The sequence below is a fragment of the Macrosteles quadrilineatus genome, unplaced genomic scaffold (assembly GCF_028750875.1).
Source record: "Macrosteles quadrilineatus isolate MER2022 unplaced genomic scaffold, UCM_ALF_1.0 Scaffold_6__1_contigs__length_79288215, whole genome shotgun sequence".
In the NCBI taxonomy this organism is placed as follows: domain Eukaryota; kingdom Metazoa; phylum Arthropoda; class Insecta; order Hemiptera; family Cicadellidae; genus Macrosteles; species Macrosteles quadrilineatus.
The window spans coordinates 15,380,284-15,452,372 of NW_026542599.1; the positions used below are offsets into that span (position 1 = coordinate 15,380,284).

The 72,089-nt window shown below is 33.3% G+C and overlaps 4 protein-coding genes and 1 long non-coding RNA gene across 5 annotated transcripts; all 5 read right to left on the reverse strand.

Moving 5' to 3' along the window:
* Positions 1–431: 431 nt before the first annotated feature.
* LOC128996640 (uncharacterized) lies at positions 432–25,156 on the reverse strand. The gene is made up of 2 exons (XM_054422058.1): positions 23,563–25,156; positions 432–610 (listed from the first exon to the last, which is right to left on the reverse strand). The coding sequence occupies exons 1-2, from the start codon at positions 25,154–25,156 to the stop codon at positions 432–434; spliced, it is 1,773 nt and encodes a 590-aa protein (XP_054278033.1).
* Positions 25,157–28,644: 3,488 nt separating this feature from the next.
* LOC128996644 (uncharacterized) lies at positions 28,645–30,516 on the reverse strand. Its single transcript, XM_054422064.1, has one exon. The coding sequence runs from the start codon at positions 30,514–30,516 to the stop codon at positions 28,645–28,647; it is 1,872 nt and encodes a 623-aa protein (XP_054278039.1).
* A 5,540-nt stretch (positions 30,517–36,056) lies between these two features.
* On the reverse strand, positions 36,057–38,999 carry LOC128997016 (peroxisomal N(1)-acetyl-spermine/spermidine oxidase-like). Its single transcript, XM_054422593.1, has 4 exons — positions 38,892–38,999; positions 38,204–38,400; positions 37,323–37,443; positions 36,057–37,007 (listed from the first exon to the last, which is right to left on the reverse strand). The coding sequence occupies exons 1-4, from the start codon at positions 38,937–38,939 to the stop codon at positions 36,891–36,893; spliced, it is 483 nt and encodes a 160-aa protein (XP_054278568.1). The 5' UTR covers positions 38,940–38,999; the 3' UTR covers positions 36,057–36,890.
* A 1,337-nt stretch (positions 39,000–40,336) lies between these two features.
* On the reverse strand, positions 40,337–45,422 carry LOC128996164 (spermine oxidase-like). Its single transcript, XM_054421301.1, has 5 exons — positions 45,343–45,422; positions 44,469–44,611; positions 42,806–43,063; positions 41,547–41,757; positions 40,337–40,408 (listed from the first exon to the last, which is right to left on the reverse strand). Exons 1-3 carry the CDS (start codon positions 45,411–45,413, stop codon positions 42,825–42,827), a joined length of 453 nt encoding a protein of 150 aa, XP_054277276.1. The 5' UTR covers positions 45,414–45,422; the 3' UTR covers positions 40,337–40,408; positions 41,547–41,757; positions 42,806–42,824.
* Positions 45,423–55,769: 10,347 nt separating this feature from the next.
* LOC128997057 (uncharacterized) lies at positions 55,770–60,778 on the reverse strand. Its single transcript, XR_008491085.1, has 3 exons — positions 60,595–60,778; positions 57,291–57,453; positions 55,770–56,119 (listed from the first exon to the last, which is right to left on the reverse strand). It is a non-coding gene; the product is annotated as an uncharacterized LOC128997057 (long non-coding RNA).
* Positions 60,779–72,089: the final 11,311 nt, after the last annotated feature.

Sequence of the window (72,089 nt, forward strand, 5' to 3'; positions counted from 1 at the left end):
ATATTTCTACAATAGGTTGAAACATAATATATGTATGATCTTTTAGGTAGAAGTTCTAATTTAAAGTAATAAATCACCATGCCTTTGTTTAGCTAATAAAGGGCTTAACATCACTTTTTGTATGTATGTAAATAAATAGTATAAGACATTTAAGGTGCTAATTTATTCTGCTGTATTAATTCTTAAGTAGACTATAATATGTTTGACAAATGTAATCAAATATTTTAATAAATCAACTTTTGCAATCAAGTTATTAAAAGCTTAGTAACATATCCCAGATATATGGATTTGAATTCATTCATCTAGGATGAACATAAGTTGCTAACAATTCTAATTAAAGAGGATTTTTTCAGGAATCACCCATTCTTGGCAACATGTATGGTGTTTTACAGTCTCTGTGCAAATTTTGCAATCCATTATGGTCAATCTGATCAGTCCAGCAATGAAGACACAGAAAGTCTTAGAAGCAGTTGTTCACCGAGTTCAATTTCTGAATATTCTGAATCTGAATCCAACACCAACGCTGAGTGTTCATCTGTTGGGAGTGTTGATTCTAATGCAACCATTTCTAGTGGAGAGTTTCCTGAAGATTGGTCCAGTGACTGAATTCCTACAAAATCATTGTTTATATTCTATATCCAATAAAAACCGAACCATGTAAAACCATAAAAATTGACAATAAAGAATAAACAATACAAAATCCAAATTGAATGTATATTCTTGGTGACCAATAACAAATTTACTACGTTTAAGGTTCTGTTCTAGCCAAAAACGTTATACTCCATACAAGCTAAATACACCCAAGTTGTGATGTGTTGTGTGAAATGATATATTGCTTCAAATATTGTGGCGTTCCACATCATGCAGTACATTACTCTTGTGCTAGTCGCTGTTTTACGTTTGTACCTTATTTATTGGGTTATTTGGACCGTAAACCATATAAAATCCGGGTGTATCTTTTTGTTTAAAAATATCAAATTCGATCACCCTCTCTCTACAAATGCCTTAGTCGAATTGGTGGGAAATAAGGGGCAGGATTCAGATTTATTACTTGTTTTTGTATTTTTTAAATCAATAAGTATGAGCAGCTGGGCATATGTCCAACAAAAAATTAAAGAATGATTTATGTATAATGAAAGGAGATGTTTTCGTTGTATGGTGCATATACTACGTTCATCTACTTCTTAACTCATAATTGATCGAAGCCCCAATTTAAGGACAGCTAGGTCCAGTTTTAAACCAAAGACTGGGATCGAACCGGTGACCATGTGATGGATATTTCTACGTTTAACGATTGGGAAGACTCCAAAATCCCACATTGATTGTGAGTTTGGTCAGCTATAGGAGGAAGATTGCAGATATGTGAAAGCGTAATAATCTATAGGGGATGAAACGTTAGAAAGAAAATCCTTGTAACAAATAAGTTCGCATTTCCGAAAACCGAGTCATAAATCAACGGACCAGTGAACATTGCAGAAAGGCGGGAATGAAAGATAAATGTGCTGAATATAAAGGGTTCGCCAGCACAACTGTGCTTAGCGCTGATTTAGCAGTTTGAAAACAGTTTAGCTTGATGCTATCGTCTTTTCAGTTATTTAAAGTATTTTAGTTAACCCTTTCGTAAACCTACTTGTTGAAACATAGCATTCGTGGAACACCTTTTGAGTTAACAAGAGATATTAAATATTATTGAGCGGGTTTTTTTGTTATGTTGAAAGTTTATTATTAAGTATAAGTAATTTTTTTCCAAAGTACTACAAAGTTTAGTCTCCTGAGCAACACAGCAGTTTTCAAGAATTAATGATTCATCCCGCATGAAACCTCTTAAACAACAGTTGTTTAAAAAAGACCGAGATGCAATACAAATAACATAAACAATAGAAAAAATTGACTAAATCATTCTGATTTTTCTACTGAGGAGCAAAATTCAAGGAAACATCGAACATTTTGCATTACCCCCTTTTGACATAAATACGAGAGTACAAAATACTGTATATTTTCCAATATAAAATCTTACCCACACTCAATTAAACTTCAATTTGTTTGTAGTATTTCATTTACAAAATAATACGTAGTAATGCTTTGTTCACGTACAATTAAAGTAAGCTTCCTTTGTTACCACAAAGGTCTTAAAGAATATTTTATTTTCAAATACATTAAGATCCAATTAACAAAGTCCACTTAAGTGTACGTAATTAAGAGTACGTAGTTAGTTTCAAAAGAAAAAAGACACTTTGACAACGCAGTTAAGAAAGCGTTGCATCAAATACATTATTACTAATTGTGAGCCTGTCCTATGCACGGACTTTTTTTATCTTTCAAGATGAATCTGTTGGGAAATTGTAATATTTCAATAAGGCTTGGACAGTTACAGCTAGACAAAACTTTGTTGTCGTAACAATGTCCTAATAAATTAGTTTTCAAGGCTAATGAGTTAAAGTGTTTTGAATCACGTTATGTCTCTAGCATCAAAAATACTCATGGTTTAGAAAGTCAAAAGCGTAAAATTACAGAGAGAAGAGTGTAAAAAGTAGACAAGGACGAACCCATTGCCAGTCTCAAATCCTTTGACCTGACCAGACTTATCTCCTTTGATTTAACATTACTTTGAAAGGAAAGTTAAATCTGTAAACCAACGTTAAGTGTGATTTGCAAATACAAAACTCAATACAGTAAAAAGGGAGGAAATAGCCACTGGAATATTATTTATATTTAAAATTTATATCTGAAACAAAAAGTTGTAACTGAAAATATTGTATTTCCTCTTAGATGGAACGCTACACTTAATATTTTAATACTTTTCAGGAAAAGGGACGCAAAGTTGTAATTAAAAATTGTTAGTCCTGTGAAAGTATTTTCCAACTATTGTACCTCTTAGAGGTATAAGAGAAATGATATAGCACAAAATGAGTTGTTGTTTGAAAAATGATTGTTTGCAATTTTTTTTAGTAATTCCAAACAAAAATATGCAGTAGTCTAGCAACTAAATTACTAAATTAAAGCAAGGAAGAAACCCAATCACAAAGGGTTAATCTTGTAAAAATATAATTCAATTCTTAAATTACTCAATAGGAAATGTTACTAACTAACTAAATCGACGATGGAGTTGTTCATGCCAACTGATTGTGCAGTTTTGAATTCTTGCAAAATGAAAAAAAAGACTTTAAAGTTATTGGACCATTAGTCTTTTTATTTAAGATAAGTAAAGAACGTGTTTTATTTAGCAAAAAAATGCAAAAGCTCTTACAAAGGAAAAGGCAGGTAATAATAACGCAACGTCTTTAATATCCATGGATTTGTAAAGACAGTGTGAAAACAGTTTTTTGTGTGTATGTATAAATGCCAAAGCCACTAGATCAATGTTTCTCCTAAGGTTCAGTTTAATAACCAAGGAACATAGAAACTCTCTGATGGGTGTGAGAGTGGTTTTAAGGAATTTAATTTGTACTTGGATCTCAGAAGGAGTCTTACTGTGTCAGTTAGGTTTCTGGAGTTCCAATCTTTGAACAGGAAAGTAATTCGCAGAACTGAGGAATCGATTTATCGTCGTGCATTCACGTGGAGGTTCATAAAATCTCCAACTAGGCAATAGCCATAAATCATAACATTAAATAATTATTATCCCTCAAATTATGTTTGAATTATGTATGTTGAAAAATGTATTTCCATACCATAGTTAATTAGAAATTAACTAATAATTAACCATATTGAAATTATTATTCAAACTACTTAGATTAGATATAGAATAAGAGAAAATCATGCTACGTTTGCATTTTATACAGGGTGAGTTTTAATTGTCCCCCCCCCCAACTTTTTTCTACATTTTTTCAAATATCAATCCCAGACCACTTCCAAACATTGTTGGGTAGTAAGTACTTCATTTTGACAAGGTGGCCGTTTCCGGCCGCCATCTTGGATCCGCCATATTGGATGCAAAATTTTTTTTCAAATGTAAAGGTGGGGTTGTGACCCATTATTTTGAATTAAATTTTTACCCTGATTACAATGCCGCAAACCGTTTAAAAAAATCTTGATTCATTCTAAAGTTATGAGGGCTTTTTAAAACTTTATTTTTAGCCCATTTTAACATTGTGCATTTACAAACTAAGACCATAATCTCAAAATAGTGCTAGATAAAGATAAGTATACACTACCAGTAATTGTCGACCTATTTTCACTTGGTTATGACTGATGTATTTTTTTCGGCCGCCATCTTGGATCCGCCATTTTGAAATGTGATAAATTATTTTAAATATGAAGGGGGTATTGTGACCCATCATTTCGAACTACTTTTTTAAGCTGAAGACAATGCCGCAATCCATTTTTTGTTATCAAGTTTTATTTATGAAATATTGAAATTTTTTTGTTAAAAATGTCAATATTTCAAAATCAAAAAATGAAAATGAAAAACGGATCATGGAATTAAGTTCAGCTTAAAAAATTAGTTCGAAATGATGGGTCACAACACCCCCTTCATATTTAAAATAATTTATCACATTTCAAAATGGCGGATCCAAGATGGCGGCCGAAAAAAATACATCAGTCATAACCAAGTGAAAATAGGTCGACAATTACTGGTAGTGTATACTTATCTTTATCTAGCACTATTTTGAGATTATGGTCTTAGTTTGTAAATGCACAATGTTAAAATGGGCTAAAAATAAAGTTTAAAAAAACCCTCATAACTTTAGAATGAATCAAGATTTTTTTAAACGGTTTGCGGCATTGTAATCAAGGTAAAAATTTAGTTCGAAATAATGGGTCACAACCCCACCTTTACATTTGAAAAAAAAATTTTGCATCCAATTTGGCGGATCCAAGATGGCGGCCGGAAATGGCCACCTTGTCAAAATGAAGTACTTACTACCCAACAATGTTTGGAAGTGGTTTGGGATTGATATTTGAAAAAATGTAGAAAAAAGTTGGGGGGGGGGACAATTAAAACTCACCCTGTATAGTTTACTTTTTGTGTAGCATTGCGTGAAAATACGAGAAAAGAAATTCAGTCGTGCGAGATATTTTACTAAATCATTAGAGATAAACAAATACTTTGCTTTGCTCGATATGCAATGACTTACATTTCAAGATTAAAAGAGTGTTATACATTATTTTTCCTACAGTTACCTAACAATGTACATGTTCTCTCACTGATTTGAGAAAGCAAAGTGGCCAATTCGCTCATCAGTGAGACAATGTTAACATTGTCTCAATCTAATTAATTTGTCTCACTCCAGATTTACAACGTGAAGGCACGAAATAGTGAGCGCGTAACATGCAGACAAGGTCGTATGCGCGCGAAATACGTTGGCAGCACTGGCTGTAAATCAGCTGGTCAGCTGTTGTACTGTTGTATCATTAAATGTCATATTAAAATTTCACTTCTGTGTAAAAATATGTTACGTTTCTTAACAAATTTATTTGTTTTATGGTAACTGTAGGAAAAATATAATGTGCAACTCGAGTGCAAAGTGCAATTGCCTCACTCGCCTCCGGCTCGTGAGAAAGTATTTCTCTCGTGTGAGTTATTTGCTCACTTTGCTCACTAGTTGCACAAATAACTATTTCCTACAGTCACCTGACAAAGTTGCCTTCTTTGCACTGATTATAGCACAGTAAGTTGACAATTGCTGCATATACTTACTTTTGTCGTACACGTTTTTACCTTTTCCACACACCAATATTCCAACCAAACAACACAAAACAGAGTGCTTTTATTAGGCGCGTAATACGTGTGCGCTTGAAAATAAGTTGGCAACACTTAAATATATTACGACTACGATCAATTGGTGGAGCGTTTCCCATTTCGTTCAATGTTTGGATTAACCTAACTTAAAAACATGTTGTACAGTGTTTGAAAGATTAATTTTGTATATGCTTTATAGAAACTGTAACCATTAATACGTTCCTAACCAATAAATACAAACAAAAACGTACATAAAGTATACACAAAACCTTTTTTTACTCCAGAACTTTTTTTGCAATCAGAACTAAAGTTACTTACGAAGTTTAATAAGTACAAAAGTGAGATTCCTTAACTACCTCACAATGTAGAAGAACATTCCTTTGAATATAGAAAACAGCATTGAACTTATTAAGGAAGTTTGAGGCACTAAAATGTACAGCATGATGTACAGCTTACCGTTAAAAAACACTTGTCGAATTGCTGTTTTTCGAAAACCTAACGAAAAACAAGGTAATCTAGTCAGAGATGGCGCAAATGACGACAATCATAGATTACGCAAATGCCATATGTTACGCCACAACCTCATTTATCTCAGGCAGACATGTGTATGGGTGTATGTGTGGGTGTGTGTGTGTGTGTGTGTGTAGGCATGATGGTGTAATAAGTATTGAAGTTACTCTTCTAACATCACAGTCTCTCTATTGATTTTTGCTAAAACGGTTTGAACGCGGTAACAGTAAGTTCACAGAATAAAGTTGATCATCCGTACGATCGTTGCCAGTGTTTCAGTTACAAACTGTTGGTGGCTGCAAGTGTTCGGTTGTTTTTTGATGAGTTTTTAATTCATTACGAAATCAAGTAACTTCGCCATGCTGGGTGTCTTCTTGTTGGCGTTTGTGGTTCCGACGGTTACGGCCGTATTGAATAAGGAGGTGCAACAATTTCAAAAGTTCCTGGACGTGAAATACTACGTTGAAGACCCGAAGGAAATGAGTGTGTACGAAACAGTCATGAGCTCCAATTTTTTGTATACAAAAGGGAAGTTGCAGAAATATATAACGAAGACTATCGTATTATGGCTGACCAATGAAAATGGAAAACTTGGTATTAACATTGACTACCGTACTGCAAAAGTAATTGGCAAATATTTTAAGACATCAACTGACAAATTCATTCTGGGTAAAGATGTGGGTATGGATGTAAAAGAACAAATGCTCATCAAACGTTATGATCCATCAATATTAAGTGAACAACCTGATGGCTCATGGGTTTATTTGATTTATGAGACAAAATTCGATTTTCAAGAGGAAGCGTTAACTCTTACTTTGATTGGTCCCCATAGACAACTAGTAGTTTATCCCTTTAAGAAGGTAACCACAGAAGGATACTGAGGTTAGTGTTGTGCTCAGGTTTGCTTTCATGGATAAATAAATTGTTAATAAAGAAAAATCTGCAGTAGTAATTTTTACGATATATCCAATTCGACTTACTTTTGCATTTTAAATATGATTAATAGCTCCAGAAGCCCCAGCTTTAAGAACAACAAGTTTTTCCAATTCCTGTGGGTTGATTTGAATTTATTACCTATGATTGCGTAAACAGCATGAACACAGTCCGTTGAATTAACTATTTACTGACTTTGTGTGTATAAGGCTTTTCAATCAAGGTTTTTACTAGGGCTTAGTTTAATTATAATCAAGGAACACAGAAATTCTCTGATGAGTTTGAGAGTGGTTTTAATGAATTTAATTACATCATTAGCTTTTCACCTCCTCCTTTTCATGACACCAGCATAAGTTGGATAGGCTGCGTCACGAATATTTACAATAAAAATAAAAATAATATTTACAATATATAGACTTCCGTTTACTTTCGGATTTTTATATGGTCTTTAGAATTAAAAAAACTTAGAAAAACTGAAATGGTGGTGGACTTTAAAGGTCTGTGAGGTCGTCCTCAAAAAAACTCCTTGAGTTTGTATTGGCCTTACTTTCAACCAACACTTCAACCTGGCTTGAAACTGTTTGTGGTTCAAATCCTTAACTGGAACCGGCAACTTATTGAACAATTTGAGGGCAATGACTGGAAAAGCGTCTTTTGTCTTGCTGAGCCTACAATAAGGTACGTCAAATGTGATTTTTTGCAATGTGAATTTGTACTTGGATCTCAGAAGGAGTAATAAGTTGATTGAGATTCTGAAGTTCAAATCCTCGAATAGAAAAGTAATTCGCAGAACTGAGGAATCGATTTATCGTCGAGCATTCATGCGGAGGTTCATAAAATCCCCAACTAGGGAATAGCCATAATAATCAGCAAAAAATAATTCTCCTCTAAATTATGTAAAACTTATTTCCATACCATAGTTAATTAGAAAGAGAATTAACTATATGGAAGTTATTATTCAAACAACATAGATTAGATATAAAATAAGATAAAATAATGTTACGTTTGCATTCAATATAATTTATTTTATTTGTAGCATTGCGTGAAAAAACTATAAAAGGAGAAATTCAGCCGTGCAAGTGTTTAATGATTTAATGAGAAACTAATATTATTTTCCTGTCTCGATGTGCAATGAATTACATTTCAACATAAAAAAATCTTTGTTTACTATTTTTACTATTCCGATGGATTATTTATAATAAAACTGAATACATGCTCAATTTTGTAATTTGTAAAGACGATACAGAATCGGGAATATCAATTTTTAATGGTGGAAGGGAGAATGTTGACTTGATCTCGTCAATTAATAATTGTGGTCACAATTTTTTATTGATCAGCATCGTACGTGTTATCAGATTACCCGAAAATACACAAATACGTTAAATAACACTTGTAATAATATATTTAATCTGACAATGTTTACTGACAAGACGGTAAATACATATAAAAGATGGCAAGTATGGTGATTGATTTCGATTGGACACTCCAATCATCAGACCCAATGGGAGAATGACAAGAATCTCAATGGTGTCCCTTTATATACTATTGGCTACCAGAACATAACGCTTAATAAAGACATTTTTATTTATTTATTTAATATTACCATAGTTGAATGGTATTACTATTCCGGGATTATTACTATTCCAGTAGCCAATAGTATACAAGGGACGCCATTAAGATTCTTGCCATTCACCTATATGATTGCAGTGTCCAATCGAAATAGACTAAATCACCACTTACCATCTTTTATATGAATTTACCGTCTTGTGAGTAAACAGTATAAGTGTAAATATATAATTACATGTGTTATTAAATTTGACGTATTTTTCTACTTTCAGATAGTAATTTACGTATGATGCTAATCAAGAAGTTATTTATTTTAAAGTAAAAATCCATTTTTGAATAGTGCTTCAAAAGGCTATCGGTTCATATAGGACTATTAATTTTTTAAGCTGTTAACCACTAATTATTGTAAAACCACTTTATTTTTATTCCATAAAAAACATTTAACTTATGAGTTTACATCGCCTCAAAAGGTCAAATTATGTTGAAATCTATTTATGGAATATATCAGATTAATAATGTTTGAAATATATCGTTTCTAGAGTTATTTTGTTTATGTAGTTTGATATTCCCAAATTTAAATTCAGAAAACATGTTCTAAAGTTGTTTGACGTATTTTGTACTTTCAAGTCACTATTTTGCATAAATTATTATTAAAATTTGTGACGTAACCAAGGAAATTAGAAAAGAAAAAAACATGGAATATGTGCAGTATTGACTTTTTACTAAACGTTTAACAATCCTGAGCTGGAAGAACCTTTGATACGCAACCGAATGGAAACTTAAACACCAGCAAAGCCCTTTGTCTACGATATAGGTCAAAAGGCAGATTCAATGGAGGGAAGTAACTCAATAACTCATTTATTAAACCAAAATAACAAATACAAAATTTGCGTTGGTCATGTCAATTAATATCTCAGAATTATTATATGCTAGAAGTCAAAGTAGTTTATTGATCTGTAGTAAGTTTTTATTTTCTTCTTCTGTGCATACATAGCATATGGAGAAGATATATGTTTCAATATTGTATAACACGACGCATAAAATTAAAAGAGTAATTGAATAATGCAAAATACAAACATTTTCCCAACCATCTGTAGTGTTATTTGCTTGTAGCCAAATTCTCCCACCAGCGCCAAGACTCAAGGCAAGAACAACAAAGTGTAGTTGCTTGTACTTTGTTGCTTGTACCTGTGTTCAAGTTCAACTGCTTCAAGGCATTTCAGAACTGTCTGCTGCAGCTCGGAGTTTACTTGTATCTAATATACATATTTTAAGAATATTATGTTTCACTCATTATGTGTAAATTCAATTTATTGCTTAATTTTATAGTCTATTTGAAGAAGTTATCTTAAATCCTAACTTTAATAGTTACACATGGTGAAAATTTGGTGGTAACATATAAAATGCATTTAATAAAGTTACATTTTATTTCTAGACCATCCATAAAGAGTTTTATAATACATCCTTCAGCCTTTCTATTATTTTATATTTTTTTACGTTATCATTTTTATTTATTATTATTATTTTTACATAATTACGTTTTATTTTACATTATTTTTTTATTTTCTAGATTTTTTTACATTGTCGTGGACAAAGCAGTAGGTGTATTAGTAAAATATGAGTGAAATTACTTCATCTCTCGTTTTACTTACAAATTAAGTTTGTGAAATATTTTTCAATATTTATGATAAGCAAAAATTAGATAACAAGAACGCCAGAAAGTATTCCTATTCTACTAACTCCTTTAAAATTCAAAAAAAGTTTTAAAATCTACTCTAACCCAGGCTTGCCTGTACAAACATGAAGATTACTTTGGTTTAGAGTTTTAGTTATTTTAGTTTTAATGCCAGTGTCATCTTGATTGTTTTGTTTTTCTTTTGACAATTGTCATGAACTTTGTACATAGTTTAAACGATAATAAATCATTCATTTCATTCATAAGTACTGTTCGTTTACTTATTGAGTAGGCGTGCTTTCAAGAAAACAATTAACAATATATATTAATATTTTTTTAGTCCTAGGACGCTAGGCACGAGCCCGGAATTGTTTTTCACATAACTTCAGGCTAGACCTAGGGGTTATGGCAATGTTACTTGGATAAAATCCATTGGTATTTTGGCGGGATTTGAACCCGGGACCCCAGGAACTGGAGTCCCGCGCGCTAACCACTAGACCAGCTCGCTCCCCTATATATTAATAAAAAACGATTTCAGTAGTTAAAATTCACACGGAATTTAGTATCATTTTCAGCCCAAGAGCAGTGAATGTTAGAAGTAAATTAATTATATAAATAAAGCCTTATATCGCAGCCTTATATACAGGGTGTCCCGTAACTCTCTGGACACTTGTATATAGCGTTATTCCTTAGGTCAAGACAAACACATTTCACCATAGGAACATGGGTCTGTGGTGTCTAGTTTACCGACTGTCGGTATTTATGTGTTTTTTACAAAAAAACTAATAACTCCTAAACGGTTTGAGATACAGCTTTGATATTTTGCAAAAATGTTAATCTTATTAAGACCTATTATCGTTAGAAATTATACTAAAAAATCATTAACCGTTTCAAAATGGCGGCCATTTAAAATATTTGATGCCAAATTTCACAAAAACCGTTAACTTTACAAAAAAATTGCAGGTGACAAAAAAGTTTGTAAATTTTATGTAGTTTTCAATGATACCTGATTTGTTAAGATTGGATAAATAATAACAGAGAAATGTCTTCTTTTCTAAACGCATGACCACTTTTCTCCATTTAAACAATGCTAAACAACGTAAAAGGAGTACTAGCATTGTTTAAATGGAGAAAAGTGGTCATACATTTAGAAAACAACACGTTTCTCTGTTATTATTTATCCAATCTTAACAAATCAGGTATTATTGAAAACTACATAAAATTTACAAACCTCTTTGTCTCTTGCAATTTTTTTGTAAAGTTAACGGTTTTCGTGAAATTTGGCATCAAATATTTTAAATGGCCGCCATTTTGAAACGGTTAATGATTTTTTAGTATAATTTCTAACGATAATAGGTCTTAATAAGATTAACATTTTTGCAAAATATCAAAGCTGTATCTCAAACCGTTTAGGAGTTATTAGTTTTTTTGTAAAAAACACATAAATACCGACAGTCGGTAAACTAGACACCACAGACCCATGTTCCTATGGTGAAATGTGTTTGTCTTGACCTAAGGAATAACGCTATATACAAGTGTCCAGAGAGTTACGGGACACCCTGTATATAGGTATATTGCGAGTCCCATGCCTCACTTTAAGTTTAAGTTTCCTAAATGTTACACTCGCTTAGCTTAGTGAAGAGGTGTTAGGTTAATGAGACATAAGACTGCTTAAGGGTGTTACTCAACGTGTAATGAACAAAAATTTAAATTACGAAAACAACAAAAGTTAAAAGTGTTACAACAGCAAAAGAAAACTTAGAAAAGGCAAAAATCAACAATAATAAGATAAATTAATTTGCAACGTTAAATTTACAAGAAAAGAAAATCAATTGAAAATATAAAAGAATTAGTTACTGACAAATTATATGACTTTTATGTTTGACAAAGTGTTAGTTAGATATTTTATTCTTTCTACATACTGTCTATTGTCCCAGAAGCACACACACCGATACACGCACTCCCAAACTCCCGATCTTCTTTCTCCGGTGGCCCGTGGTGATCTCCTCGATGTTTTCCTTCAGATCCTCCAGCTCCAAGAGTCGTCACCCCTCCATCTTCTTCATTAGCCCTTCTCATTGGCTGATTACCGATAGGGTGTGTGGCTAATAGGTTAACGGTGTTTCTTGGAAGTCAGCCCTACCGGTCATCGCCTAGCTCACATCAGCTGGGAAAGGAATTTGTAAATCGATGCTCATGCTACTGTTCAACTCTGTTCACACCAACTGGTCGACTAAGTGTAATGTGAACAGAGTGTCTGCATAGATGAGCACCGTGGGTACGGGGTTAATCCCCTTTCTTACAATATATATACATATATGTCATAAAACGTTTATAAGAGAATTCGAGGAAGACTTTGAGACTGAAGTAGAACTGCAATTTACCCTATAGTGTGACAAAGACACAACCTTCCTTTCTACAATTTAATCTATAGTAAAATATCAAAGTAATGCCTTCACAATTCATTAATTGAATCAACACGGGTGCTTTTTATACATTTGGATGTTAAAATAAGACGTATTTTTGGAATTGGAATTGCAATTTCTACTTCTGAGTTTCTGTACCGAAGTAATTTGGTATTATTTTCAACCAAAGGGCAATTTTGTGCAGTGTATCTTTAGTGATTTTCACTTCATATCCTTCTTAAACGTAAGACTTACCGGTTGTCAAAATGTTAAAGCAGCAGTTTTTAAAAATCTACTTTAGTTAAGTGTAGGAAATGTTGAATAGCGTAGTTGTTGTAATGTTGTATTGGTATATTGTTGTTTAATTAAGTTACTTACTATGTGAATTATTTGAATTGAAAATCGTATTTTTTATAATAGTTAAATGACCTGATATCACATAAAGAGTTACAATAGCAAAAATATCCATGTTTATACAAAAGAGACATTTTATAACACCATCATATTTTACAGCCTCAGGCCAACAATGAGGTCTGTAGAGAGCGGAATAATAAAAGTACATTCTCACAATGTTTCCCAAAATGGTCGTTTTCATTTCAGTATTGTTTTCCGAGCCGCATATTGTTTTAATATATGTTCCGATGAAAACACAAAAGCTCTCTTTGTCAAGTTGAATTCTTTGTTGTAATTTTATTAATACTGGCTGTTCCCACTGCATTTTTGCTACAAGAAATTAGGCAATACTAATATAATCTCTTTTTAAAATGATCCAGGATATTCGTTAGTTACATTACGATTCAAGGTATCTATGTAGTTAATTATGCACTTAGCAAACATGAATTAAGTACCAGCAACATAAAAATTAAACTTATAATCCCACAGATGATAAAATCTAGGTGTTGAAAATGTAGTGCCTATGATTAACCTTCAACTGTAGTATTGTGTTTAATATCCTTTAGGGTTCTTATATTCTCCAACCATAACTCAAAACATAAATAATATTTTGTATGATATAAATTATTGTTATTGTGTTTGTGAAAATATTTTTGTTGTTCTGTATTCGACATATATTTCTTTAGTTACTTCAAATAGAATATGGTAGTATCGCAATAGTTTTTAAGCTTTACATAATGAGTTAAATAAAAACGATCTTGCTAACTGTACAGACTCATACAATCTTATACTAAATAATTTGAATAATAATATGGCTTAAATATTCAAACAGTAAAGACGTAAAACAATCAAAATAACACCTAAAAATAACTTCGCTTTTTGCAAATGCATTTATGTCAGAAAAAGTTAGAAGTTATCCATTACCGCAAAAAAACATTACTAAACAGTGGTATATTTTGCTGGATTGCACACGAGAGAAGCTATTAAAAGCATTAATATTATTCTGTTTGATATTATAAGTTACAAATTTCGTATCAAGTATAAAAAAGCTCTTAATGACTAATCAGCAGTAAATTCAAATCATGTTTACTGCACATTATTGAGAAATTAATTGGAAAGTGACTCAAGTAATGAAACTGCATAAAATATTTAAAGCAAAAAATATTGAAAATGCTTTACCTGTAGAAATTTATGCTATATAACTATATATTGGAATACTATAATATCACTCATATGTATTTTTGTTGGATATCGTTAACCCCAGTTTCGGCCAATGATAAAAAATCATGCTAATTTAAAGGGGCTAAAACAATCATTACATTAATCCTACATGGCAAAAGTCCAAGTAAGATCCAACTAGATAAAAAAGGGGAATATCTCCTCGAAATTGTAGTCTTGTATCACCAAACCGGACACAATAGGACCTTTGATGTGGACAGTCGAAATACGAACTTTCAAACGGTCAAACTGTCAAAGAGAGGTATTGGAATCAGCTGATTTCGTCTTGTGTGGTGTGTAAAACGTGGGGAAAAATCCACGAGTTAAGCATTGAGAGGAAAAAGTATAATTCAATGGATAATAATTTTGTACAATCAATTGAACTATACGTGGGATGGGTTCGACTCCCGTTATATTAAAAAAACATAAAATATGGGCTTGGACCGTTTTCCCAAAAAGCGTTAATGCACTTTTTCGACATCTCTTTGAAAAAATGCCACTAGCCTAGACATAGAAAAGATAATTTTTAAAAATACACTATAAAACACGTTATAACAGAGGGAGCCTTAGTTTTTTTGGTAAGTTTTTTTTGTAACACCAATAATAATCAATCTTCAACATAAAATATGCATTCACTTTATTGATTAATTAATTGTGTTAAATTTAATTTTCCATTATTTTAACATAGCTTATCAAGTATGCACTGGTATAATTTTGCCAATTCAACAACATTTACCGAAATGTTCAAGGCAAATTAAATAATACTATAAAATTTTTTAAAAGAACAATGAATTGGCTTTTAGTGGAGGCAGAAATATTTCCACGAAATATTTTCCATTTAAGTAAGTAGCCTCTTGAGAATATGAAAAGGGGTTTAAACTGTTAAAATGGCTCTGTCTTTAGACAATGAGCTATACAGTTTATTGCTAACCAATTCACCAATTAAATATTCTGATACAAATTAGATACTAGTTGTAAATCACATTAATGTAGTGTATCAATCGTCTTGTTAGTTATTTGTACAGTTTTAAAACATAATTTATGTCATTATAACCTTTTAGACGTGCTTTTAGAAAATAGTAAACTACAATGGTCGTGGATTATAAATATAGATATTCTTTTAAAGTTTGATTTGTAGAAAACTGTCGAAAGAAAATTAGACAAATATTATTAAAAGGAAACAAAGTTTCAGCTTGTCATAAAATACCACCTTTAAAACCCTAATAAATGTCACTAGTTGAAAAAATATACATGTTTTATAACAACCATATGTAAAATTTAAAAGAGTTAATCAATCTTACACACGTCATGCGTTAAAATTGTTATCCAATTTCAAGTAGAAGGTGATCTCAATACTTCCTCAGTAAAATTAAAAACTGTGTTATTTACTACTATTTTTATATTTACCATGTTTAAAGTATACCATGTTGTCAAACGATTAAATACATTCCCAGACTAATTAGGGGCCATTACTGTATTTACAAAAAATGCCACATACACACAAAAAATAACACTAACACAAAAAAACTTTTATAAAGTAACAATGACTAATCGATTAGTTTTATTGTATACACATCAAACGGTCCAATTCATTTAAGTTCTATATTACATTTCAGTATAAAATCTGACAGACCGCACCCTGCGATATAATAAGATAGTATATGATTTATTTTCTAAAAACCACTTAAAATACAGTGGATACAAACAAACCTAAAGCCATTCCATCATGTTTCATAGCATGGTGACAACAATGTGGTATTAGAGTGAGGAAATATGGTTGAAAAGTATGGTTTCACAGCACAATGTTTTCCTTACTTCAAGTTGACGACATATTTTGTGTAAACATTTCAATTCAGATTCAAAACATATTTCAAATTTAGCTTTAACTTTTTTTTGTTCATGATCCATGTTAATACTATGTCACAAGAATCTTATGGTACAATCATCTGTTCCAACATAAACGTGTTCCTCACATCAAAGACGTGACAAATGATCAGCTGATTGATTATATCTGTCGACAACATGGCGTCGCTGTGGATCATTAACCTAGTTATCAGCTGTTAATATGTCTTGACAAACTATTGAAGGGGAATATTCAATAATGTATATTCTATTAATATTACTCAAGTTATTCAATAGTTAAAAAAATGTTTCAGTTAACCGTAAGAATACTGAAATGGACTATTCAAAATGTAAATATACAATAAGTTTGCTAAATAATTATTCACATTAGTATATTGGAAATTGTTTAAGGTTTTACTCGGGTACTTAATTGATTTTAAACTTTTAATTTCTGTTACTAGGCTGAGCTTTAGACTTATTTAAATTTTAAATTGTATCAAACCAACATTAACGAAACACTTTTTTACATTTTTATTCTGTATTTCGATTGTAAATTCTCTGAAAATCGCAATGAATCATGTAAAAGAGGCATTTATAAATAGAAATTTCTATCATCCAAAATCAATTATTCTCGTTCTTTATAATACATAAAAAAACCGTAACTGTCCAAGATTTTGTTTTGTTTGTAGTAGCATCTAATTTCAGATTTTTTTTGCATTTGGGTGAATTTTTTCTTGAATAACTTTAGATTTCCAGGTAAATAATTTAACATGTTGGACTAAATTTTATAAAAATTGTACTATTAATTGCCATTGGTAATTGTTTCGTATGCAACTATTAAATTTCCAAAATATCCACATAAAATAAACGGTATCGCCAAACTTACATATTATTCTTTTTCCCATTAGCTTGTCACTAATCCTCATAATGAGTTGATGGTAGTAACTATAATATTGTATGGGTAAAATCACAAAAAATTGCGATTCATTTTGAACCGTAATTCTTCTATCATAGGTGGTTGTACAATTTTTTTAGCGTTAAAAGAAACCTATACTAAATTATAATCAAACTGGTTCAAGTTTTTTTTGTGAAAATCTGAAGTTGCTGTTATTTTATGGGGTTTTCTGAGGAGAAGTCTATTAAAAATAAAAATTTCTAAAAATATCTTTATATACTATATATTAGTACTCACGTGCTTAGTTTTTTTGAAAATGTAACCTTATGTGTATCTCTGTACATACCCACACACATACAGACACAGACATAAATTTGAAAACAACATTTATAACAAAGGAATATTTTCAACTAAAACTTAAATCAATAATGTTTGACTAAAAAGTAAATAGCATTTTACTTCCTCTCCGGTGAAGTAATACAATAGGAGTAGTAAAATACTATGTACAAATCATGTAACTCGTTGATTTGAATAGTGCATTATAGGACTAAAACTACACAAACGCGTAGGTTTTAATATTTTTGATCGCAAAGAAAAATACAGATGGTTTAGATTTTTGCTCCGCGTATTCGGCTGGGCGGTTTTTAACACAAAGGTTGCTGTAAATTTCACTTCTTTATTGGCTTGTGTTAGTGAGTTTATGTTGTTGGGCTGAAATTCAGCTCAATGTTCAATACCCAGAGGGTTAAAAACAATCCTATTCCACCAACTATTAAATGTGAATTGCGACAAGGAATATGGTTAAAAAGTAAAATTATGTTAATTGTGTTATTGTTAAGTTTTCTTGTTTTAACCTTAGGCCGTTAGTAAAAAGATTAATTGTACAATGTAAAATGGCATTTACCATTAAATAAATAAATTATTTTGATATGATACGGGCTCATGATGAATATTGCAGGTAATGCAATTAAACTCTGTTTGTTTAAAAGTATTGCCACAATTATGTGGTTTCGTTAATTTTTTGCATGTCGATACTAATCAACATTTACACCTAGTTTTAAAAAACACGCTATTCATTTTTAGGTCACTGATAACCATAGGCCAACACATACAACTGCAATATACCTGAGAAAAGAAGTTAAATCCCTACGAAATCGGCCCTCAAGTTTGTGTGTGAAGCAAGGACAGACATAATGATCTATAGTTTATTCTCTTAAAGATTGGAATGTACAGGTAGGCCCTTTTAATTTAGGCCCCAATTGTGAAAGAGTTAAACGTTATAAATCAGACAGACCTTGCGGACATTGCAGAAAGGCGGGAAAGAAAGATATATTAGCGGAATATAAAGGGACGGCCAGTGTAACCTTCCTAAATGCTATTCAAGCAATTCGAGAAGTACTGTGACCGAGCAGTGAAAACGATTTTACCCCTGATTGCAGACTTTTTCACTAACCCATGCTGTAAAGTTATACTTAGTTATAGACAAACTCTTAAGAGCTGTGTATGAATCTTGAGGTGTAAAATGGTTATACACATTTTTACGACTAAAGTACAAACAAACAGAATGTTATTTGCAACTTTCCACATAGGTACCAAGCTATTTACCGTCCTTGGCAATTTTAACAACCGCAAAAGCTTCAATGATTTGACTTACCTAAATTTTTACACCAAAATAGTTTTACTTTGTATTAACATGACTTAAAAAATAATAAAATAAATTAATGAAAGATTTCTAGTTACACATAATTAAACTACGCTGTTTTAACTGGGAGAAGTTCTTTAGATTTTCTATTGCTAGTAAAAAAAAAAATATTTATTACAAATTACAGGAAAGGTACTAATAATTTTTAAATGGTGCAGGAAAAATTTATATTCTTGCCATATTTACTTATTTACTTATTTAAAACGTTCCCTTAAAACTGTGTGCATTAGATAAACTTAATTTTACAAATCAGTTTCATAAAAACTCTAGATAATTATTTGTATCACTTGAAAAGAAAAAGGTAAAATTTGTGTTTTTTTTTTTAAATAATGTTAAAAATTTTACTTTATTTAAATAAGTATACAAGCCATGTTAGTTTGTGTTTGATACATTTTCCTAGTTTGGCCCCTGTGTTTTTTTAAACAATAACTGTTGTGTGATACCTTAAATTATTTATAGGTGACAAAAATTAAATATTCATAAACGCTCAACTTTTGCACAAAAAAAAATGGAGCGAACGACAACCGTGTTATAAGGATGCAAGCTATGTAATAAATGTTTATGTTTCTACACAAGATGCTACGATAGGTCGTAAAAATGTTAACAACTTGGCTTTTACATCAAATACGACTCTTTGTACGTTAGGGTACTGAGAATATTCTGTTTAAGACTATTTAAACTATTTATAACTATGAGATGCTATATATTTGGTACCTACCACGTTCCCACCTATTAATTTAAAAGTTATAAAACATTGTTATAAACAAATAAAATTGATGAAACAAAATCAAAGATAAGTTCTGAAATTTTATAGCTAGTGTGAAGAACTATAAACAGTTTTTGATGGCCTTGATTTTAAAATTATTTAGTAAATTTTGTTTGAAGCAACATATTTAAAAGATTTCCAATATTCTGATGAAGTTCATGTTGCATGAATTTGTTTTTTAAATTAAATACATGTAAATCAAAGAACTCGATTTACATGGACCAAACGCATTTTTTTACAATTCTTTGCGTTATTTTTTATTTTACTAATCTGATTTACAAAAATCTTAAAATGGATAAAATATTAATTTAAAAATTTATAATTGTATTCATTTGAAAAATCTTTCATCTTTAAAACTACTTTTTAAGAATTAAATGAACATTTCATATTTGAATATTTCATGTAGACCTAATCATTATAACGAATAGTAACGAAACATGTTTTGGTCCTTTTAGTTTATATTAATCAGGAAAACGTAAACATCTATTGAAAAGTATTTTTGCATTTTATAATGTAGATTTAAATACTTGATAAAACATATTTAGTTAATTATTTATTATTTAAGCTCATCAGACACAAAAAAATCACTGATTCGCCTACTGTCTGCTGATTGGAGAGTTCAATCCAAATCAATCCCCACTTAATATCTTATATGTATTTACCGTCTTATGAGTGTGTCAAAAAACAAACACGTAAAATATTAGACGTATTTTTATTTACATCCAATGCATTTAATAACACCCACAATGCTGAGGTTAGAAACTTTAGTAGATCTTTTAGTAATATTTGTAATCACAACTCACAATTTTAGATATCTTACTTCTGAAACAAAAACGTAAAAATAAATACTAAACATACAAAAGTAATATGATAATATATTAGTGTTAGGGTAAATAATTGTTTCACAGCTGAACATGTTCAAATTTAAGTTTATACAAAAAAAACCTATTAAAGATTTTAAAAGGCTATATAAATTTTTGGATAGTTTTTTGTTGGTAACAAGTTATTGGTAAGTCCTTAATAACTTAACCTGTTTAATCAGATTTGTTGTTCGCAGCTATACGAAGACCAATTGTCTGATAAGGAAGGAACAGACTAGAGTATTAGTGACTAAATTAACATAAAATCTCATCGGTGGTGGTAGATTTGAACTAGCCACCTTTCCCGGGACGGGATCTCAAAGAAGACCTAGATTAACGGACACGCCTCACACCAAAACTCACTTAAATATTTATTTTATTTTCAACTACTATCAACAGCTGTCTAATGATTTATTAATGTTAGTTATGATTCTTGTCGGTAAAAAACTAATACCTAACCTAACCTAACCAAACCAATCATGCATCTCAAATTAACAATGCCACATCAATTTTGACGTCATTAATTTCAGAATGATTTTCTCTTTGTGATTCAAAATATGATAATAACTTTTATGTTTGGATTTTTTTCGCAAAATTATAATTTTCATAAATTATAATTAGTAATTGAAAACTATGTGAATTGCTACCCTGCATATTTACGTATGGCGAAGGTAATACAAAAGTATATATTATTACTGAAATAAAACAAATATATATTTAAAGGAGCTTTTTACAACACTTCGCCCCATAACTAATGCTCACCCAGTTCTGTGGCAAAGGCGTTATTTATCTGCTGGATATAAATAATGCATGTTTTGTTTTCCTTCTGATTTAGTATATTTCCATGTTTTCCTCATATTTCCATGTTTTTCTATTTTATGTCCACAACAGCCTACATAATGCTTGTCTCGTCGTGTTGTTAAAAACATATTTATGAATAACTAACGGTGGCATTTGAAATATTGTTTAAAGTCTACATTATGTTACATATGTTGGACTAGCTGTACCCGCGGGCTTCGCCCCGTTTAACTTCATAAGTATTCGCATGGCTCATTCACGTCCTGGTTGAAGTTCGTTCGCTACGCTCACTCACCTTTAGGTTGGAGCTCGTTCGCTGCGCTCACTTGCCTTCAGGTTAGCTCGTTCGCTACGCTAACTCGCCTCCAGGTTGAAGTTCGTTCGCTACGCTCACTCACCTTTTGGTTGGAAATTAGCTGTTGTCATAAATTAAAAAAAATAATAGTGCTGCACCCTGTTGGTAATCCTTGTAACTTTAATGCTATGGAACATCATAGAACAGAACCAACTTGATTAATTGAAACAGCTGTTAAGATTTATTAATTACTTTTAAATATGGAAAATCATAAGATTAACATGGGGAACTACAGAGCCACTGGGGCGGAGCCCGAAAGGGTTTTTGAGATAAGAATATGCTTTAATGTTAATCGGGAATGTGAGCTATCATCATGCCAAATTTCAGCCCAATCCGTCCAGTAGTTTATGCGTGATTGAGCAACACACACACACACAAACATACACACAAACATACACACAAACATACACACAAACTCACAAACTTTCAGATTTATAATATTAGTAAGATTACCTATTGACGATTTAAGAGTATTGTTTTAACAAAAAAAGGCTTCCCCCCTGAAACATTTTAAATTTCGTACATAACCTAATTTACGTTAAAAAGTTAACATTGATATAAATTCAAAAGCAACATCTTTATAACAAACAATATTTACTTCTTAATAAATGAAAATCGTTATATTTAACAACTTGGTGTTATTGTGTATATTTAATGTGAACTGAAGTTGAGAGTTCTTTCAGTAATAATTAATTTTAAATCACTTCTTTACTCTATATGTATAGTGTCAAAAGTTATTAATTTGTATTAATGTATTGTTGGACATATTGGAATTGTCACTCTCCCTCTCACACATCAGCTCGCTTGCCTTTTAAATAACTGAACAAGAGGGGCGTAGCCGTAAATGAAATAAAATTTCTGGTTAAATTCGTCACTCTGCTAGATCGTGTTTTGAAATGATACCTAAATCGTAAAGATCGGCTCGGTAAGGCGCGCGAAAAGGAATGTAACTGAGTACCCCGTCATTTTATTTAGTATATAGAAAGATGGATTGATATTTTTGATAATTTTACAAGTGTATAAATGTATAAAACTGATAAAACCAACAACTTCAGGAATCCATTTGTCTGTCAGGAAGATTTGTAGAAGTCTCAGTGGATTTTCCGCTTATCTGATCCAACAGAACTTTCCATTTATGAGGAAAAGCTTTCCCAACTTTAATACACGTCAAAGGATGACGTTTTCTTTTACAAACTGCGCAATGGAATTATACAGGGTGTATCAAATTGTCTACGAAGAAAAAAAAACTTATAAATAAATTTAGCACAAATCGACAAACCAATACAACTGTCATATATTTAAACTAACTCCAAAACTAGACTGTAGCATCAGAAAAGTTGTTTTTTATGAACTTATAACTACAACTTTTGTTTGGCTATTGTTTTTTTAAATGCCTGTTGCAAATTTAATTACTTAATTACTTAACTGATTTGATTGATCCGGCTGTCAATACAAGAAGTGAAAAGTACAATTAATTTAGTACTTCACATTATCCTCCAAACGGCTTTTAGTTTATTTTGTACATGGCTTATTATATGTTTGAAACAATACAAAAACCAAACCATTCCAACAAAAGAATTTGTGTTTATATTAAGTTTGCACTAACATTTCTTTATTTCAATTGTATTGCGTGCGTTGGAAATTTGATTAAGCTCGCCTAGTACAACACAAAAGATATAAGGGATATTGTAATAATGGACATAACACTTTACAATTAATCATTTATTACACTAATACATTGACTTTAAAACACAATTTTTTACTGCTTTTCCATCTCCAGATGGTTTATGGTGCAACAAAGTAAAATAAACTAAAATAGTGTGTACATTAGATGAGCTTAATAGCCATATTAAAATAATAAAACATCAAGGAAGCAGCAACACTCTAAACAAAACGGACGCTATTATTTATAGCCATTAGTTATGGGGACCTCGCTATGTTCCTTATAGTAGACCACAGACCTAGAGTGAGCCAGTACAACAAGTCATACACCACCTTCATGGTGAACCCGTTGAACACCCCCAATATACCCAAACTGTAGGCTACGAACTCCGCTGGGCTCGTCACACTGTAGCGTACAACAGAGAGAACGTTGTCTTTCGCGTAGCTAATCTGAAGAGTGGTATTTCTCAGTGCTCCATAGTCAACGTCTACAGTAGTTGAGTACGAAATCGTAAAACAATCCAAAGGGCAATCGCACTTACATCGTTTGTCATGAAATTCATGGAAGATCAACGCTTTATTTTCCTTTTGACAAGTATCCGCTTTCACGGTGCTACAGATGGGATGAGAACTGTTCATAATAGCTGTTCCAAACGGTATGCAGCCACACAGAGTCAGAGAACAATTGATCTGACATTCAAACACACAATTGTTGTGCGTGTAAACCTCAAATAGAAGGAGCGACCTCTCGTGTGAAAATACGCAGTTTCGTTTTGACTCCTCTACTTCAGCAAGGTTCTTCAACGCATGTGTAACCGTTGGTGTGATAGATATAGCTGCTGCGGACCCTCTTAAGATCCTCTGATACTCCGTGACAGTCATTGACGGATGATCGAAATTGCTGTGCACAAACACAATATATCGTTGAAATTCTACTCTCTTATCTGAGAGTTCAAAATCATCTACTGCCAATTCTGAATAACTTATACGCAGCAAGTAGTTCCTAAACTCAGTTTCAACGTCAATATCATTGAATTTTAACTCCAGATGATTGTCTGTAAACAACAGGTAGTTTTTGCATACGTCATCAAATATATTTTCAGGGACACAGTCCAAAGAAGGCAAAATACTGTTTTTATTTGAGTCGTTATCTTTCATTTTAGCACCTCTACGTCTTACAGAATTGATTGTTTTACAGATATAAATTCCATTTTCATAAATTTTATACGGTGCTAGAAGTCTTTCTGGTACAGCTGAACCACTGCGAAGAACTTCCGAACGGTATGGACTGTTGGGAAAGTCAGGGTTGTATATTTGAAACGTATTAGTTAGCTCCTCTCCTAGTCTGCCGATGTAGTTGAAATAATCCACCCCCCTGAAAGATTGGTTTGGCCTGACGGAGTTGATCTGTACTGTATTTTCCGTAAACGGTTCGGACAGAGTTGAAAGTAACGTGGCTTCTTCATCAGTCATTGGAAGAAAGTCATAATATAATGGATATATATCGGTGGAAATCATGAACATATTCAATTCATCCTCGCTACACAGCCAAGACGTTCCGTTCTCAAGTGACATGCATCGTTTCAAGATCTCAAACCTGTTGTAGTCATCTTTCAGCAGCACAGGCTCACAGACAGTGATGGCTGGGAAAGGCATGTCTTTGATATTCATGTACGTCAGACTTTGTACTATCAGGGAGTTCTGAAAGTTGTTGTATGCGTCTTGGATGTAAATAGCGCTAACAAACAGTGCCACAATGTGGAATAATATGCTCACCGAGTTATACAGATCCGGGCAACGCCTCAAAAAAACACTTCGAACTCCTGGCAATCTGATGTTGTTGAAGAAATCAGTAAAGTAGAAGGTTTGACCTTTGGACTGATTGTTTGACATATCTTTCAGGTTTTTACAATCGGCTTTAATTTCATCAATATCATTTTTAAATATTTTCAAGTTTTCTTTTAACCTTTCGTTACTTGTTTCCATTCTTCTTCTTATACTCTCTAAGCTATTCTTAACTTCAACATACTCTTCTTGAAACACTCTTTGAAAGTGAATAGTTCCCTCCGTTGCTGAATATTGATCTGCATCTATAAATACGTCTTCTGTTTTATCCTCCATGTTTGTTGATCACCAAGTTACACTATGCATTACACCTGTTGATTTGTTCACTGTTATAATTAACTTAAGTAGAGGTCAACTCAAACGTCAAATATTAATAATATGATTTATTAAAACAGTTGCGTTTTCCATGAAAACTTATTACTTATTAATCTGTTTGGATTCACTAAATTACATTAGTGAATCCAATTTTGCTAATATCATAAGCTATGTGCCTTATACAAAGTATGCAGTTTTTGTAGTAAATTTCTGAAAGTATTTAAGAGTTTGTTTTCCAATGCGCCATAAATAAGAATATTTCCATACAAAATAAGGCAAAATATTGATCAATTGACAATTAAACTGAACAAAAAAAATATGTTAAGGAAGCAATTGCTATGCAGAACTTCTAAATCGGGTCTTCGGGATAGGACGTGGGACTGATCTTTATTCCCGTACAGTATGTACGACATTAAAAACACATACTACCAACATTGGGTATAATCCAGGGCCCAGGGGTGAGATCGCTTTGGAAGCTGTGTTGATATCCTCGCTGAAAGACATCTTAATGATAACACCGAGGTATTTTGCAGCATCCTAAGTCCTTATTTAGATGTCATCTACTTCCACCAAAATGACTGTTATCATAATTAGGACGATATTGGTCAGACAGATTGCCAAAACATCCGACCTATGATGGTGAGTGCCAGTGTCAACGCCACGTATTCCGTCTCGATAGGGAGTGTCAGGCAATCTACCGCAGGGGACCTGAAGTAGACAGAGATTCTGCTGCCACTACCAGAAAAGAACGCGACTGCAGTTTCAACCAATGGCAGCGTATGTGGGGTGCCGAGTAAAAAGGACGTTGGGCGGCAAAGCTCATTCCTAGCATCTGATCATGGGTGGAACGGGTGAATGGTGGGGTCAGGTATTTCATGGCCCAGGTTTGTCGGGCTTAGGGTACTTCGGGTTTTTTGCACATAATGGGGAAGGCCCCACCCTCGGTCTGTCTTGTACTTGTCATTGTACCGGCATTTCTGACACGGTGATGCGAAGATTGCGTACAACTGTAACAACTGTTCGTTCTTGTACGGAACCAAGTTTCTCAGAGCGTCTGCAACCGATCTTTGCCTTTTGTTGTTAATTTTTGTGAAGGTTATATCAATATATTTAATTAATTATATTATTTATTTTGTTTGGTCTCCTACAATGAGTAGTTAATTTGTGTGAGACTTTCACCTTCGATGGGGTCTAATTCTACCTCTGGAGACAGACGTCCTGGATGGAACTTGGCCAGCTGCTGACCTTGGCTGCGCCAGGATCAAGCTGCGAGCAACCTGCGCTATCGGTCTCAGCAACCTGCGCTATCGGTCTCAGCAACCTGCGCTATCGGTCTCAGCAACCTGCGCTATAGGTCTCAGCAACCTGCGCTATCGGTCTCAGCAACCTGCGCTATAGGTCTCAGCAACCTGCGCTATCGGTCTCAGCAACCTGCGCTATCGGTCTCAGCAACCTACTCCAATGAATCGCCGTCTACACCTAGTGATGAGTACCTGTACATGAACTAACTGTGATATTAGGACTTTTAAATTAATTGTTGAAAATTGAGAAAGTTTAGTCCAGCAGTTTTTAGTATTTTTATATATTCTAATTTACTGTTAAGTAGTTTTAAGCTAGAAGCTCATTTCATTAGGAGTCCGCCCTTTGACAGAGGCCTCAAGGTGGGATTTAGCCCAATTGTTCTAAATTTCGGCACGAAAATCATTTCCATTTTTTTCCTAACCATAACATTTTTAAATTTCATTTTATACTTTAATTTATACTTTATACTTTTTGATGAAATGGCGACCATACCTGTTGCTCGAATTCGAGCAATTGCGAAGCATTACAGGCATTATTTTAACGAATAGGCCAAACAGTCATAATTTCCGATGACTTTATAAGAGTCAACTCAAAGATTATGAAAATACTCACGATCTACACAACAGTTAGATATAATAAAATTTTTTTGTAAATATCTTATCTTTTTTCAAATATCTTGTTTTTTAGTGTTTTCTACAAATGTTTCCCACTCATAGCCGCATTAGGTTGTCTACAATAACGATTATAAATGAAAAATAAACACATTATTTCTATTTCTTCTACTTGGTTATGTTCTATGACTATTGATGGGTGCACCCAACCTCTTACAACTAAATTAATAAATTTCATCAGATTTTTTTTTAATACCCAGCAAGTTTTTTTCTACTTTTAAACTGTTTAATGGAAATTGAATTGTAAGCATTTGTGATATTTCTCATGGGATTGTTTTGAACTTAAATATATTCGTTTCTTGCACGCCGAATCCACTTTTTTATTTGTACCTTTGTTAAACCTGTGGTATGGACACCGCCCGGCACATGGGTAGTGCGTTTCCAGTTTTTTTTTTTTTTTTGGGTCGAGGCTGGTGTCCGGTTCAGCGTATAGCCCCCCAGGATATTGAACAAAGTAAAAGGCTCGGCTCAAGACGAAAATATGATTAAATATGATGTTTTATTAGTTCATTTAAACAAAATTACATTGGTCATGAAAACAACACAACATTAAAGCAACTGTGTGGCTTTTGGAAAAAAGCTAGGCTATTTTTTTAATTTATCATATTTTATAACTTGGCTATTTTAAATCATTTTAATGGGTTCTAGGTTTTGTGACATAGTCTGCAACGAGGAATATAAGTAGAAAGCTCAGAAAACACAAACAACGTGAATTTACTTTAAAAAGCTAGAAAAATAGTATAAGAGTTTCAAGCAAAGTGCAAATAGTACTTTATAAAATATAGAAATTACTGACATCATCGTTCTCTACAACTTAAATCAAATTCTACAGATTGTATGAACATTATCTATTAGAAAACAACAGTTTGATAGTAAAATAGAAAGAATATACAAGACCGTTCTTCGGCAGAAATTACTATAACTTGGCAGAAATTACTATAACTTGCATTATCTGTGAGAATTTGTAACCTGCGAGAACATTGTGCAACACTAAGCAGATTAAAGGGTCTAATATTTAAACATCGTTATATTGAAAAAAATCGAACCTAATGAACTAGAAGCTATGATCTTTTCAAACTGCAAAATTACCAGAGTGTAAATTTTCCAGTTCTTAAGGGATTTCTTCAACAGCAAGCAAGAATTAAAAAGGTTAAATGTCGTATTACTAAGCCACTGACACAATATTCCATTAACATAAATATAATATAAGTATGCGAAGCTCAAAGGAAATAGAATAATCATATACTCTTAAATATTCACCCTGTGCCATGCCATGTTCCTTATAGTAGACCACAAACCTAGAGTGAGCCAGTAAAACAAGTCATACACCAACTTTATGGTGAACCCGTTGAACACCCCCAATATACCCAAACTGTAGGCTACGAACTCCGCTGGGCTCGTCACACTGTAGCGTATAACAGAGAGAACGCTGTCTTCCTTGTAGCTAACCTGGGAAGTGGTTCTCCTCTTTGAATATTTTTCATTTAACTCAATTTTTCCACCAAAGGAGTACGAAATAGATAAACAATCCATTGGACAGTTGCATTTGCACCTCTTGTCTTTGTATGCAGGGTTTGATAAGAATTGGTTTTCTTTTTGGCAAGAATGTGATTTTCTGTTGCTGCAGATAGGAAGAGAACTGTAAAAAATAGCTGTGCCATAAGGAATGCATCCACAGAGAGTTAGAGAGCAGTTTATTTGACACTCAAACACACAGTTGTTGTGCGTGTAAACCTCAAATAGAGACAGTGATCTCTCGTGTGAAAATACACAGTTTCGTAATGATTCATCCACTTCTGTAAGATCCTGTAACGCGTTGGTAACAGCTGGCGTTGCAACAAGGGCAGATGATGTGGTCTTGACGAGTCTCACGTGTTTCATATTTGACATTGACGGGATGTCAAAATGCCCGTGTAAAAACACAAAGTAGCTGTTGAACCATATATTTTTTTTTGAAAGATCGTCAATCTCTCTGTCATCTCTTTCAGGAATAGGATAGTCAATTTCATCTTCAAACTCTATCTCCATGTGATTATCCGTATATAACAAATCATTCTTGCAGGCACTATCAAATATGTTATTAGGATTGCATGATTGTGAATGGTAGGAGTCTAAAAATGGATGGTTTGCACTTTCATTACTCATTTTTATTTTTGTAGAACCCAACATAGTTGTTTTGTTATCAGCATTGAAGCTCTTACATGTGTAAATTCCCGTGTGAAAATCTTTTATCGATGATATTAATGTCATCAATGATGCTGAACCGTTGCGGAGGGTTACCCTCCTGTGGGGACTTCCTGGAAGGTCAATATTGTAAAGTTGAATTGTACTTATGCGGTCGTTGCCAAGTCTCTCGATGTATTTGATATAATCCACCCCACTAAAGGTCCAATTATGGTCAAGGGGTGGAACATTTTCTGAATCTCCAAAAAGTGGAATATATAGGCTTTGAAATAACTCCCCTTCGTATAGAGTCATTGTCAGTAAATCATATACGATAGGATATATATCATTTGAAATGATCATCATGTTCAATTCATCCTCACTACACAACCAAGACGTTCCGTTCTCAAGTGACATGCATCGTTTCAAGATCTCAAACCTGTTGTATTCATCTTTCAGCAGTACAGGCTCACAGACAGTGATGGCTGGGAAAGGTATGTCTTTGACATTCATGTAGGTCAGACTTTGAACTATCAGGGAGTTCCGAAAGTTGTTGTATGCGTCTTGGATGTAAATAGCGCTAACAAACAGTGCTAAAACGTGGAATATTATGTTTACCAATTTATAAAGGGTCTTCTGCAGATGTCTTCGTTCAGCACGTCTACTTAACCCGATGTTGTTGAATAGTTCTCCGAAATGTGATTGTTCCTTTGTAGCCGGGATTGTGAACGACTTTCTTAGATTCTGACATTTTACTCTTACCGTTTTAACAGTCTTTGTTAGGTCTATCATGTCTTTGGTGATCTTATTAGGTGAGCCAATCCTTCCATCTATCAAAAACAACCGTTTCTTAACCCTACTTAACCGCTCTGTAAGCGTTTCTTTGGTTGTAGAAGTCTGCTTAACCAATGGATAAAGGTCTTTACCATGCAGTTCAAGTTCAATTTCGGGATCCATTTCTACTACGGAGTGAGAATGGTTGTTCGACTTTGTTTAAACTGCTGCTAATTACATTACATTGGATTACACAGCGTAAATAAGTTAGAAGATGTGCGTGTCAAAGAACGAGCCATCATGTAATTGCTGGAATCGCATGCAAAACCTAAGAGGCGGTTTGTTTCGTGGAAAAAAATGGTCATCCAATGTCATCCTACACTCTGAAATAAGTGAGGTTTGCATGCACAGTAATTTAAAATACGGATCCAACTAACCTATATTTAACTATCCTATATTTATGCTGTGCTCCGTATATGGCAAAGTGTTTTCTTTAGAATCTCAAACTTATATATTTTTGTTGAAGTTTTATACTTTTGAACGTAAAAATATGAAGTAACAATAGGAACTGTAAGCGTAGTTAGTAGTTATATCAATACTAATAGCATTTTTTTTAGTTTCGGAGATTCAAAGAATATCAAGAGAAAAACATATTTTTCTTTATTTTACCAATTTTGAAAACCATTTCTCTGTCAATTTAGGGGAGGACGCCTTTTTCCTCCTGACAATCGTCTTAAAACTTACAAAAATTTTAAAAACCTTAAAATTTTTGTTGACAAAAGATTTTTTTGTGGTTTTTGTGCAAAATTAAAGTTATTTTAGGATCATTTTAAGCCTCACCAAATCCAATCAAAAAATTTTCACTTAACTACAATTTTAGAGCAAACTAAACCGGATAATGTGTACGTTTTTTAAAATTGTAGTATGTTATACCAACTTTACCCAATCTAAAATACATCTAGACTAGCATTTTTGTTTTTTATTCATCTATATACAGTATTCTACTATTACAGAGTTTATAAAAAGTCTGATGACCCCAAGTAAATTGTTTATCGACCAATACTAGAAAAACTAAACTCTGCACTTCTTTATGGCATGTGATGAAGTACTTTTTGGGCGTAACCACCACTTCATGTACATCTTCAAAATGGGGTATTTCGAGGGAAACTTAAAAATTTCAAACTGTGAGACCCATCGAGTGACCCGTCATTTTAAAGCTCCTGATAAAAGAAAACCAACAACGCAAACTAAAAGCTCTATCTGAACCAAGTAAAAAATGGTAGTCAATTGAAATTTTCATAAGTGAAAATTTCCAAGTCTGGAAACTCCCTATACATTTTGTAAAGGCTCAAACTAGAAACACTAAACTCTGCACACCTTTATGGCATACGCACTTTTTGAGCCTAATTGATACTTGGTTCGCAACCAAAAAATAGGGGATTTCGGAGAAAACTAAAAAAATTGAAATGTTAAGCCCCGGTAAGTGATAGAAGGTCAAACATCGTGGGTTCGTGATAAAAACTCAAAGGTCGTGATAAAAGAAAACTAACAACGCAAAATAGGTGTCTTTATCTTAACACAGTACAAAATGGCGGTCAATTGACATCTGTAGAAATCAGAATTAACCTACAATTTTATTTACGTAACATTTTGGGAACAGTTAAAATTACTATCATTTGCCTTTTTATAAAAAAATATAAGTCAATTATTGTTGCTTATAATTGAAAATTCTTTTTGCAAAAAATTTGTACCAGAATACAGGTTGTTACTCATGCAAAGGTTGCAGAAGACTGACTTATAAGGATTTAAATTGACTGCCATATTTTACTGTGCTAAGATAGACCTCTAATTTACGTTGTTAGTTTTATTTTACCACGACCTTAAAAATGAAGGGTCACTCTAAGGGGTCTAACATTTCCAATTTAAAAACATTTTCAAGTCTGCAGGTTTGCTGTGGTGGGGCATTTGCATATTCTATTATAGCAAATATTCTTAATGGAACTCGCATCATAATTAGTCAATGAAACTGTTCATTTTAACACGCAAGCTTCTCTTATCGTCACCTAATGAATAGTTAAAGTTTAATTACTTGACAAGAAAGTAGTTCATTTTGTCACGTATGTCACGGGTGATTTCATCCGTAGGTATTCAAAATGGCTCATCAAATCCGAAATGGTATTGTTGGGAATGACCGGTCCCACTCAAAGGAAGAAATACAATTCCAAAACGTACTTGAAGAACATGTTCATGAATTTGAAGACTACCTGGATGATATCGAGGAAGGAATTCAAAAATTCGATGATTTATTGTTGGAAGACCTTAGAAATTTGAAAGTGGCTGTGAAAGAAGTTGAATTTGAGGTTGACAACATGACTATGTCATTAGAGGATATTTCAAGAAAGGAAAATTCTTACTCCGAAGCCCTCTTCAACAACATGGGACTTTCTGGGTTGCAAAGTGTTTTTTTGAGGCGTTGCCCAGATCTGTATAACTCGGTGAGTATATTATTCCACATTGTAGCCCTGTTTGTAAGCGCTATTTACATCCAAGACGCATACAACAACTTTCGGAACTCCCTGATAGTACAAAGTCTGACCTACATGAATGTCAAAGACATGCCTTTCCCAGCCATCACTGTCTGTGAGCCTGTGCTGCTGAAAGATGAGTACAACAGGTTTGAGATCTTGAAACGATGCATGTCACTTGAGAATGGAACGTCTTGGCTGTGTAGCGAGGATGAATTGAATATGTTCATGATTTCAACTGATATATATCCAATCATATTTGATTTTCTGTTAATGACTGATGATGAAGGGGATTTGTTTACAAGTTTATACGTTCCCCTTTTTGAAGATACGGAAAATATTAAACCAAACCGCATCTTCAATGGGGTGGATTATTTTAAATACATTGAAAAATTAGGAAAAGAACGACTGAGTACGTTACAAATATACAATCTCGACTTACCTACTACTCCTTACCGTTTGGAAACTCTTCGCAATGGCTCAACTTCATCACAAATACTGCTAGCACCGGTTAAGAAATTTGAAAATGGGATTTACACTTGTAAGACTATTAATGCTATGAAAAATCTTCGAAAAGTTAAATCTCGTGATGTAAGTAAGCCCAAGGATTTCAATGAGTTCTTTTGTAATCCTGCGAACATATTTGACGACCTTTGCAGGAATGAACTGCTGTACACAGATAACCATTTGGAATTAGAGTTTGCTGATCTTGCTGCTGAAATTGAGTTTACAAACAGTCACCCCGACGTATATAGTCATGAAGTGGAACTTGCAAAAAGAAGATCACTATTCGGAAGATATATTTTGTTTGTACACAGTAACTTTGATAACCCATCGATGACAATCATGCCAAATCAGAGAATCATTCAATGCACATCAGCAGCTATTTCTGTTTCACCAAACATTACCAATGCGAGGAAAGATCTTGCTGAAGTAGAACAGTCAAAACGAAACTGCGTATTTTCACATGAGAGGTCGCTGTCTCTATTTGAGTTTTACACGCAAAACAACTGTGTTTTCGAATGTCAGATAAACTGTTCTTTGAAACTGTGTAGCTGCGTCAATTATGGCACAGCTATTATTAACAGTTCCCTTCCTATCTGTAGCAGCAGTAAAGCATTCGATTGTCAAAAACAAAGTAAATTTCTTTTCAATCATGAGTACAAAGACAAACGATGCAAGTGTGACTGTCCTTTAGATTGTTTGAGCTTTTTGTACTCTATCGATCAAAAGAATAAGCCTGATGCTGATGCACCACTATTGATGCTAAAGAATACCACTATTCAGTTTAGCTACAAGGACGACAGCGTTCTCTCTGTTATACGCTACAGTGTGACGAGCCCAGCGGAGTTTGTAGCCTACAGTTTGGGTATATTGGGGGTGTTCAATGGGTTTAGTATAAAGGTGGTGTATGAACTATTCTACTGGCTAACTCTGGGTCTATGGCTCACTATAGGGGACATAGCGGTGGATATGTAATGCTATGTACTTAAAACCGATGTTACTAATCAACACACTATTTATCTAAATGGAAAAAACTTCACAAAAGATTTCTGAATTTGCTTTAATCACTGTAAATGATATCCTTATTGTTGTACGAAAGAAAACGATTTCACTTTTTCAATGCCTTATTTTATGAGCCTTTCAACATTCACATTCCATTTCATACTCCAGAATAAAGTATAAACAACATATTTTTCGTCATATTTTTATTAAGTCATCTTCCTCATTTCCCCCATTTCCCTATCGTATTTTTTATATTAGTACAAACCTATTAGTAAGACATTTTAAATAATCTTATAAAACCCCTTTCTATAATACGCGTCATACATACATACAACAAGCTTCATTGAGAAGAAAGAAGTCGTGTCTATATAATTATCACAATCTTGCGGTTCTTCTTGCTTTAGGCATCCAGAACGTAGCATAAGTTTATTGGTCTGCAGTACCATCTTGTGAAGACCTGAGGCCAAAGTGGACAAAGTACTTTGAAGCCTTCATGCGTGGAAATTATTTGATATGAAGAAATGTATAAAGTAATATGAAATACAATCCCAGGCTCGCGACTAGCGTCCTAGGAAAATAAATTAAAAATAACACTACAAATAATAGCAGAATAATTTAAGTTAATGCGAGCAAATAGTGTTAATGTAATATGTCTCTTCAAATAAACAGTACTTAGGGTCTTACCTATTTCTAATAATTAGGCTAACGATCAACTTAAAAAAGTATAAGCCACGATAACCTAGCCTGTCTGCCATATAATACCCAGTAAGCAGCTACCAACTGACATTAACCAAAATTGAAATATCGTTTATTTTTAATTTTTTTTCCTAGGACGCTAGTCGCGAGCCTGGGATTGTATTTCATATTACTTCAGGCTAGATCTAGGGGGTTACGGCATTAAAACTTAGATAAAATTGGTGACTTGGCGGGGATCGAACCCGGGACCTCAGGGACTGAAGTCCTGCGCCCTAACCACTACGCCAGCTCGCTCCCCTGTATTTTTAATTATGTATAGAACAACTAATAAAACTTAAGCCCAAAGTTGATTTTTTCCCAAATCGCCAAATAATAAGAAGTTATTGGTTAGTAACCCCATTTTTTTATGGGGATATTTCTTTACTTATCTAGACTCTACATTGAAAAAAATATATGTTCAAGGTAAAAACAACAATAGTTATCGTGTGATGTCCCCCAATTAAATTTTAAATGTAGATTATACTGATGACACTCATGAAATATTAATTCTTAATCAATTTTGCTGCTTTTCAATATTAATACTTCATTAACACGTTTGCATAGTCACAGTAGCATGTGCAGGATGATTTATTTGCATACGAATTTCAAATTATTGTGTTCATATTAATCTAACAGTATAAGAGAAGCCTACTTCACACCAGAAGCTCTAGCTCTGTATGATAAGGGTGGAATTGCTTTGATCAAGTTCTTGTTTTATTCAAGCCTTAACTAACATAAAAAATATCGAAACTACAGTTTGATGACATAAATAGACTTAGTAACACGGCAAAACACCAAAGTTTACGAATTCTTTTGTCGTAAAGCAAAACTCGTGAATGCTAAGATATTTTTGTTTTCATAAGAAACTTTTGGGAGACTCCAAACACTAAAAGTGTGTTGAAAACTTTACTTCATACGATATACACCTCAATAATGTGTACTTTTTATGAGTGTAAATAAAAACAAAGCAAAACTTTGGATACAATAAAGATCTTTACAATGAATTTACCAATGGAAACAGCACAACATATGGTTATTCTTAGTAATATAACGATTCTTGACAAATGCTGCATCACAAGCTTTCACCAAACCAATGATTTCTGGCCCAGAATAACTTTAATATTGAGAATGAAATTGAGAAAGTTGACCTATTGCTATTGTTGCAGAGTAACAGGAAAACAAATCAAAGTAATGGTATGTTGTTTATTGAACCTTATACTTAGATTTACAAGATGAATCATATGACCTTGACAACAAGACTTTCATGCTACTGTATTTGTTATATAAGCGTGTCATTATTTTTATTCTTACCAAGGTTTGTAAAAAAATATTTTAATTAGGGATAAAACAAATTCTTGGGAATTGAAAAATGACATTTACCATCAAAAGAGACTTTGTATCAAGGGTCTTGTTATTAATGTCCTCCTGTAGCTTTCTTAGTTTATTATAACATAAATAAATCATATTTAACAATTTTAACACGAAGAAATTTGTTTTATAGGAGTATGTTCAGTTTTTTTCTGGACACCTTCAATTTGTATATTTCAGAACTACCATAACGTAGTACACTCAATGCCCCCAAATTTGGGACAGTACTATCCTTTAGTCCTGTATTAGGTTGTTGGCCTTTCTAACCCCCTGATCAATACCAGAAGCAAATGAACCAAAATTATGTTGTAAACTCAATTTTATGTACTTTGTTTCAAAAGTCTTATGTGCATTTTTCAAAAGTTAAAAATTGATTGATTATTTAAGAAACTCCTTAGGTTAGTATATAAAATTCCCTATATTTCAGGCAGTCTGGATATACTTTAGTAGGTTGTTTGCCTCCCTAATCCCTGTTGCCAGTCCGCCATGCACCGTACTCCAGTAGTGAGGGTGAGTGGCCTCCCCAGCGAACAGTAAAACCTGAAAAGGCGAAGAAATTAATACCAGTTTAGCAACATACTGCGTATTTATAAATACGACATAAGCAACTAACTGTAATTAATGCCGCATGTAGTTTCGTTTACGAGATTTAATGAAGACATACTGATGTATGTCCTGACCTTGAAATGTGTTAAGGACAGAATTAAACCTTTCTTATCCATGGAGGATAGCCTTAGTGTTGAAACATAGTATTTTCAATTTTAACTTTATTAGAACGTATAGAGTATACTAAATAATTACGAAATGGCCTTATTACTTAAAGTTACACCTAAGTGACGTAAGAAGTATACTTACAGGTTTATCATGATGTAGTACAGGCTCGGATAGATGACTTCTAGTTACATTTAGACGATCGCTATCCGGCGTGGGAAAAGAGTATGATCCTAACGTGTAGGGATAGCTGGCCCAGTTAGTCCTGTCAAACAAAAAGAATAATGTTAAATAGAACGGTAATCAATTGGTTTTCTTATTTTTTAACCTAAAAACTTAAAATATCGGAATATCGGTTTGTAGGGATTGAAAAAGTTATGCTTAAGTATTTTGAAGTGTTGTTGTGGGATCGATATATTTGGAGAGAATTCCCCAAAATAATGTAAATTTGGAGCTCTCATGTCGTTCTTTTAGAGAATAAGTAAACTGTTGGTGTTTGATTGTTTTAGATACTTTAAAAATCAATTTTGGAAGATTATTTCAAATTAACCTATTACTATTTTACCAAAACCACACATTATTACTTCCATTGTAGCTGCAAACCTAAGTACTCACTAAACCCATTGTTATGTAGTATAAAAAAAATTGACAATTTGATACATTCAAGTGAAAATCGAATCAAGCAAATGGAAATTCGCTTAGTCAGCAGGTTTTCTGCAACGGGTGTAGATATACATTTCCCATTCTGAATATGCAAAGTGAGATAACCTTTGTAGCTTTGTTCCTACATATAATATTAGCTGTTAAGCCTAAACCATTAATTGAAAACCCAGTGATGAAAGGCATCTTGGACAGCTCAAACCACCAAGAGGTTACTGACATATCTCACGATCGTACTTTTTACTAGGTGAGATGCTGGAAACTACATTCCGATAACTGTAGGGGCATTTTGAACAAAACACTATCATGAAAGTGGTCTAGGTTTTAATATTATGCTTGTCATTGTGTCAAGGCAAAACAGTTACCTCAGAATGCCTTCAGGTCGGGGAATCTGATGTTGTTTGCCTACAAGAGCGTTAAGCAGCTCAAGCAGACCCTGGATGACTTCTTCTTCCGTCAACTTCTCCATGATTCTGCAAGCTTCCCCTGAAAACCACGAGCAGAGCATGCGCTCATGCTGCATCACCGGCCAGAACCCGGAGGTGTAGGCGGCCCAGTAACCCTGCAGAGGCATAACATGTTATACTAGGCTATAGTCGCAGGTAAATATAATTGTAACAGACAAGGTAAAAGTAATAGGTTAAGATGACAGAAATAACAAGGTAACAGTTAACTACAAGGAGTAACAGGTAAATTGCGCAGGCAAATGGCACAACGGCTGGCATGAATAGTTTGGCGAGATATCGATTCTGCATATCGAAATCTTAATCGACCATTGATTGGACTTATTAGTTTAGATTTTTCGTTAATTTCTTCCTTACTGGTGTCAGCTGTGCAACCTAAAGCCGTAAGGACAGCAATAGTTTCGTTTAACGCATAGTGTACTAACAACTAAATCTAGGGCAGTAAAGTGTCATCTTAGAGCGTATTGAAAGATTACAACAATATTTAGCCAGAAAAGGTACAAGTTCAGTTTCAACTTGCTCTAACAAAGGAAGTTGTTTTATTGTCTACATGACTAGTATCTCTAATATAACATGACACATTTCTTACATGGGTGGAGTTTTTCTTGAAGTCTTCAAGCTGTTTCTTAGAAAACATTGGAACAATTACGTTGATATCCACAGGCCACCAGCGAGTTGGAAATAAGAGAAACACTTTTCCAACACACCCTATTCCCAAAGTCTGCAAAATACAACAAAAGTTAGGAGTGTTTTTTCCTTACTGCTATTGAGGAATCTTTTCATGAACCATTTGTTGGTGGAAAATACCACCAATATTTTAAATACCATTTGTTGGTTTTATGCATTGTTGAACAATTACTGTCTAAATACAATGCTGTAACTATTGTATTCCATACCAAATTAACATTTTAACACTAATACTGTAAAAATATCAAGTTAGATTTCATTCACAAACGTCTACTGGAGGGAGAGTGGCCACTGGTCAATGGTCATATAGTACACTCAGGAAATACACTTAGGATTCGCCTATTGGGTTTGATAATGATTGGAGAGTCCAATCGAAATCGATCCCCACTTATCAACTTTCATATGTATTTACCGTTTTGTGAATCATCAGTGTAAATATATTATTACTAGTGTCATTATACGTATATAGTTTTTGTTGTTTTTTTTTACTCAGGAAATATGCAAAAAAGTTCAACTCCTTAACGACTGGAGCTAAACTTTTGATATTTAGCAACATTCTTCGTATTTTGATTGAAATAATTTAGCAAAATGTGAATAAGAACTTTTCAATCGTAAAAAATGCGGCTATTTAATGCAAAATTTAACAAAAAACTAAAAGATGCATTAAATTGAGTAAATTTGTTTTATAATTAAACGATGTATTACTAAACATTGTTTGGACAAAGAGTAACTGCTAATTTCTTTCATGCTATATCCACAGAGAAGTAATATAAATATATTTAATTTTTTAAATTAGTAATATATTTATATTACTTCTCTGTGCTATATCTACAGTTTTCTCAATTTAAAGGACGGTAAATTTATAGAGAAAACCTGTAGGTAAAGCAAGAAAGGAACTATTCCTCAGTTATTTTTTGTCCAAACTATGTTAAGCCGGTTGGTTTTGCAAATGAACTCTCAATAAATAAACATAATAAACTCCCTATAACATAAAGCTGTCTTGACAACAATGCAAGTATGCATATCAGCTGATCGGTGATAAAGTAAAGGAAACAGGGCTGCCAACTTATTAGCTTGTTTTTTCCCAAGAGTACCTTCTGTACTTGTAATTAAGGTTGCTTCCCAAAACTTATCAATGCATCTAACCACGTTCCTTAAGTTAGTCTCAACAATGCCACATTCTCACCTGGATAGCATTAGTCTTACTCCGTGGCAAGGGAGGGTTGAACATCTCCATGTGTTTCTTGAGCACCCCCAGTGACACTGTGATGACCACGTGATCAGCTGTGTAGCTACTACCATCAGTACATCTCACTACTACCTTCCCCTCCCCCTGACCATAGTCCACCCCTGCACCTCCTTGCCGAACAGAACCTTCTCCATGATGGGCAGCTCCTCGGAGACGTTGGGAAACTTTTTCTAGGAGTTACGAAACAGAACGTATGATGTTAATGATGTATTGTGTGATAAAACCATTTTAGCAACTATTACTTTGTTAGATTATGTTCAAATGAGTTTATATTCTAAGGTGTGTTTTAATGTAGATGAGTGAATGATAATTAAATAAAAGCTTTGTCCATATCAGAAACACAAAATTTTTTAGTTCTTTTCTTTGTAAATGTAAGCAAAATTTAACTTTAAATGCGAAAATAACTTGTAAGTACAGTATTGACTTAACTGTAATACAGTGTATATTTTTTGACTGCTACCTTCTGTAGTGTATTCCAACTTAGGTTGGGCGTTTGTGTATTGTTAGTTGTAATGTGTTAGTTAAGTTTTCACCTGAAGACGGGATCAGATTCCAGATCCCGAAACGTTGTGTATTGTTTTTACCATCGTGATGGAAAATGTCCGCAATAAACCTTTGAACAACTTTTAAGTAGCTTATAAATTGTATTTTTGCAATTTTAGCTGGTGCCCCAAATGGGCATAGAATAGAAGAATTAAACAGCTACTGTACTGACCTTACTCAGAATCGAATCTCTAACAAACAACTGGCGAACAAGTATACCTAATACTTAGAGTAATACAAGCCAAAAGTTTTTGATGGGTCATTTCAACACCGTAACATTAAATAGAAGTTTCATTAATTGCTGCAATAAATACAGATATGTTAACTGTCACATACAAAGCCGACTTCGAGTACCGTGGGTCTAGTGCAAACATAGTGAGTAGCCTCACCTTACTACCCAAAAATTAGTATCCCAACAATACCAACTAACAAAAATCTCAATGTAAATATTCATATTTCTTCACTATTATACTTTCACAACTAACAAAATTAACGTAAAATTAATGGGCTTTATACAATCTTTACGTGTTTTGCACTAAGCGCGTTGCCTCCCATTGCATAGGGCGCTTTGAGGCAGCACCTTTCGTATTTGCCTAAAGTTGGCTCTTGACTCATGTAATATCATCTATAGACAAAATGTAATATGCAACTCGTGTCCAAGATAACTCTATAAAACTAACGCTCTTGGCAAGCCTAATGTGTGACATGTCTCTCTATTCAAAAATATCCTTTGCTCACTAGTTGTTCAGATATCTATTATCTCACCGACAGTATCTCAAAGATGGTCTTGTACCCACGGGAGGTCCACTTCAAGGTCTGATCACCCCCATTCTCCACATACTCCCCCTCCCCTCGCACCCCTAACTGGTCAAGGCTGTCTGCAGCGCTGTATACCGTCTCCTTGGTGGTCACAGTTTGGTTGACAGCCTCCCATAGCTCAGCGTCTACTTCACTTGCTGTCACCAGCTCCTGCAGCCTGGTCAAAGTACACGATTATAATTAGATTTGTAGCATATTTTGGTCTTTAAGCCACTATAAACATTTCCGATGGAGAGAAGTCTATGTAAACTAACATTACCTAACTTAACCCCACCCTACTTGACATAGGTTGCATAGGCCAAATTCTAAAACCGGTGTATCTCTTCTCTAATAGACTCTATATAAGGAGTGTATGCGGTTGTAGGTACACCGGATGTATTTGTATAGCAAAACCAAATTGTAACCACTGGAATTTATGTATGATTTGATTGGCGAATTTAATGTGGGCTGTGGTGTATAGTTTGAGAAACATTCAATAATTTGACACTAACTTATATTTAGAACTCTATAAAGCTGTTGGTTGTCAATAAAATATGTTATAATGATCATAAATAATAATAACGTCCCATAGAAAGAGTGTGAAAGGGACAATCTTCGGTATACTGACAGATGTTCTGAAATGCTGAAAGTATAGAGAGAGCATGTTAGTCAGTACTGAAGTACTGAAACTATTGATGTTGGACCCTGATAATATTGACACAGTTTCCTGAGAATATTAAATGGCAACAACGACGTTAATCCTGAGTAAAATAACATAGATTACTGAGTGTCCTGATTTGAAAACACAGAGAACTGATGGTTTAAATCGAGAATATTAAGAGAATGCTGAGAAAATTGACACTAAATAATGACTTTGGAAGATAAAACTATTGTAACTGATAACAATACTAATAATATTGATGGAGAATTTCGAATACTAGTAGATTCACACAGAGGAAACGGGTACTCTGTCTTACAGCACAACTCATTGAAAAGTCCCATGTGAGCCAATTTCGTTTCACAAGTCACAGGAACTGGGCTGTTTTGAAAGGCCCCCTGAAGACCCAACACCTTTGACTATTAGTTCCTACTTTTTTATTACTTTTGATTTCACATGAAAAACTAAAGCTTAGTATTAAGCCACAAAAACACTTATGAGATTCAACTTATCATCATTCTGATGAGGCAATACTCAAATGATTTTTTTAATTTTTCCAATACTACACCTGGGATAGAAGAAGCCAGCTACAGAACCGTCTGAGCTATTGTGCTCACTGTAGTCCTGGTAGAGAATTTCACGAGCCTCTTCCACCAGCGAATATACCAGAGTGTTGTTGTACTGACGACCTCAGCAAAGATGTGCTTCCCTGACTTAACGAGCGGAGCGTACGAGTCTAACTGACCGTAAGGCTTCACCAGGTCGTAGACGATGTTGTCCTCCTGACCATGGACAAACTCCGCACCCTTGTCTACAGGTACACCTCCTAGACAGAACATTAATATCGTTTCCACTCGTTTCTGTCGGCCTGTTGGTTATTCAGGGCTTCAAAAAGATAAATGTGAGTTTTTGACATTGGCATACAAAATGAAAAAGTTACAAAATATTTATTTATCATCCTGAAATCCTAAAACTGTCATATAATATACTCTTTCTTTGGAGAAATATTTGGGGGATGGTGAGCTTATGTAAAATGTCTGCTGTCCAGGACTATGCTCCTCTTCAGCCATACACGTTTTAAGAGGCATCATGTTTGGGGAGATAGCTGGTCTAGTCGTTAGAGCGCGGGACTACGGTTCCTGGGGTCCCGGATTCATATCCCGCCAAATCACCAACGGATTTGATCTAAGTGATAATGCCGTAACCCCTAGGTCTAACCTGAAGTAATGTGAAAAACAATTCCGGGCTCGTGCCACTTTTTCGTCCTAGGACAAAAAAAGAGGCATCATGTTTAAAATGATAAAATTGCAGTTATTTTGGTAGCACTGATGATTGCACAGCTGAACATTGTTGTATATGTGTAATACATAGAAGGTCAGTCTATTGCAACACATTTTGTAAAATGGGCAGTTTAAACACTGCTTACCGTGTTAAATTTGATCAAGTGATCTACAGAAAGAAAAATTCCATACAACTTCCTTACCGAAATGAGACAGAAAATTATAGTTAATTTGATATTCCTACTGAAGGAAAAAAGCTTGAAGCATAGTACAGACATTTAAGGAAACTGGAATAATTATAGATAGATGAAGGCCTTTTTATCATAGTGGAATATGATCAATGTAGCCACAATTAAAAATGTTCCGCCATTCGCGGACTTTAAGCCTTTCGTACGCATTCCTTAAGCACAATTTTAATGAGGCTTTGAAATTAAACATTAAACATGAGCCAGTAATTCTAAGAACTGAAATCCCTAGATTATTGACAGCAAAGAATGTATTCAGAGTGGGTAACAGAATAACAGACCGAATTTTTGAAGAAAATCTTTTCTCTGATAAAGCAAGTTTTAATTTCTCTGGGTATGTCAATAATTGGAATTTCAGACACATGGGTAGAATATAAACCTTATATCATACACGTGAGGCATTGTTAGAACAACCACGTTCCGAACCGTAGAACAACCGTTTGCTGCACACATTCAACGAGTTACGTGCGGGTTATATATAAATCTTGTAAACAGAAACTACCTCTAAAATAACAGAAGTGGAGGACGTCCATATTGGCCAAATCAGTTTTTACTAGTAAAGTTTACTGGCCTAGTAAAGTTTTTCACTGTATTGAAAATTGCCAAAGATTATGTTAATCAAATAATAAGTAAGAAAATGTAAAATTGATCGTGTTTTTTCTTAACTTATAAATAGGAAACTAAAATTGGATCGCCCTTTACGTACCAAACTGGACAGTGTTAATCCTGCCGCCAATCCTGTCTGATGCCTCCAAAACAACAAAGTCAGTAAAGTTGTTTTCCAAAAGGGTTGTTGCTGCTGCAAACCCTGAGATGCCCGCTCCAACTATGACCACCTTGTGTTCGCCCCTGCAATGGAAACACCACAAGGTTTCAGACTTTTGATTTGTATTCGGGTCTTTTTCGAGAAGAGGGTCGTAGTTAAATCCACCAAATTCAAGTGAATGATATGTAAATGAGAAATAGGCAACGTATATACATTTTAAAAACGAAAATTATTCATTAAATAACCTACATCCCCAACCACAAATAACAACCATAGCAAATGTACAACCATAACCTAACACTGTAAATGTAGAAGAAATAATGGTCAATTCAAAGAGGGTGATAATACTAGGTCTTCTCCCCATCGCAACCGGTGTACATTATGGTGTTCACATAATGTTTCATTTAACTGGTTGTGTAGTAAGCGTAGACAATGAATAAAATATAAAATAAAGATTTTTAGTTTTAATAACGATTTTCCCAACTAACTATGTCAGGGTAAACTTAAATATTTATTAAATCACATATACATTTCAAGATTTTCTTTTGATGTATTACCTTATTAAACTCCAAAGCCAACCATAAACAAGTAAATATTAGTTTGAACACTTTTTCAGAGTGATTTTAATAAAAATATTTTGCTGAATAGCAGACTACTTTGCTGTACTAAAGGTTTTTGTTTGTTAAGCTAATCCTAATAGAGATGTTGACTGTCAAAAGTACCAATTATCTTATAAAAATAGTACTATTATTGTAAATCCATCGGATTTTTTGAATGGGTTACTAACAAACCTATTGTTTTGACATTTACTTACTCAGATGTTGTGGCAAATGCTGAAAAGGTTATAGCTAGTAAAACTAAAACCAACCGAATTAATGTTGCCATCTTGATGACAACAGTACAACTGGTTGGCTTTACTGATAGCAGCAATTAAAAGTTTGGTCAAAAGTTATCAACTATCATAAAACTTGTGAACCCAGAGAGCTATCGCTTCTTGAACTTGACTTTATATTCATATTTGTTGTGAAGTCCAAAACACTTAAAGAAATTACCATTTTGAAAAATGTAGTTAAACCATTAGGACAAAAATTTATAATGCACAGACAATATTAAAGGTTGGGCAACCAGCTTATGCTTTTTAACATAAAACGTATTTCCTATAAGGCCTGTTATATTAGAAAATTATTTCAAATTTTTAGTTTGGGATGAAAGAGTAAAATACGATTATGTTATCGTTTAACCCATGAGCAAACCATACGACTGTCATATTGATTTGTAATTGTTCCACATGGAAAAAAGTTTGAATAATGTTTGTTGGGAAATTTGAAAAATAAATGTGCAAAATTAATTTAAGACCAATATCACAAAGTTTTGAAAATTAGTTTTTATTGAATGACAAAAAAAATTAACAGAAATTACTCTCGCCACAGAAAAAAACACTAGAATATGTGTGGCGTAAGCATTTGTCTTTGAATAGTGGGGAAATATGATAAAACAGCCAGACAACAAAAGCGGCCATTATTTATTACCAGAGGACAAAACCTATAGCCCCGGGACAAAACCACACCCGAGCAGACCGGCTTGGTCTATATATGGAATCAGATATGTGGGTTACCATTTAGGGTGAGAAAGTACAATTATCAGAGGGTTTTATTGTTTTAGAAACTTTCAAATAAACAAGTAGCTACCCTGTGTTCTAGTTTATATAGATTTAATTTCAAAGATTTGACGTTACAAATATTTTTGGATGTTTGACTGGAGGTTAAGGGCTTTAGCACATTTATGTATTTGTAAAACTTTCTTAAAAGCCGGTTTTGGTTGAAATTAGCATGTGATAGTTAGGGGGTTGCACTATGTTGTGTTAAGATTTAAAAGGACCGGCAAATGCTAATTTCAACTAAAACAGGATTTTTCAAATAATTGATTTTTTCTTATTTTATGTATTTTTTATGGGAAAATCATGAGCTACAATAACTAAAAGGATACCAACATGAACGCATAAGGAGGTTTACATCTTTGACCTGTTATGAAATTGTTTAGGATTTTTAAAGGATACCAACATTGGGCTTGTTTTGTCATTAAAATATATATCACAGTACTTTAACTTTGAGTTCAGTAAAAAAACTCGGTATTGCAATGTTAATATTGCAAAGCGTTAACCTTACAAATCTTACAAAATATTCTTAATTACTATTTTTTACCGATATTTAGTTTTATATTTGCCAAACACTGTAAACATTTTGGTTTACAAACTAAAACTCTTTTACTTTCAAAGTAATGTTAAATGAAAGGAAACACAACTGGTTAGGTCAAAGGATTTCAAACTAGCATTGGGTTTTCCTTTTTCTCTTCTTGTTCTACCCGTCTCTTTCTATCTCATTTACTGCTTGTGACTTTCTGCACCATGCCTCTTTGATGTTAGAGACATGACGTTTTACTGGTGATTCGGACGGGTTTTAATTCATTAGCCTTTAAAACCTTCTCCTGAAACTTTTACGACTAAAATATTATTTTATCCACAGTTGGTTTCAATCTCCATTGAAAGCCCCTAGTAACATTTTATAAAAATTCATTGTGCAGAAAATTATTTTACGAAATTTGAAATAAATAATCAACCTTGTGAATGATTGTTTTTTCATCATTGCCATACAAAACCAGATTTGGAATTTTAGGGCATGGGTTGTTTATAAATGGCAAAACGCAATTCAATAATGATAATTTTATTAGTCTCGTTTATTTCTATGTGAGGCAGTACTTAAAAAAATATATCCATCGGATTTAATGAATTGACAGTAAGTTAAAGTTTTCTCCTTTTTGCCATTGTATAGTGAGTTTTATAATAATTCATAAAGCAAAGCGTTCATATTTGCTCTGTTTAAGTTTCTTTTTTGTATTATTAAACTAACGTAGTCCACATAATTTGTCAAAAAGACCTTTTGACTGTTTATGTATACTGTATTATTATAAATAAATAAAAACATTACAACGTGCAATTTTTATCTTCTCCCTCTATAAATAGTATTCGGAGAAAATATTGTTTCGTCCAAGTTTTCAAGTTAGAATTAGTGGATCCGTTTAGCCCTGAACACCAAAAAAGTGGTTTTCGAAGTGATCTATTTTGGTTTGTGGATGTGTACAGACTTCTATGTGCTTACAAATCTTACCTTCGGTTCGATTTTGATGAAAAGTGGAATGTGGATCCTAATCTATGGTAAAGATATAAGTAATTTTAATATTTTCAATTTGTAATAGTGATTTTCTTATATAAACCCTTGGAATAATGAAAAAAATTGGTTCTTTACAAACAATGCTCAAACGATCTTGAAGAAAAAAGTAAGTTATATTCATTTTTATCTCCAAAAAAAAAATGGCTCAACCCGAACTGTAAATTACGGTGAAAAATTTCTTGCAACTTTTGTGAGTTTTCCCGTAAAATATCATAGTTTCTTTCTTCAAATTCATTGTTAAGCCCCTGAGTTGTGGATATTATTGTAAGAATATATTACTTACGTCAATCAGCTAATTGAGTCATGAGTTTCATAACCTCAGTATGTCACCTCAGTACATAAACTGAAAATTATTATATACATGTACTGAGGTCAAACTCATGACTCAATGAGCTGATTGACGTAAGTAATATATTCTTACAATAGTTTCTTTCACCATTTGATAAGGGTTGTTGACAAGCTTATGGGAAAGTGTTTTATTGCTGACACTGTTTATTATATTTTTTTATTGAATGCAATAACAATCTTTTTTGGAGTTTTTAAATAGGAATATAAACATATATATTAGACTTGGTTCTAAGTAATATTCCCTCAGTCATTATCTCTAGGGCTGATGTTGATCTTTTACCCATAGATATTTACCATCCCCCACTTAACATAATTTGCTCAAGTAATTCTTCTCGAAATTCAACAACTGCACAATTAATAAATAAACCATATTACTGCTTTAAGGAGGCTGATTTTCATAAATTATATTGTTCTATTAGAGATCTTGATTGGAATCCTTTATATAATGTTAGTGATGTGAATGTAGCTGTAGATATGTTTTATTCTTTGTTATTTTCAATTATTGATCAATGTGTTCCTAAGCGTAGTTTGGTCCGTAAAAGCAAATATCCTGTTTGGTTTACAAAAGATATAGTTGATTCTATTAAGCTTAAAAATAAGTATGCTAAAAAGCAAAAATTTTCTAACTACCATAATGCCTTGTTTAGAACTATTAGATCGGAAATAAAAATAAAAATTAGGACAGCATATACTAACTATTTGATGTTTGTTGAGGGTAGTATAAATGTTAATACTACTTCTTTTTGGAACTATGTCAAGTCCAAGAAACATGTTTCTAGTTTTGAATTAGGGTCTTCTAGCATGAATTACATGAATGTAAATGTTCCTGTGGACAAGGTAGCTGAAACATTTGCAACTCATTTTGGCTCAGTATTTGATAGAAGACAACCTGATTATTCTAACTTTATTTTTTCAAGATCTATAAATGGTAGTAAACACATTCATTTTTCTATTTCTGAAGTTCTGTTGGCAATAAAACAGTTGAAATCAAAAAAGTCATCGGGTCCAGATAATATTCCCTCGTATGTTGTCAAAGGGTGTGCGGAAGGTCTCTCCCAGCCACTTTGCTATTTATTTAATTTATCAATCTCATCCGGTGTTTTCCCGCAAAAATGGAAAGAAGCCAAGGTCGTTCCAATACACAAATCAGGTAAAATTGATCATATTGAGAATTATCGTCCAATATCCTTAATACATTCCTTCGCAAAGGTTTTTGAGACTCTCATTTATCGCTTTATTTATACCAGTATAAAAAGTCAGATCTCCTCTCAACAGCATGGTTTCCTACCTCAGAGATCAACTGCTACAAACTTATTGGAGTTTTCCTTTGATATTAACTCAGAACTAGATTTGGGAGGCAGAGTGGATGTTATTTATACAGATTTTTCTAAAGCCTTTGACAAAGTTAACCACGAAATATTAATTTTTAAATTATCTAGTTTCGGATTTTCTACTCTCTTTGTTTCCTTTGTGGCTTCATATCTAAAAGACAGATTTCAATATGTAACTGTTAAGAATGTGAAGTCTGAGTCATACTTATGTAGCTCAGGTGTTCCCCCGGGCTCCAATTTGGGTCCTCTCCTGTTTTTGATCATTATTAATGATCTTCCTGAAATATTAACTGACTGTAAGAGTCTTTTGTATGCAGACGATCTAAAGATGTATAGAGCCATTAGAGGAGGGAATGATGAGCACATGTTACAAGCATCTCTTAATCTTCTTTCAATGTGGTGTTTGGATAACCACCTGGAATTGAATATTAAAAAATGTGTTACGATGAGCTTTACAAGAAAAACGTTATTCAACCCTTTTCCGTATTCAGTAAATGATTTTAAACTTAAAAGAGTTGACCAAATTAAGGATTTAGGAGTTACTTTTGACTCGTATCTAAGATTTGATAAACACGTTGAATTGATTATTAATCAGTCGTATAGAATGTTAGGTTTTATAATTAGAAATACCAAGAATTTCAGAACTATTGACCCCGTTATTAGATTGTTTTACTCATTTGTTAGAAGTAAGCTGGAATATTGTGTTTTAGTTTGGTTTCCTTTCAACTCATACCACAAAAATGCAATAGAAATTATCCAAAATAAATTTCTACGATACTTGTTTTTAAAAAGGTATAATCAGAAATGTGACTGGCATATGTCAACTGATTCATTGAGAGGATTGTTTGATTTCCAAAGCCTTACATTAAGAAGGGAAGTTTTAGCATTGATTTTTCTGTATAAAATCCTAAATAACAAAGTTGATAGTTTGTTTTTGTTGAGTAAGATTGCTTTTTATGTTCCTCGTAATAATTCAAGGTCGTCAATTTTATTTTATATCCCTCGTTGTAACACTGTTCAATTTTACAGTTTTTCACTTTTTACAGGCTTACGTTTATTAAATGTCCACAATAGTAAAATAGATGTTTTTTCTGACACTATTAAGGAGTTTAAATTTAAGATAAACGCTTTGCTTACGTAATGTAATCCATCCCTTTAGATTTGCAGCCAAAATAAGTGAAATTGTCAACAACGTTGTCCATTTTTTATTAACTTGTATTCACTCTTTTGTACTATTATCATCACTGGTTTTGTATTGTCTATTTATGTGCACTTTTTGTATTTTTTTTGTTCTTCACTGTATGTATTAATACTGTATTATTTTTCATTATAGCTGTTTTGGGTTTATACCTGTAGCTATTGTAAATTGTGTATAAATAAATATTCTTCTTGAAAGCTTAACTTTATAAATGAGAAAAATTTGCACACCAATATTTCAAATCTGTTATTATTTTTTTAGTTAACTTTAATAAAATCTCCTCACCTTATGAATGCTATGTTTCAAAAAAAGTTTGCAGAGTGTTAACGGAAGAAAATCAAATAACTGACAAGATTATAGCATCAAGCTATAAACTGTTTTCAAACTGCTAAATCAGCGTTAAGCACAGTTGTGCTGGCGAACCCTTTATATTCAGCACATTTATCTTTCTTTCCCGCCTTTCTGCAATGTTCACTGGTCCGTTGATTTATGACTCTTGGTTTTCGGAAATGCGAACTTATTTGTTACAGGGATTTCCTACTAATTAGGGATTATGTTACTAATCACAAAAGGTCAGTTATTATTTATAATTACTGTATTTAACCAGTGTTTAAAAAGGTGTCATTAACACCTTGGTTAGTAGTAGTCCAACTACAATAAACTCAACACTAAATCTTATTTAATGAACAACAATTTATTTTATAATATGTTTTAAACATGTTACAAGCTACAAACTTATGTGCTTACACTTCATATAACCTTGTACATACGGTAGAAGTGTAACTCTGCTAATGGTACAAATAATTTACTACATGATGTTGGACGCCTACAAAGGATGTCTTCAAAGGCCAAAAACACCGTCCGTTCAAAATATTTTGTATACATATATTTTTGTGTCCATGAACGTAATAACTTAAGTAATTTTTGTCCGCTTTTGATGAAATTTGAAACTTTGAAATATACAATTTAAGCGGGTAAACCAATATACTTACACAATTTTCTCGTATAATCAACGAAAACGTCCTCCTCAATCCACCATTTATCCACAAAATACTGCAATCATTGGGCTTAAATATTGCAAACTTTACAGTTATTTTATTGGGTAAACTATTGTTGTGAGCTAAGACTTCAGATACTGCAAGTTTAATTTTCATACTATTGTCAAATTGGAGAGTTGTGGTAATAATGGAGTACGCTTTATTATACTGATCCAAACAGAGATTTGTTCAAACTATAGTTCTCATTTGATAAGTACCAAATAACAAACAGTTTATAAATTGATCAATTTGTTTTGATAAAATAGTATTTAACGTTAATTTTATACATCAAAGTACTTATACTTTTATCTAAACAAAATACACAGATACATAGGTACGGGGAAAAGCAGCTAACCTCATGTTGTGTTTAGGGTTAGTCTACAAGTTGGAAGTTTAACAATGCAACAAAGTAAGAAAACCGCTTCTGACAAGCTACGGGGAGAACTTGACAATCTCTGAGACTTGAGTTTTAATTAAACTGAACTTGAACTTGCTGGGAAGAAACACCAACATAAGCCTAAATGTTTTAGTTTTTGGTAGTTGAGTTAAAGTTCTCTAACTTGTTGACTTAATTGTTTTTCGTTTGCATATTAAGTTTGAACTCATTCGAGATTCTATCCACATCCGCGTGGCTGCTATTTTGGTATTGACAGAACTAATATTTAGATTGAAATAGGGTTCCAATGAGATGTCATTGTTCCTGGATTATCTTTACTTTTTGTTAACTTTATAAAGGTAGGACTGGGCCATGTACTTCTGGGAATTGTTGGTAGCCTTGACTTTTAATAGTTTAATTTTTCTTTGTTTATTTATTACCAACTGAGATAGGGACACCACCTAGGTGCGTTTTTCAACCCAAATATGTTTGAAGGATAAGTGTAGAAGGAAGTGTGATAAAGTATGTAGCTTAGTTACTGACTAAGATCAGCTGTTTCATAAGCCAGGGTAATTTTTACAAAGCCCAAATCAGGAAAAACTGGGTCCAGTTTTGAACCTTCAAAAATACTTCTCTGAATTTTCTTTCTGACTTTTCTCAGGATCGAACTGGTAAACTGTTGGTTGCTAGGCGACCACTATAAATAACCACTGAGCTATCCAGCGAGTAAAACACAATGCCACAACCCCAAACTAAATTGAAAAAAATGGGTACAAAATTGCAGTCTTTCAAAGGTTTCTTGAATTTGCTATGTTAAGATACGCTACCTCCTCAGAGTAGACTTCCACTAAAATTCTGAAGAAAATAAAAAAATTGTCAGCATACAGTAGATCGATAAGCACATTAAAATCAAGGTTTTTGTTAGTAGAATACAATTCCGTAAATATGATATAAAACACAACGACGGAAAAATTACAGATATTCGAAGGCTCAAAACTGCAAATTCAGGAAATCATTGAGCCATTTTTGACTCAGTTGTTCTTTTGAGCTCGAATTTAAGGCATTAGAGTTTACGAACAAATATCTTTAATTTTAGTTTCATATCAACCTATGCTTACATTAAAGATTTTCCACTTACTCTTAGTGGCCGTCCTCTAATGAGATCAAAAAGTAAGTTCTAATATATATAAATGTTTTTATAAGTATCATAGGTCATTTTTATTTTCAATATCCTAGATAAAACAAAAATATAGTCCCTTAGTAGATTTCCCATCCTTATGGAGCAGCTGAAGCAAATTTTATTGTTAGTTCTGCCCGGTTTTCTGTAGATGTCGTGTTTTGTTTACGATTTGTTTCTTGTTATTTCAGTAATTTAAAACTTCGTTTCACCAAATAAAACTATCTAATCATAAACAATAACTCGTTCACTAGCTATATAACTAAACAGTGAGACACAAATAATGAAAAAACTAACCCTAAAATAATTGAAACAAATTGTAAACAAAACACGACATCTACAGAAAACTGGACTGAACTAACAATAAAATTGGCTTCAGTTGTTGCATAAGGATGGGAAATCTAATGTTTTATCTATGTCAATATAAACTGGATTAAAATATATTCAACCGTTACAGGACTTTTTTACCATGCTGTATATTTACTCTGGGTTATGTATTTCAGCTAGTAAAATGTACATATCTTTATTGAAAATTAAGTTAATATTCTTTTAGGGAAAGCAATTTTTTGAGGGGCAGAAATCGAATCATTTGGTGAAACGTTTCTTCCCAATCGCTAATTAAAACACAAATTAAATTCCAGCCCGTTTTCGTTTCTCAGTAACATCGTTGTACAATTACCGTAACAATACTTATGCATTTGTAAACGCTTTCCTTCAATCCAATATATTAGCAGCGGTAATTTGTTGAAATACTTGACCTGTATTTTCCTCTCTACATGACCCCAAAGATGGGTGGGAAACGCATCCACCAATGACAGGTCTTAACTAGCACGGTATAGTAAATAAAGTTTTCATAATTTTAATTATTTTTTTACAAGAATGGACTCAACCATTGAATAGAAAGAACTTCACACTATTAGAAGTGAAAACTTTGGTGCTACAGGGAACACGAGTGTGTAGGCCGGCATGTTAAATTTTAAAAAGTGCAATAAAAAATGTTTAGAAACATTAAATGATAATCGCTAAGTGTACACCAGGTGTTATATAAACATGTAACTTAGTGGCTTTGAGTTAATGACTATTTTGGCAAAATCTTGGTCTGTTTAACCTGGATATGCACATCCCGCTACGTATTTTGACACTATATTTTCATCTGTACAAATTACTCAAACAGACATCTACCCAAGTAGCACAAATATGTATATAATACATATAATTTACCTACCGGCATGGTATAGCTTTTGTATACAATCTGTATAGAAATGTATACAATACAGATTGTATCTGTAAATATGTCCCACCTAAATATGTATTATTTGCATATTGTATAAGGATCCAACTACAGATATGATACATATTATACATCTGTATATAATCTGTAAATTTTGATAGAAATTGATGCATACCTTAAATGTATAAAATACATATTTTATACATAGATGATACATATTTGATGCCATATTAATAAAAAGTGGCTCAAAATACAATTGTCATAAAAATCAATATATAAAATTATATACATTGATTTTTACTAACAGTTTTCTTTGAAGGCATTTGTTATGGGAGGTGAACTATGTGTCATGAGGGTTGGTGTGTTGTATGATGGTAAAACAATATTTTAAGTCTTCATTAGAAATATGTGTTTTGTGATTTGTCAGGTAAATACCTAATTGATCTAGTTTAGGGACAACCTACTGCTGTTCAGTAGTTTCATCAGAAGCAGGCCGATCACATCCAAAGCTCCTAAGGTGAACCAGAGGGGCCCTAGTGAAAGTCTAGAAGGGGAAAGAGCACCTATTACAGTTACTACATCATTACAATACAGTATGCAAAATGTAATGTTATATTGTTGGTGTAGGCTAGCTATCAGCATTTATTTTCATATCATAATCAAACCAAAGAATGAGAGAATTATGCAATTTTTGTAGACTTCCTTAACAATGGTAGCAGCCACAAAAAAACAAACAATTTTACCTTTAAAGAATATGTGTTTTAATGAAGTAAGGAAGATAAAGAATATGGCAACTACCTTAACAAATATTAGACCAAGACAGCTTTAAATTTTTTTAATTATCGTACATTGAAGATTATTTGAGAAAAACTTATTAAATTACCTTGTTGAGAATAGGTACCACTTAACAAGCATTTTGGATAGTGCATTTATTTGCATAAAAAAGTAAATAATAATATGTTAATTATTATATTAGTGTTTACATTACCAAGCATTATTCAGCTGATAATAATTAATAGTAATAACTAGCTTGAATGTTAAGAAGATTAAGTTGAAATAGTTTAGAAAAATAACCTATTATTAATAATAATACAGTATGATTATAACAACTGAAAGTATAAAAAAAATACTAACTCACTTCTCACAACTGATGAATAATTTCTAGTTTTTTTAACTGAATCTTATTCTTACATGAAAATGTTGTTTTTTTTAGTTTTCCATTTTCCCTGTTGTTTATTTAATGTGAGAAAACAAGAAGGCTAGGCTCAACAAATAATAATAGATTTTGTAGTAACTTTTTAGACCTATTCTAAATTGTGCACAAAAAATACTTGCACAATAAAAAAACAAAAAATAAATGCACAAAAATACAAAAAATGAGTAAAAATATTTGTTCAGATGTAATCACAAGTACCCTAATACATTCAAGTATAAAAGTTGTTTTTATAAAATTGTTTCTGTTGTTTATTAACACACTTTTTAAAGGAACATATAAATGAAACAATGAAGAAATGTCAAGAAAAAACTATTTAATTGATCATCTGCGGTAGGCCTAAATTTTTATTTTAGACATAAATCCTTGTTCCTGCTTGGCGTAACCATTCGCTGGTTTTTTTCTCAAACGTTGTGAGATCGAATGAGGACGGGTGTTGTTGACGAACTACACCTGAAACAAAATTCACACTTGTGTCAATGTCTGTATTCCTGTGTATAAGGTAATATTAGGGTACGCACAAGATTCACGCTTAGAGCAACATATCTTTTGGTAATCAATCCTTTGTTTTCTTGATGGCAAAACTTAGATTAATTCATTTTTAACGTTTTCATTTTTAACATTTTTTTAACACGTTTAGCGCTGACTACATCAATTGATGTAGTCGCGACACGAGCGGCCCCCACTACATTAGTTCAGTATGCGCTCAGCCATTGCCGGGGAACGTTAAAATCGTTGCTAGCCCGTAGCTTAGAATGTAAGCTTTATTTTGTTGTAGGTTGGTACTAAAATTTCCCGTAAAATCCCGTCTGACAATGCTTTTGTACCGGTTTTGGGGATTTTCTCTCTTCAAGCCATATTACAAAGCCACTGACTACTGATCCAGGCAGTGCTGCTACCTTTGGGTGTTTTAGGGAACTACGTTCAATCTCGGGGTAACGTAGTACAATCGCCGCTGCTCTTTTGTTTTTCGTCAGATTGAAATATTTGAATGCCAATTGCGTTTGCTGTTGGTACGGCACCGCGCCGGGGCTTCGCCGCCACTGGCGAGCGCCTGTTGGAATGCCTGCCGCACTGAACGTGTTAAGCAAAATCGTTTCTTTTTGAGCTAAACTAACAAGTTGCAATCAAGAAATCAAAGTATTGAAGAGGTTTAAAGAGTACAGTGCAGAAAAAAAAGGATAGGTACGGTACATTCTACAGACAAAAAATGTGTGTAACATCATAAATTAATATCATATAGCCTATATGATAATTAATTATAAGATGATAAATTAATATAATTAAAATCCATTGATCTAGCCCCTGAACCTTTTTATTGACTAATAATTGTTATGTAACTTTACGCCATACTGCTAAAAATGTATGTAAAGAATAACAAGATGTTTCGCCAGAATGGCATTTTCAAGTGGGGGTATGAAGTAAATGTAGGCTACTGTATGACGTATATGTACATACCAATTAGCCTATTAGTTAAATAATAAAACTTATGATGGTAAAAACAGGGTTAAAAAATCAATTACTTACTTTGGTTGAGTTGACTTTATAGAAAAATAAATAAATGTCAAATATAGGCCTATCATTGAAAGAATAAATATAAGTAAAACCAATGTTAAAAACTTACGGCAAATCAACTGCACCAATGCAGAGTTCTGCAGACTCCACTTCTTTCGTCCTCTTCCTTCCCAACTAAATTCTCTCGCAAGCTCATTTTTGAATAGTCTTACAAGGATCCGTCTTGTTGAGTCCTCAACACTGGCCCCGCCAACCGTGCGAAGATAACTGACCTGAAACACATTATAAAAATGCTTAACTCTTCAACCTCTATTACTATTATATTAGTTTAACAAGTCTGGTGTTTTATAAAAAGCTTTTTTGTTTAAAAGTACGGTATGTTATTATTTTCAACAAGGATGGCAGAAAAGTTTAAGTTTACAAATCTGTTTGTAAGAAGCTTAGATTATAGGACCTTCATTTATAATAAACTAGTGTAGGCCTAGCCTACATGTTGCTCGAAATCGGGCAAATGCAAAGAAGTAAAGTAGTGTATTTGGGCCCAGCATTTAGAAAAAGAAACATTCGAGATTCCAAACATTATTTAGCACAACAAAATCAACAGTGGCGTAACAAATCTTTACGGGCCTCCCTGTAAACTTATTTTTTGGGCCCCCCTCTTATGAGTTAATTTTAGACCACCGATTCAACATAGTGAATCACCCTCCCCCTCCCCCCAGAGCTATTTTAGGACCACCGATACAATGATCAAACAGATTAATCATAAACAGAGTGGTACCCTAAACAAATTAGTGGGTCTCTCTGCCCACGGCAAATTATATTTTATACACAGTTGACTGTGAGTTCAATTCTTAAGTTTTCCCCTTAGCAGGTTCAGTCCCAGCCGTCACACTCCTCTGTATTTTTAGGTTAAGTTATATCTACACTCGGGGGTAAGTTCAGGCCCGCGGTCAGTTATGTGATACGCTATGGGCCCAAGTCATAGTTGCGCTCATAGCCCCTCCCCCACCCTGCCGACATTGATTTTAATTATAAAATGAATATAGACATTTTATGAGTTGCTCGCGCATCTGCAATATAGGCCTAACAAATATAAGAAGACTCATTGTGTTTACTTTTGATTGTTAATTGAATTACCCGCTTAGTAACTAAAAACGTAAACCATCAATTAAAGTTTAACTGTTACTTACATACCGTACACACTTAGCCTATATTTCCAATGGTACGTTCTTAAAAGTAAAATTGGTTTAGTTGTAAATAAGTGTGAATTAAAACATAGCTTTAATTTATATAAGTTATAATTGCAAACATTTAAAACTCCAAAAAGTCAATACCGTAAAATGGCTGGTTTTTTCTACATTTTTTTTCGGCCAACTCGTCAATAACTTAACATCATCAAAAAGTTCATTTTCAGATTTACCTACATCACTATCTGTACACATCATCATTTAGGCCTAAATGATTTTAATGACCGTAAAAACTAGGCTACTTATTTTAGGAACTTTTTGTAACACTTTTACCGTACGAATCTTTTATGTCGCCCTCTTTCTAAACTCACTGCCACTTGGTTTTTTGCTAATTTCACAGAAAAAGGGTGTGATATTACAACGTAAAATAACATTCTTCAAACGTAAATAAAATCATAAGCAAAAACACGGCCAGTATCTTTACTTGCTAACAAATTGATACTGTAATAAGTTTCTCGCCATTTGACAAAAGCAACTGACATTGAGTATAATGAAAAAAGGACATAACAAATAGCCTACAAAAGTATAGTTAATGATAGGCCTAATATGCAAACAGTGGCAGTGATGAGTCATCAAAGTCAAAGTCTTTATTGCCATTAAATACAACAAGTACAATAGGCTCGTCATTAGCTAGTCATGAGTGGAAGACGAAGTGAGGAGGTTTCAGATATTTTCCAATTAGTGTCTGTTACTAGCGCACCCAACAAAACAAAAAAAACTCTTGCGCCCCTGGACCAGGGCCCATTTTTAACCGCGGTACTGGGTAAGTTAAAACTTTCATCCCTAGACCTTAGAAAGACAGCTGTGATGTCATAGGCATATTTGATATACATTTTGATAGCGTTGTTACCCTTCAAAGTGCCATCTATAAATAAATCGTACCCTAGGCTATTATGTGCCAAGCCTTGATAAAAATTACTCTTGACTCTTGCAAACTTTCGTTCAAGTTTATTACTAAACGTAGGTAGCTGCGATGTTGTTTCATAAGTTAGACCTAATGTAAACAAAAAGTTAAAAGTAAGTGTATCGTTAAAGTTAGTCTAATGTTAAGTTAATCGTAAACAAAAAAAAAAACATACCGGTAGCTAAACCTAACCTAACCATAACCTACTGATCGCAAATGCGGCACCTTAAGTTATTTGTTTGACATGTCCTTTCAATAGTTTTGAAGGACGTATTTTTTTTTAGGCCTAATTATAAAGCTGCAGCCTTCTGGGGTTACAGTTCCGCAGAGAACCTGCGATCTTATTAAGTTATCAGATCAATAACGATTTATCAATATTTTTATAAATATTAACATAGGCCTAGGCCTAAGTTTAGGCCTAAGTTAGTTAACTTTAATATTGCATTGACTTTAATTTTCCCAGTTAGCTTATCCATTAAGTTATAGGCCTAAGAGGCTAACTTTATGTTTTCTTTTGTTGCTTTTTCATTAAATAGGTTAGGCTATATTTTGCAAGTAAGTTACCGTCTCAGGCTACCTATATTTTGTTTGTGGTTAAATATGCTTATAGGCTAGTTAATATCGATAGAAACGTAGGCAAAACAAATCACAGGTCAATTTGATGTTTACATTGGGAAGAAGAATAAACATTTAATTTAACTAACCAAAGATATTTATCATTAAGTCATCCATCTGTTCACAGATCACAGGTTCTCTTCGGAACTGTAAGTTAAGTTACCCCCTTCTGGTCTTAAAATATTCATCTGCCTACAAGACTAGGCCTGAATTTTAACATAAACTTACCAATTAGGCCCTAACATCATTTTTAGTCTTAACTGTAAGTTAGGCCTAGGCTAACTTATGACAGGTTCTAAGTAACTTAGGCATAAGTTTAGCTACGGTATTTGGTAAGTAGACCTAGGCCTAGCTTGTCTCCAAGCTAAATTAGTTCAGACCAAGGACATATTGCAATGAATTAGGTCTAGGTTATCTCCTGAATTTGGCTTCCTTAGTTTTGTAAACTACATACAACTAATTTTTCCCTAAAGAGCCTCCATCCGTAGAGTTTTTAAGGGGTTAGGAAGGCTAACTTAATTTGTAACCTATTTCCACTTAGGGCCTATAAAGTATTTAAATTAGATTACCACCATTCAAGTTATTAACAAAACATATGCTAAATCTCTTAATAACTTACAATAACGATAATAATTTGTGTAACTTACCAACTCAAGTTAGTCGAATCGCCACTGAAGTTAAAAAGTCGAAGATGTAACGCAAATCTTAAAGAATATAAAGTAAAAAGTAACTAATAGACCTAATTAATAAGTAAATAATAACAAAACAACGAATTCTTCACGTGTAACACTGAAAATATTGAAAATCAGAAGTAGATGCTCTAGTCTAAACACAGCCACAAGGACAACGTTTGTTGTAAGTTGTGAGACAAAGACATTAAGACAAACAATATGGCGGTGGCGGATCGGATCAAGGCCCCACTAGAAAAACACGGATGCTGACCCCCGCTGTTTTGCTCCCATAATGCATCAGCGAACATCGTCGAACCTAAGAAAACTCAGAGACTTGGGTATCTCGCGCGGCAGAATATTTTGTTCATCATCTATGAATATTATAGTACAGTATGTGTTACAAATACATTTTACACAGGATTTTGAAAAAGTGCAGGGAAATAAATGCAACACTACATTTTTTTTTCGTATTTTTCTATTGATATAAAATACATATATTATCTGTATCATCAATACCTTTACTTATTTTACTGCATTCTCGAAAGTTAATTTATGCCCTCAAAACAACATTTAGGTGAAAATTTACACTTTGTTTCTTCATTTTACAGTATTTTATGCAAAAATTATTTTGGATGAAACCGTATTTTCATATTGGTATATAATATGTATATTATCTGTATCATTAATACATATACGTTGGTTATACCTCAATCCTGAATATTTACGTATTATATACATTGCTTGCTACATGGGTAGGTACAGGTGGTGAAAACTGTCACAACAAAGCTCCAAACACTGGGAACTAACAAAAGTGAAAATCTTGTAGTCGGGTATTCCTTGAGCCACCTACTCCAAGGAGCCACCCAATACGTTCCTTGACTGCGCCAAGTGGCGGCCCTCTTTGACTGTATAGTTTAGTAGGTTAGGTTAGGTTAGGTTAGGTTGGATTAGGTTAGATTAAGTTATTTTAGGATAGGATGACACGTCAACTAGGACATTCCTTCTGCCGGCAACTCACCCCTACCTGGCTTAGGCTTGGTGCAACTAAGGAACATTTTTTGGGAACCTTTGAGGGCTTTGCGCAGTTAAGGAACTCTTTGCCGCAATTAATGCACCACATTAACATTACATTCCACTTATTTGACTTATCAATTGTGTACCTAGATAGTTATGTTTGTTATATAGTAAATATTCTGTTATGTTTAGGATTTTCGTCAATTCCGATCATTACACATCTATAATTGATAAACCAAAGTACATTTAAATTTATATTGTAACTATGTCTCGATAATGTTCCTAGGAAACTGTATACTGGTCAACTCTGGTAATCCCAAACTTCTACTGTAGGTCACCGCATGTATTACAGTTTACTAACTACTAAGTTGTCGTTAGTTTACAAATTGTCTTACAGATTTTTAAGTTAGCTTCAGAAGCATTAAGACGTCAAAGTGTGAACAACAACACGTGTCAAACATGAGGATAAACTTTCGTAATCTCATGCAAGTTGGGAGTAAATTTACTTTGGAATTTAAGGGCTGAAATTGGGGAAAACCACTTTGGAAGCTCCATGTGTATGAATACAATACTGATCAATTATTTTCAATCGTGATTCATTTCAATTATTAAAATATTTGCCTTTAGCAGCATACCTGCATCTTAAATGATTTTCGTTAATGACTTGGGTATTCAAATCTTAAACTCTTTAAGTTTTAGGTTAATACATTTGCTTTTAAGGTCACCACTTTGGCATACGTTTTATGTATGTACGACAGTTTGAAAGGAAACTTATAGGGTTCGATGATGGGTTCCATGGCTGCAAATTAAACAATTTTTTTTCTTGTTTCTTTAACTCATCTAGGAAACATATATTTTTCATGGCTACATTTTAGCTCAAGGGTTTATTTTAAAGGGCATTTATTTTTTATTTTATTTTAGATTCATTCCCCTATATGTACATTTGGATAACAATGCACAATATTTTACACGTCATTGCAGATACATATTTATCAGTCCACTTTTATGTATTACAGATAGTTAAGTTGAAACTAGTTGTTGGTTAAGTTTATAGTATTAAACAATACAAACTGTCCCTGTGAAAGTAAAGTAAACTGGTTCGGGAGGGATATTTTGACACTCTACCGACTTAAGTTTTAATTAAATTTACCTAAGGTGTTGAAGTTTGCTAATACATTCAATGACACAGATAACTTTTAAAATAAACGGTAACTTCGATTTTCCCTTAAAACACCTTACATTAAAAATCTTCTTAGCAAAGATACAAAAAGCTCACACAAATTCAAACTATAATTTATTAGCTTGAAATGTTTGAAATAATTTAATGATAAATACACTAACATTTTTACTACTATTGGTAATAATAATACCATGAATTGAATTTTTCAAGCTGTTTTATAAGCTCTAACAAGTGATATAGTATTTGAAATAAATTCACACAAACAGTAATGTTTCATACAAAAATGTTGTTTAAGAATTGGCTAATATTTTCAAACGTCAAGTTAAAATGGAGTTTTGAGCCAAAACGCTTGAAATTGCAATTCGTAAGCATATTTTGCGTTATCAAGGCGACTCAGATTACACAGTTTTTTTTACTTAAAAATTAATCACTTTTAACCAGACTTTTGAATGAAAGATAAAATTATCGCACAACACTTGTTACAAAATAGCCACTCTTTATGAAAAATGGAAAACAATATGTTTTAAAAGGTGGTAAGAAAGAAAATGTTATGAATGCTTGGGAGGAATTGTATATTTACGAGACAAAATTTAAAAATATAAATAAGCTCATTTATGAAGTGAGTTTTGATTCCAGTTGTACTTATAGAAACTTATTGGCCGGTACTTCCGGTAGCCAATAGTATATGATACACGCTGTATTGAGATTCTTGACATTCGCTTATTGAGTCTGATGATGATTGGAGTGTCCAATCGGAATTGATCACCACTGACAATATTTATGTGTATTTAGCGTTTTGTCAACAGTATAAGTCAACAGTGTAAGTATAAATATACTGCCACAAGTGTTATTAGACGTAAAACATTTTCCAGGTAATTTTATAACACGTACGATATCGATCAAGAGTTAATTAAGATAAAAGTAAAAACGTCTGATTCGATCCGACTTGAAGCAATGTTTCCAGGACCTAAAAAATTTTGTACCATTTTATCGTTTTGATCAATGTTATAGCAACCCTACTAAGAGATAGGGTCTCTGAATATTATTAGGTCTCTCACGGAATTTCTAGATAACTTAAAACATGTTTATGACGATTACTTACTTTTAGTTAGTTTTTTTTTTTTTTACTTAGCGTCAGTCCTGAAAAGAGTACTTTTTAAATTGAAATTTCAGGACTTCAGGACTTTGAAAAATCTAGACTTTTCCCTCCATCTACATTCTTGAAAACTTTTCTGATTTTGACATCTATACTAAAAATATATACACATTGCGCATTTAATTTTACTTGCTAATTCCTAAACACACAACGTCTAAAAATATTAAATAAAACACACATTGTACTTTGGCATAAAGCTTTTTAACTCACTTCCATTATCCCTTAAGATGGAACCAAGCCTTAAAAAAAAAAAAAATTAAAACATAAATTACTAAGTATAACCTGTTACAGCGTCCAAAAATTCCTTAAATGTTTTGAAGGCTCTAATATATAATTATTGTAAATATAGGAATTAGTAATTTTGCTGTATAGTGTAGTATTTTTGTACTGTTGTGACCTGGCTAATGCAAACTAACTGTATTATTGTTTTTTTGGCTCAATAAAATTTAATTTGATTCAAACCAATTTAAAACGAGCATCATTTAAAGGAAACATATTTACCTAAGAAGACGTAGTAAAAGAGTGAATTGAAAATAACAGTTCAATGAGAAGGAATTTAATCAACTCCATGTCAATAGCTAATAAGAAAATTGCAATACAACAGCATTCCACGTTTTCTTTGTTGCTTTAAATGTCATTTGTGACGCTGTAGACAGAATTCTCAGAATTAATATTTCATATTGCTTCCCTAGAGTTTACTATTACTCAAATAGCTAAGGCGTTTATTCACGCCACTTTTATCTTTTAATTTCTGTATTTAAAAATCTCAAGATAATTAATTGTGAACTTTACAGATTGTACTTCGATTTTTTTTATTTAAGAATTGACTACTTTTGAATCAGTTAATATCAAGGTTCTAGGTCTCGGTTCATCTGTAAAATTGTAGTTGATATTTCCCCTGTGTTTGAAACGTAAGAACGATTTTCAAAGATATCAGTTTTAAGATTTATGAACCAATTTTTGGTCAGCTTGTATGATATTTACGTTATACAAAATTTAGTTATGTATGTCATTTGGTGTTCAAACGGTTTACTCGGGTTGAAATATTTTCGTTGATATGAAGGACATTTCAGATATTTCTAGAATTGTTGCTTTATATCCATATAATACTTTGCAATTAAATGATAATACATAAGTATATTATACAAAATATTAATCCTGTGTTAAAAGTCTTTGTAAGACAATTTAGAAAATGAACCAAACAATTTCATTAATTTCATCAAATATTTCAATAGGTCACAACTTGAATGTATTTATTCGCCGTGTGCATTTAATTTTATAACACGGATTCCGTTTTTGGAAAAACCCATGCCTTAAAGAAAATCCAAGTTTTAATTTCTTAAAACATTAAATTTTGCCTACACAAATGAAATAAATTCTGTAAATAGGCAAAGCTGAGACATATCTAAGCACACAATGCAAAGTGTGTTTTTACTTTGTTTTGACGTCTAAATACGTTTAAGTCATCAACATCTTAAGACAATGCCTAATAGTTGTTATGAATAAAATATTTTTCTACCTATTACTTAACTTTAGTTACATTTAATTTTGTTTCATAATAATGTTTTACTAGACGGTAATGTGGATTACAGAAGAGTTATATAAATATTATCTTAAGATATGCTACTTTTAAAGTAATTCTGTGTTCTAAACAGTACCATATGAGCAAAAAATCTATATATTTAAGCATACAAAGTAACTAAACGTAAAGCTACTAACTCCTTTATTTCCCATCTACCAATAACCGTTGACAAATTCATAACTATAGGCTAACTGTTTATACCCACCCAACCCCTGTAAGCTGCTACTGGTTACTATTAAGTACAAATTGGACAGTTGTAGTAAGACCCGAGAGGTATAATTTACACAAACTACCGCCTTACGGTCAAATTATGACATCACAATATGCATGTGTGAATTACTAGTCTGACTCGGGCAGTGACTAGTCGTGTGGTAGAGCGTGAAACTTCGGTCCATCAGGTCCCGGGTTCAAATCCTGCCAAAGACTATCTAAATTATAATGTCGCAAACCCAATGTCCTGAAGTAATGTGCAAAAATATCCCGGGCCAGAGCCTAGGACAAACAATTACTAGCCTTTCTAAAATATACACGTTTAAATTTGTTAATTAAGATAAAGCCTTCGATTTAAAATATATGAAATCAAACTACACAGAACACTTAACATAATGTTTAATGCAATAGGAAAAGAAAAACAGTAACTGAATTTAAACCTAGGAAAGGAAATTTGTTTATTGAAAACAATTTTAGGCTTCCTACAAAGCCACATAAACAATATGTTTTTCAGAAAATCTACTTACCACAATGCAAAAAATCCAAAGAGGAGACAAAATATATATGGCAAAATTTTATTTAGAAAATCAAAAGAAAGTTAAGATCTGCAACCTATATTACTAGACAACATTTTAAATTGTACTGTATAACAATTTAATTACTTATTGTTTTAATTTCTGTTTACTTCCTATGAAAAGCCATGTATTCACTACTTAACAGTGTCTTTAAATACAAAATGATCAAAAGGTAAGCAACGAGATAAAAAACTTTAATCCGAAGCTACAACGCTGGTTGGCAAGCTCCAGTGTCGATCACAAAAGACATACAACCAACAGCAACCGATAACTAACTCTAAGTCACGGGCGAGTGCTCTCTATAGGGTCGTTTTACAGCTCCATATATTCTGGTTGACGATCGATTTCAAAGGCCATTGGCGTTAAGGGTATTTTGAAATCGAAATCGAGTGAAAATTCTAGTTTTATGTTAGTACTGTAGCTCCTAACAGTCATTGAGCTAATGTGATGATACTAGATAAAATAAAAGGATTACCTTATCTAACTACAGTTGCTGGTATGACAACTAGTTTCGCATTAATACAGTGTGGTATGTCAAAAGATTCGTTAAAATACCGTCAAAAGAGAGCGGGAGATTGAAAATGAGTTCACTGTTGAAGAAACCATCTCCGATGATCCTGTGGATGTAAGTAAAGGTTACTTGTTGATGTAAAAATTACACTTTCGTGTTGTTATGTAACCAAACAACTTGGCCCAAGCACTAACAGGATTTAATTTAAACTAAAAAAAATCTTTACCAGAGCTTGTTTCTAAAACTTCTCAGGGACTAATAACATTTAAATTACAGTGCCATGTATTATCTCATTAGTTGCCTGGACCTGATTATGAAAGTATAGGTTTAAAATTACATGGTCGTTGAATTCGTAGAACCATATACATCTATAAGAGACATAATGCTTCTTTAGCTGTAATATGATAAATACAAACATTACAGTGGTCAAACACAAGTATATTGTCACTACATAAGTCAACCACTCAGAGCTGAGAGACTTTTACTCTTATCTAGAGTCTTGTGCAGTCAAGAGAGTGGAAACTCACTGAAGATCCTCATAAATATCTGAGATAGATTCCTGCTTTATCTGTAATATGATCAATACAAACATTACAGTGGTCAAACACAAGTATATTGTCACTACATAAGTCAACCACTCAGAGCTGAGAGACTTTTACTCTTATCTAGAGTCTTGTGCAGTCAAGAGAGTGGAAACTCACTGAAGATCCTCATAAATATCTGAGATAGATTCCTGCTTTATCTGTAATATGATCAATACAAACATTACAGTGGTCAAACACAAGTATATTGTCACTACATAAGTCAACCACTCAGAGCTGAGAGACTTTTGCTCTTATCTAGAGTCTTGTGCAGTCAAGAGAGTGGAAACTCACTGAACATCCTCATAAATATCTGAGATAGATTCCTGCTTTATCTGTAATATGATCATACAAACATTACAGTAGTCAAACACAAGTATATTGTCACTACATAAGTCAACCACTCAGAGCTGGGAGACTTTTACTCTTATCTAGAGTCTTGTGCAGTCAAGAGAGTTGAAAATCACTGAAGATCCTCATAAATATCTGAGACAGATTGCTACTTTGGCTGTAATATGATAAATACAAACGTTACAGTGGTCAAACACAAGTATATTGTCACTACATAATTCAACTACTCAGAGCTGGGAGACTTTTACTCTTATCTAGAGTCTTGTGCAGTCAAGAGAGTTGAAAATCACTGAAGATCCTCATAAATATCTGAGACAGATTGCTACTTTGGCTGTAATATGATCAATACAAATATTACAGTGGTCAAACACAAGTATATTGTCACTACATAAGTCAACCACTTAGAGCTGAGAGACTTATACTCTTATCTAGAGTCTTGTGCAGTCAAGCGAGTGGAAAGTCACTGAACATCCTCATAAATATCTGAGACATATTGCTACTTTAGCTGTAAGATGATCAATACAAACATTACAGTAGTCAAACACAAGTATATTGTCACTACATAAGTCAACCACTCAGAGCTGGGAGACTTTTACTCTTATCTAGAGTCTTGTGCAGTCAAGAGAGTGGAAACTCACTTAAGATCCTCATAAATATCTGAGACAGATTGCTTCTTTAGCTGTAATATGATCATACAAACATTACAGTAGTCAAACACAAGTATATTGTCACTACATAATTCAACTACTCAGAGCTGGGAGACTTTTACTCTTATCTAGAGTCTTGTGCAGTCAAGAGAGTGGAAACTCACCGAAGATCCTCATAAATATCTGAGATAGATTCCTGCTTTATCTGTAATATGATCAATACAAACATTACAGTGGTCAACACAAGTATATTGTCACTACATAAGTCAACCACTCAGAGCTGAGAGACTTATACTCTTATCTAGAGTCTTGTGCAGTCAAGAGAGTTGAAAATCACTGAAGATCCTCATAAATATCTGAGACAGATTGCTACTTTGGCTGTAATATGATCAATACAAACATTACAGTGGTCAAACACAAGTATATTGTCACTACATAAGTCAACCACTCAGAGCTGAGAGACTTATACTCTTATCTAGAGTCTTGTGCAGTCAAGAGAGTTGAAAATCACTGAAGATCCTCATAAATATCTGAGACAGATTCCTGCTTAGCTGTAATATGATCAATAAAAACATTACAGTGGTCAAACACAAGTATATTGTCACTACATAAGTCAACCACTCAGAGCTGAGAGACTTGTACTCTTATATAGAGTCTTGTACAGTCAAGAGAGTGGAAACTCACTGAAGATCCTCATAAATATCTGAGACAGATTCCTGCTTAGCTGTAATATGATCAATACAAACATTACAGTGGTCAAACACAAGTATATTGTCACTACATAAGTCAACCACTCAGAGCTGAGAGACTTTTACTCTTATCTAGAGTCTTGTGCAGTCAAGAGAGTGGAAACTCACTGAAGATCCTCATAAATATCTGAGACAGATTCCTGCTTAGCTGTAATATGATCAATACAAACATTACAGTGGTCAAACACAAGCATATTGTCACTACATAAGTCAACCACTCAGAGCTGAGAGACTTATACTCTTATCTAGAGTCTTGTGCAATCAAGATAGTGGAAACTCACTGAAGTTCCTCATAAATATCTGAGACAGATTGCTACTTTAGCTGTAATATGATCAATACAAACATTACAGTGGTCAAACACAAGTATATTGTCACTACATAAGTCAACCACTCAGAGCTGAGAGACTTGTAATCTTATCTAGAGTCTTGTGCAGTCAAGAGAGTGGAAACTCACTGAAGATCCTCATAAATATCTGAGACAGATTGCTACTTTAGCTGTAATATGATCAATACAAACATTACAGTGGTCAAACACAAGTATATTGTCACTACATAAGTCAACCACTCAGAGCTGAGAGACTTTTACTCTTATCTAGAGTCTTGTGCAGTCAAGAGAGTGGAAACTCACTGAAGATCCTCATAAATATCTGAGACAGATTCCTGCTTAGTTGTAATATGATCAATACACACATCAGTGGTCAAACACAAGTATATTGTCACTACATAAGTCAACCACTCAGAGCTGAGAGACTTATACTCTTATCTAGAGTCTTGTGCAATCAAGATAGTGGAAACTCACTGAAGTTCCTCATAAATATCTGAGACAGATTGCTACTTTAGCTGTAATATGATAAATACAAACATTACAGTGGTCAAACACAAGTATATTGTCACTACATAAGTCAACCACTTAGAGCTGAGAGACTTATACTCTTATCTAGAGTCTTGTGCAGTCAAGCGAGTGGAAAGTCACTGAACATCCTCATAAATATCTGAGACATATTGCTACTTTAGCTGTAAGATGATCAATACAAACATTACAGTAGTCAAACACAAGTATATTGTCACTACATAAGTCAACCACTCAGAGCTGGGAGACTTTTACTCTTATCTAGAGTCTTGTGCAGTCAAGAGAGTGGAAACTCACTTAAGATCCTCATAAATATCTGAGACAGATTGCTTCTTTAGCTGTAATATGATCATACAAACATTACAGTAGTCAAACACAAGTATATTGTCACTACATAATTCAACTACTCAGAGCTGGGAGACTTTTACTCTTATCTAGAGTCTTGTGCAGTCAAGAGAGTGGAAACTCACCGAAGATCCTCATAAATATCTGAGATAGATTCCTGCTTTATCTGTAATATGATCAATACAAACATTACAGTGGTCAACACAAGTATATTGTCACTACATAAGTCAACCACTCAGAGCTGAGAGACTTATACTCTTATCTAGAGTCTTGTGCAGTCAAGAGAGTTGAAAATCACTGAAGATCCTCATAAATATCTGAGACAGATTGCTACTTTGGCTGTAATATGATCAATACAAACATTACAGTGGTCAAACACAAGTATATTGTCACTACATAAGTCAACCACTCAGAGCTGAGAGACTTATACTCTTATCTAGAGTCTTGTGCAGTCAAGAGAGTTGAAAATCACTGAAGATCCTCATAAATATCTGAGACAGATTCCTGCTTAGCTGTAATATGATCAATAAAAACATTACAGTGGTCAAACACAAGTATATTGTCACTACATAAGTCAACCACTCAGAGCTGAGAGACTTGTACTCTTATATAGAGTCTTGTACAGTCAAGAGAGTGGAAACTCACTGAAGATCCTCATAAATATCTGAGACAGATTCCTGCTTAGCTGTAATATGATCAATACAAACATTACAGTGGTCAAACACAAGTATATTGTCACTACATAAGTCAACCACTCAGAGCTGAGAGACTTTTACTCTTATCTAGAGTCTTGTGCAGTCAAGAGAGTGGAAACTCACTGAAGATCCTCATAAATATCTGAGACAGATTCCTGCTTAGCTGTAATATGATCAATACAAACATTACAGTGGTCAAACACAAGCATATTGTCACTACATAAGTCAACCACTCAGAGCTGAGAGACTTATACTCTTATCTAGAGTCTTGTGCAATCAAGATAGTGGAAACTCACTGAAGTTCCTCATAAATATCTGAGACAGATTGCTACTTTAGCTGTAATATGATCAATACAAACATTACAGTGGTCAAACACAAGTATATTGTCACTACATAAGTCAACCACTCAGAGCTGAGAGACTTGTAATCTTATCTAGAGTCTTGTGCAGTCAAGAGAGTGGAAACTCACTGAAGATCCTCATAAATATCTGAGACAGATTGCTACTTTAGCTGTAATATGATCAATACAAACATTACAGTGGTCAAACACAAGTATATTGTCACTACATAAGTCAACCACTCAGAGCTGAGAGACTTTTACTCTTATCTAGAGTCTTGTGCAGTCAAGAGAGTGGAAACTCACTGAAGATCCTCATAAATATCTGAGACAGATTCCTGCTTAGTTGTAATATGATCAATACACACATCAGTGGTCAAACACAAGTATATTGTCACTACATAAGTCAACCACTCAGAGCTGAGAGACTTATACTCTTATCTAGAGTCTTGTGCAATCAAGATAGTGGAAACTCACTGAAGTTCCTCATAAATATCTGAGACAGATTGCTACTTTAGCTGTAATATGATAAATACAAACATTACAGTGGTCAAACACAAGCATATTGTCATTACATAAGTCAACCACTCAGAGCTGAGAGACTTATACTCTTATCTAGAGTCTTGTGCAGCCAAGAGAGTGGAAACTCACTGAAGATCCTCATAAATATCTGAGACAGATTGTTT

Coding starts and splice junctions, on each gene's coding strand:
- LOC128996640 (XM_054422058.1), bottom strand. CDS start 25,156: ATGTCAAACAATCAGTCCAAAGGTCAAACCTTCTACTTTACTGATTTC. Junction 611..23,562: donor GTTGTACTGGCTCACTCTAG/GTCTGTGGTCTA, acceptor ATGATTTTGTAG/GAATTCAGTCACTGGACCAA.
- LOC128996644 (XM_054422064.1), bottom strand. CDS start 30,516: ATGGATCCCGAAATTGAACTTGAACTGCATGGTAAAGACCTTTATCCA.
- LOC128997016 (XM_054422593.1), bottom strand. CDS start 38,939: ATGTTTTCTAAGAAACAGCTTGAAGACTTCAAGAAAAACTCCACCCAT. Junction 38,401..38,891: donor TCAAGAAAAACTCCACCCAT/GTAAGAAATGTG, acceptor ATGCCTCTGCAG/GGTTACTGGGCCGCCTACAC. Junction 37,444..38,203: donor CGACCTGAAGGCATTCTGAG/GTAACTGTTTTG, acceptor TTTGTTTGACAG/GACTAACTGGGCCAGCTATC.
- LOC128996164 (XM_054421301.1), bottom strand. CDS start 45,413: ATGGCAACATTAATTCGGTTGGTTTTAGTTTTACTAGCTATAACCTTT. Junction 44,612..45,342: donor GCATTTGCCACAACATCTGA/GTAAGTAAATGT, acceptor TTTCCATTGCAG/GGGCGAACACAAGGTGGTCA. Junction 43,064..44,468: donor GATTAACACTGTCCAGTTTG/GTACGTAAAGGG, acceptor TGTTCTGTCTAG/GAGGTGTACCTGTAGACAAG.